Here is a 61,068-nt window from a genome sequence, read left to right as displayed (position 1 = left end):
TAATTTACAAATTGTTGATTAATAATGTGCATCAATTCTTTGCTCATATGATTGATAGACATTCTTAAAATCTATATAATACATTAAAAAAGTCAAAAAATTACATTATATGGTAAGTTGAATTATGGTTTCTAAATCTATATGTCTAATTTGATGGTATATATATATATATATATATACATATATATATGCATATATTTTAAAGAATACTTGTAAATATTTAGTTGCATCTTAGATATAATTTTTTATAATCTTAAAAATATATTTCTTTTGAACTTCCACCCATATTAAAAAGTGAACCAACTTCCTATTTCATACATTATAATTGTTTATATATAAGACTTGTGAAGGATATTAATATAGTTGTGTAAGAATAAGTTATTTACAAGATTTTATGTACTTAAGTATAAGAATAAATAGTTACATACAAAATTGCTATTAAACAATGGAAAAGAATAAATTTTAAGATTGTTTTAATATTATAAGATTAAATTATTATCTTTCTATATGCAAAATCCTTAATTGAATCAAGTTTTTTTGAGTTTAACTTTGATTTTTTTTGTAGAATCCCTTTGGCTCTTTGTGATCAAGGTTGAATTTGGTCTATGTGATGTTAAATAAAATATATATATATATATATATATATATATGTTTGTAACAACTTAGACAATAAAGCTCTAGAAATCTTTCTCAGTGATAGTAAAAGTTTCCAATTTACAACTTGTTATACTTTTATTCCAATCATTACCTACTATCCATATCATTAATAAAAATCAAAAAATCAAAATACACATTCTTTTTGGCATAATTGTCTACAATATAAACATCATTAACCATAATTTGATGACATAAGTATTTTCTAAGGTGATCCACAACATTTTGTTACATTCAAAAGAACATATATTGGTTATCACATGTTTATGATGCTCTTGTTTGTGCCATTAAAAATTCGCATATATCTAAGAATAGAGCTAAAGTAATTCATTTTACCCCAATCTAAAAGTGCGTTTTCAAATTCAAGTACATACATTTTACTTGATTTGTGTTGTAGTATCCAAAAACAAGATATTACATGCAAGCTTAAAAAAAAAAAAAAAAAAAAAAAAAACTGTTATTTAGCTCATGGGGTTGTTAAACAAATGCAAGTTACAAGACACATGAAGTTGGGTTCTCCAATTAGGGTTTAGGAATAGATGGGAAGGAGAGTTGTGAGGAGTTTTTAGGGCAACAATCTTCCCCTTTTGGTCACTTATCCTCCTGCTGCTATTGTTTTCTTAACACTGGATCAATAGCAGGAATAATAATAATAATAATAATAAAAAAAAAAACACAAACACCAACACAGAGAGGAGGACTGCACAGTTAGAAGCACCCAGTGCAACCTGAAGCTGAATCTGGGCACTCGTAGGGGTACTCTGAGATTCAATCTTAACTTATCCTTTTTCAACCTGGAGGAGTGACGAGTTCAGCATATCCACATTTAGCACTGGACACAGATCCCCAATGGAATCATCAGAAAGTATTTTTATTCCCCACCCAGTGCCTGGATTCCGGTGAATGTGCCGATACAAGCTAGTGGACATTGATCAAGCCTCTTATTCTCACCACTTCTTTTTTTAGAAGTCTTGTTGATCATGAAGGCCAGGAAGTGGGCAGTCATTACAGTGATTGGAAAATGTAAATCCTCGGTGGACTTCAGGTTTTTCTATCAGCCACACAGTGCCCCTCCAAACTTTGCCATACAACAGCACAGTTTCCAGTGCTTCGGGAAATGGAGTATGGTGTGTTTTTTTTTTTTTTTTTTTTTTTTTTTGTGTTTTTGATTTTGGGTTGAGTGTGAACTGGAATGTGAGAAAGTTGAGTATTGTTAAGTGTCGGTGGTTATCAGATTTTGAATGGTTACTAGATTTTGGAAACGAGAGTCGCTGAACAGACAGCAATTAACCCAAAATTTTCTGAATCAGTTGCTCCATATCAGAAGCCTTAAAAGACTAGTTACTAATGGGAGGTGGTCTTCAATAAGTTCGCTATGAAAGTGAAGAAAAGTGCCAGTTTTGCCGCGCCGACTGCGGTGTGCACATTGGACAGCGGACTGGTTCCGCACGAGCCTGGGTGGTAAGGAATGAAGAGGGAGTTGGTGGCAAATTATTCGGGCTTTTGCTTCCTCGCAACCCATGCGACTCGGTTGCGCTTTGCGACTCGGTGAGGACGGATTTTCTCACTAGAGTAGTTGGACGACCTTGCAGTAGTTTTTCTGGTGCCGAAAAGGTAGTTCGCTCTGAGCAATGCGCTGTATTGTTGTTGATGTGGCATTTCTTTGCTTTCGAGAACTAGAGCGGGTTTGTTAGTTCATTGCAACTGTTCAAGCGATGGGAGGGTGAAGGTTTTTATGAGAGGCATGCGTCGGAGCATAGTGCGTAAGCGGTTTGTTGCATTTGCAGAAGGGTGTAGACTTGGAGATGGGCGATTAAGGTCGGTGCCGCGGTGCAAGATTGTTCTGGATTCCTTACGGTTTTTGGCGTAGTTTGCCGTGATTGGGAGCTCTTACGGAGTATGTGTAGAAATAAATGTTTGAAGTGTAGGGAGATCACGAGGCTCTACAGATTCTTAAGGCTTGGATGTGTAGAGTTTGGGGAGGAGGACAAGCGACAGAGTCTTGTTGAGAAATAACAGCTCGGCTACTGTTATGTAAAGTTGGCGGTATGGCTGTTAGTGAGAATTAGCTCTGAATCTGTTGACAAGTAAGCTCAATACGTCTTATTTTTTCATAGATGACAGTTTCACTTTTACTTCCTCTACATTTTCAAGTGAATCGTTTCCCGATCCTTGCTGTTCATGTCTGAGATTGAATTTATTCTCCGCGCCCCTAATTACTCAAACTAACGACCTCAGGATAACAACACATGCGCTTGGCAAAAGATTCCCAACTTATCTTTGGGTTAAGCAGCTTGGATTAATTTTAGGGATTTTATTATTATTGTTATTATTATTATTATTATTCTTTCATTATCTTAATTTTTTTGTGTATAATTTTATTTATTTATTGCGCGAGCAATCTCAACTGGATAATAAACCTGCAAGCTGACCTATCTTCCATATGTGGCGAATGGAATGGACGTGAACAGGATACCCTTGCACTGAGTTGGCAAATCAACTCATTCCAAGTGTTCATGGACATGTCTGTAGAATCCGTCGAGGCGTGCGACTGGCAATGCAGGGTGAGCTACCTCCGTTACCCCTCCTTGACTTGGGATGATCAATGTGAAATGAATTTAGGGCTTAGTGTTGGGTCGAGGAAATATTTAGTTCGGTACCTTTCTCTAAGAATCACGTAGATCGACGAAGGTAGCTGAGCCAATGTGTATTTTCCTTAATTGGGTTGTAGGTCATTTTGGAGCAGTATATCAACAGCGATGATTGAATTCAAGAAGTCGATATCTAACTCCTCATAAGCAGAATTTTAGTCCATTAGCTCAATCTCAGTGTCGATGGCTTATTTCTTACATATGAATGTTGAAGTGTTTTGTAACTACGAGAAGGTCGTATAGTTTGTAGAGTATGGTCATAGTTGTTTAATGCATCATATTCTATATGTTTTTAGCTGTTGACATGACCACCGCTAATACCGTTGGTGAACAAGGTCAATGAAATCCAGATTCTCTCCATGACCTCGCTCTTGTGCAGGTTTCTGACTTTACAACCAGAGATGCCAACAGAAGTCATGTTGAAGCCTGCAACCAGGTTGTCATATATGCGTCCATGGAACGAGTTATTCAATGCTGGTGTTTGGATCAGTGTGCTTGCAAATGAGATGCAGTGATGGAATGGCGTGCGATTCTAGAAATAAGCCGGATGGATCCTCCCCTCCCCACATGGATGACAGTGGATTTCCGAACTTTGACTCATTAAACCATCACCACGTTATTTACTCTGGAGATTGAGCCTACTCTCCAGTTCTTCTCACTGCAGGTTTAAGATGGCGAAGTCAGAATTGGATCTCTTAACCTCATTCTGGATCAATGTGGTGTTAACAGTATCATTCTTGATATCTTATGTACTGTTAAAAAATTTGCCTTTGAATTTTCGGGTCTACTACCCACGACGGTACTTGAAGGGCCTGGTTGAGCGCGTAGATGACTTGGTGAATTCAGAAGATAAGAGACATCGTGGGGTTGGTTGGAGGTGGTGTTCGAACCTTTTTGATTGGATATTGTCTACCTGGCGCACGACAGAAATGGAGTTCATTGAGCAGTATGGTCTTGACTCTGCTGTCCTCCTTCGGACCTATTTGTTTGGGTACGTCGGCCATATTACTCTGCAACTTACTGCAACCCCCCCTATTAAATGAAAGTGTTAAAACGTGTTTAAGATGATTTCCTTTCTAAAAGCAGACTCCCCGCCGCTCAGTTGTTGCAGGATTCTCTTAACATGATGCTTGCTGCATCATGCTTTTGCTCAGAAAGCGTCATTTGCGATAGATTTGTGTTCGATAGATTGAACTTAGTTTGTCTTTCTGCTCAAATTAAGTTGGAGTTGTCATGGTGCAGGCTGAAGCTGTTTGTTCCGCTAATGATCTGGGGATCGGTAGTGCTCATTCCTGTGAATACGACAGATACTGAGCTGCAAAATTTTCAATCAGTTGAGTCTAACGTGACGTATAGCAGAGTTGATACCCTGTCTATTGCAAACGTACACGATCTTTCAGAAAGGTTTGTGCATTTTCAGTTGGGTTTCAAATATTTTACTGCTAGTTGCTCCCCAAATCAATGTCCATTATCTCCAGGATCTTGTTGTATTCTCTTACAGGCTTAGTATTGCCTCCAGGTTTGACTTGAATTGCACACTAGAACATAGAAATAGTACTATGAAAACTGTGAATTGAAGGGAGGTTGTTGTCTTTCAGATTATGGGCACATCTATTGGCGTCGTATTTGTTCACTATATGGACGATTATCTTGCTTTACATTGAATATTCTAGAATATCTAAGCGCCGGTTACAGTATATTGTATCTCGAAAGCAACGGCCTGAGCATTTTACGGTAAGACTTGTCTGTATCATCAAGATAGTTCAGTGTGGTCAGATTTGTAGCATTTTCATGTCTTCCATCTTCTACTTAAGATTCACCCTAAAATTATTGCGTCGAACCGAGAACATGTCCTGCCTTGTAAATGTATATTCACATGTAGTGAGCTACTGGTGGATGCTGCCCCTATTTGACGAGGAGTTTTCACCAAAAACATACAATTGTTTTCTCTTTGCCATCGCAGGTTTTGGTGAGGCATGTGCCTAAAGACACAAGTATGTCTGTTGGAGAAAAAATTCGGGAGTTTTTCCAAGAAAACCACCCTGAGCACTATCATACTCACCAGGTATTTCGCTTTGGGTGTAATGTTTTCTGTGAATGAATTCCTTTCATTTCAGGTATACATTGATTTCTCACAGGTTTGTGGTAAGATAATTATTTTAAAATTTACTACCTAGGTCAAAACTTTCTTAGAAGAACGATCATATCACGATTTTCCTTGTCCATTGTTATGCCCGGACAAAGCATAGAAGAGTATCTAGAAGGATTGTTGAATATAACGGATTTGCGGATTGCATATTTATGTTGCAGGTTGTGTTCAACGCGAGGAAACTGCATAAGCTCATTAAGAAAGTAGAGAAATATGAAGGTGAATTAGAACTCATCGTCAAAGCCTACGAAGCTCGCAAAGATGCTGATCCTGAGGCTTCCCGACCTACACTTAAGGTAAATTTCAAGTAAGTTGCTGTCTTGGTGGGCAGGCTTGGAACAAGTTCGAAGTGTAACTCAAACATGCATGAAGTGAAGGTGTATTTGGATTCATAACTCATTATATGTATTCTAACCCTTGTTCTTACACTTGACGTTCCATATTTCAGAAGCACTGGTACCATATATGTATGCCGAAATCGGATGCCATTGATTTTTACAAAGATAAAATCGCTCAACTTAAAAAAGAGGTATTTCCCTCTGATCCCCTACATTTTGATCGTTGTTTTGTTAATGGCTTGATATATACTCCAGTTGTACTTCATTACATGGTAGGGATGAGGAGCCAGAACTTGACTGTGATGTCTCAAACCTCAGCATATGTACAGCATTATAAATGCTTAATTGCTAAACAGCTGATTTCAATGTCATTCCTGGGAAAAAGAGTTCTCGTTCGACAGGGAACCTAGTAGAGATCAGCGTGTTCCACTTTCTACTAGTGCAGTAAATATTGTATTACGAAATGCGTGTATATGTACGAGGTAGATGGAAATTTTAGAATGGTAATCAGTGTCTAGGTTTTCTCGTTGTTTCCCAAATAGTAACTCTTCACTGACGATTCAGCTATCATGTGCATTGGTGTTTCGTATACAAAGGGTGTATTTTGTCATCTGCAAACGACGATAACAATTTAGAGAACCAATAACCTTTTGCTTTTGCTATTACCTTTCTGTGACAGGTTAGGTCTGAGCGAAAGAATGTATTATCGCATTCAGATTATGTTGTTAAAGCTGGTTTTGTCACCTTCAACTCATGCTGGGGTGCTGCTGTCTGCGCTCAGTCATTACAAAGCGGAGAATGTACAAAATGGATGACTGAATGGGCTTGTGAACCTCGGGATGTGTATTGGAGAAGTCTGCCCCTTAACTACATGCAATTGAACGCTTACCGACTCATTGTGAACCTACTCGTAGTTGCTTTAATAATCTTCTTCTTTATTCCAGTTGCATTCGTGCAATCATTGGCCAATCTAGACACTCTTATCAAGTATTTTCCATTTCTCAAGCCCATTATACGCTGGTCAGTACTCCTCAACCAAGTTATTTTGGTTTAGAGTTATGGGTGCTACTTTTCAGCACCAGTAAATCTAGTCTGAAGTTCTGACAGGTTCCGGTGCTTGTTCTTCCTTGCTTACTAAAGTGATTGGTTCTTTCATTCTTGTGTAACTAGGTCTGGATGCTGATACCGATGATCTTGGATCTCACAGGAGTATCGTTAGGTCCTTCTTTCAAGGGTATCTTCCAGGGCTTCTCTTGAGAATAATTGTTGTGTTGATCCTACCTCCACTGTTGAGAGTACTTACAAAGTTTGAAGGCCATGTCTCTTATTCAAAAATTGATAAGTATGCGGCTCTGAAGTACTACATATTCATGGTGGTCAACGTGTTTTTTGGTAACGTCTTTATTGGATCTCTATTTGAGCAGCTAAGGCAGTACATTGCAGCACCTACAACGTAAGACACATTCCCTCACAGCTTTTTATTTGAAACTTTTTTTTTTTTTTTTTTTTGTATGCTTGTAGTGTTGATTTTTGTACGTGGGGGCAGCCTCGTAGGCTCAGAACTCATCACAATCTGAATTATCGGAAAGGTTAGCTGTTACAGTTCTTTATCAAGTTTTAATGAATGAAAATTTATACGTGTTTCTTGTGGAAATATGCGATCAGAATCCCAAAAACTTTTGGATTCTCCGTCCCCATGAAGGCAACCTTTTTCATGTCGTATATCATGGTGGATGGTTGGTCAGCCAATGCTGCTGAAATACTTCGTCTTTGGCCGCTCTTCTGGTACCATGTTTCCGATTTCTTCTTCGTGCGAACCGAGAAAGATCGAGTGAAAATTCTACCAGCTTCACCACCAGATTATACAGTTATTCTGACTCGCTTGAGTCTATACTTTCTACTTGGTCTGGTCTACGCAGTCATTTCGCCACTCATACTGCCGTTCCTAGTCATGTTTTTTGCCTTTGGTTACCTCGTATATCGAAATCAGGTAAGCTTCTATTTTTATTTGGATGAGAATTTCCACGGCTTTGTTCGTCTTTCCTGTATAATCTAATCTTTATATGCTTTATGCTTTTCGACGAATATGCACTTAAACGAGGGGCAATGCCTGCAAATATTTGAAATTTGGGCGATTTACAGATCAATGACACATGAGCTTGCACCTCCTTGTTCGATTTTAGGCACAAGTTCGATTAGCACAATCTTAATTCTAATTGATGAAGAGGTGCTCTCGTTTTTCAGCTCTTACACGATTCATACCTTAATGTTGTAATTCACTGGTTTTGGTGTTGTTGCAGATTATCAATGTTTATGAGCCTAGATATGAATGTGCAGCGTCATTCTGGCCGTTTATCCATCGCAATATCATTATTGCTCTCATCATCAAGCACCTCACGATAATTGGTTTATTCTCCTTAAAGCAAGCAGTCGCTTCAACACCCTTTTTGCTTCCGCTCCCTGTACTCACCATTGTCTTCCATCTGCATTGTCGTCAGAAGTTCCTGCCAGCCTTCAAAAATTTCCCTTTGCAGGTAAACCTTCTTTCGTGAATTTCATCGATGTATCACTTCTGGGGTAAAACAAAGATCTCATAAAACTGATGAATCTTTGTTGCGGGATGCAGGAAGCTATAAGGAAAGATAATTTGGAATTCAACGCGGACACTGTGAACATGCTTGAGAAATCATACCTCCACCCTGCAATCCAGTTGTCTTCTACGGAAAGTGATGACGATGATCCAGGCACAGTTAGAAATGGCACTCCTCCACGTGGTGGCAAAGATCATCGCCGATCTGAGGCACCTAGCAACAATTACGGTGACAGTGTGACCTCAGGAAAATCATTTTGGATGAACTCCCGAGCAACCTCAATACACTCCAATGAAGTGGGGAATGGCTCGATTTATGGTTCTAACGGAATACCTAATCATGTGCAAGTTGGTGATCCTCCAGCTCTGTTTCCAGTTGATGCTTCCTTATGTCCACCAGTCCAGCCAAGAGGAAGGGCCCATCATCTAGGTTCTAGATCTTGGCCATCTTCTAGAAGGTTTGAGCCGTCCCATGCATCTTTCAGAAATCTTCCGTGAGGCCTGCATGAGCTTGGTTCCTGCAAAAGCCGCACATAGATTTTTTTTTAAAAAAAGATCTGTCTTCTGTGAAAGTGGATGTGAACAAGCGGTTTGTTTCCCCGGAAATGTGAGCAGTTTAACACGCTGATCTGCATGTATTCACCCCTTTCTTTAGTGGATTACAAGAGCAGGGTCAAGATTAAGACTCGTTCGTCTGTGTTTATTGCTTGAAATGGCTTAGAACGATGACAGACACTCCCTCATGCGAGACTTTGATACAAAGACAGCACAATTGGAGCACAATCGTGCAGCATATGGTTAAACATTTGAAGCTCAGATTTTGTCGCATAGATGAAAGGGATAACAGGATTAACTGTAGTTATTCCTTCTAGTAAACAGATTCATTGGAGCATGAAATGGCATACAAACTGATGTCATAGACAAGGGCTGGACAATCTAGCAACAACTAGGTCTCCATTGATGACGGTGCTTACAGTACAATGTATTGTGCTTAAGGTGGAATTCCACCACTGCTCACATTTCACGCAGAATTCGTTGTGCGCATCCGAGAAGTAAATGTCCGGGCAGAAACAAACCTCGTGAGACTTGAAAACATTCCCGTAAAAATGACGTAACCTTTAACGCATTTAAACCACCTTTGGGGGCGTTGATACTGCGATCACAGTAATACATAACAACGTAAAAACCTCTTAGCCGCAAATCAGAAAACAATGGTGTCCGAGTCCGAGAAGAACAGCGATCAGTCATGTACCGAAGAAAGGATACTTTTCCTTAAACTAACTTCACCTCGGACGGTGAACCCAAGTCCAAGTTACCCCGCTACCCAAGAACGTGGAAGGACCCAGAAGCACCCAGCCAACTCAAAGCTCCACGCTCATCCGATACTAATCGTCCAAATTCGTCACAATTCCATATCGCAAGGTTTGTCGTGACCCAATCAATGTCACACGCGCTAGGTCGGCGGCAATCCATAAAAACCCATCACATGATCTACGTCACTTCTGCCCCTGGATAGGCGCCTACGCTCGCAGCACCGCATGCTCCCCTCTCCTTCCTATTTCCGCGTTGTGGGCAAACCTCGTAACGTTCTCAATCGTCTCCTCCGTCCCATCTAGGGCTTGGCAGAATTGCCCCCGAACGTCAGAATCGTGGGATTGGGACTCGGAGCTCATGGAGTGGTAGTGTGGGTGCACGTGAGCAAGGAGCTGAAGCGCGTCAGGATTAGCGCTCCCGTGTGCAGGTGAGGGACGATGATGCTCTCTGTTTTCCTTTTCTGCATTGTTTCGAAACCTCTTTCGTTTTATTCAGTGGATCTCTGATTGGTTGCTCTTAGCCAAGTGTTTTTACTTTGATGTACCTAATGCTGCTCCACTGAAAGTCCTTTGGACCAGACGCAGGGCAGCATGGGTGTGTTTCAAGTTCTCGCTGTAGGCAGAGCGAATTTCGCTAAATTGACGATCTAGTCGATTTCTTACTCGTTGCTCTCGGAATTTCAGTGTAGACTCTCTGAAACCCTAAGTCGTAGTATCCAATTGTGGGTGGTAATAGCGTGGATGGCAGCAAGTGGCAGTGTACGATTTAAACCGATTTTGCATTTGTGGCGATCAGCAGGTGAAATTTGGCCGGGGTGAAATTTTTAATATAGTATCGGTAAATCGTGCCTGTGAATTGTGGACCTCATTGTGTCATTGAATCTTCGTAGGAGAAGCTGGCACTGCATATGTTTATTGAGATTTTTTGAAATTTCATATGTGGTAAGATTTTGGCGGTGATACTATATTCAGATCCAAATTTGAATGCGAGGGATCGATATTTAGGTTCGCGGTCGGTCCAAAGTTTATATAGGCGTGATCACAGCTGAGAAAATTTTCAGGGACATGAAGAGGGTCTTGTAATGTCGAAGTTGAGCTACCTGATGGCGTGTTGACCCGCATTACCATTAGAAGCACTTTAGACTGCAGGTCAAGGTCTAGTCTGAACTGACAATCATATTCTGTTGTCAGCTGCAGCCAACTTCAGGCATCATGTCCACCGCAGTGGAGTTGATTACATCTTCGTTAGCATTACGACAACCTCCAATGAATTTGCGAAGCACAGAGTCATTTAAGGGGTTAGGAAAAGTCCGATTACAGAAGTATTGGATGAGAGTAAAGCGGCAGCCGTTAGATAAATTGAATAGAATGTTGGTTATATCAGGAACGTCTGAGGATAAGGAATCAGACGGTCCTATCCCTTATCTTGCAAGGAAAGGAGCTAAGTTGTTTGCTAAAGAATCCATAGGTGCGGAACATGGTGAGGGATTTGCAACCTTTAGAGCAACTGGGCCTCTTCATGTGGATGTAGACTTTCTGAATGATCGAATGCGAGAGCGAGGTTTGCAGCGGATTAGGTATGCCATGAAACCAGACGAAGCATTCGGATTGATTTTCTCATGGGACAACGTGCTATTGAACACACATGTACTGCGGCTGGGGGCTTGGAGTCGTCTCGCAGCTGAAGAAAACATGCCTTTGCCCTCATGCCCGGAGAAGCAAAGAAAATTGCTTTACATGGATATTAACCAGGCTTTGCGTACAATTTTAGGCTGGGGAGAAGAAATTAATGATGATAAAGTTGTTCGGCTGACAAAACGATTAGCAACTTTGTATTCTGAGGAATTAGGATTAGTGGAAGCCCCAATGGAGGGTCTCAGGACATGGTTAGGCGCATTGTCCAATGCTGGGGTACCCTGTGCTATTACCTCTTCCATGGATAGAATAAGTCTTCTTGCAGTTCTGCAAAGGCTGAAGCTACTGAAGTACTTTAAAGCTTTTGTGACAGAGGAGGATGGGATGGAGTCTATTGCACATATGTTTCTCTCTGCAGCCGTAAAGCTTGATCGTCCCCCTTCTAAATGCGTTGTCTTTGAAGATGACCCTCGTGGCGTGGCTGCAGCTCACAACTGTACCATGAAAGCGGTCGCCCTTATTGGTTCACATCCTGCGTATGAATTGACTCAAGCAGATTTGGCTGTCAGCAGATTTGCTGACCTGTCAGTGATGAACTTGCGGCGGTTATTTGCGAATAAGGGAGCCGAATTTATGGACTTGCAAAAGCAGGCTGAACCGAAACAACCAGCTAAAAGGAGGCTTAGGAATGATACTTGGTTTTGATTCTTCTCATTCAATGAATCAGGCCTAGTGGTGTATATAGTAACTCCTGTAACTTTCAATGTTTATTTCTGTTTAATTCCTGTAGAATACTTCAAAAATTATGTATGATTTAGAAATCCTCTCAGGATGGAGCTCAGGTTTTCTTGTGAAGATACTCTAGATTGGAGATTAAGTACAGTATCTTGTGTACAATTGGATGGTTAAGGAGTTGGCTTCTGTTGCCATCTGCTTCTAGTACCTAGGCTCACCTTTATCAGTTCTTCGTCCTTTCTTCATTACTTGGAACATCGTGTAAAGTTGAAAGAAAAGTCAATTCATCTTCACGATGGTGTGGAGGCATTCAGGAACTGGGTTTCACCTCTGCACCAGTTGTCCTCTTACATTTCCCAGCAATGCTTTCTCAGGTATTGTGTCCTCACTGTTTGCTTATGGTAATTTGTTTGTCATGAGTTCTGTGTCGAGATAGTTTTTGTCTACTATCTAGTGTGGTTTCATTTGTATTCCCTTCAGCGAGTATTGGATACGGGAATAATCCTGGTCAGTTGCAGTTGCAAAGATAGAAACAGGCAGCATGAAGACTGTTTCACATCGGAGGGAAGTTGATTTAAGATTTGACTGGATTGATTTAATATTCCTCTTAGTTTACTAATTATAGATGGATCCAATTTTAACAATTTTATAATACGATAAACAGTTTTCAAGATGTTTTGAACTTTTCAAAAAAAAATTACAACATTCAAAAAATGAAAAGAATTAGAAATATTATTACAATTAAATTTGATGATTTAAAAACATGTTTTCTTTATATATGCACAACTATAGGACGTTGTAGAAATAGATGTAGCATAAAAGGCAATGCAATGGAAATATCTTTGACTAAATATTTAGTAAAAATTATCAATAATCAATCAAATTATAATTTTTTCAAACTTCAGAGTCTAAATTCAAAGAACTAAAGGACCAAAAAGTTACTAATGTTATATTTATGTGAAAATATACTATCACAACAAAGAATGTATTGGATAAAAGAATTACACTTTGTATATAAATGATTTGTCAATTTAGCTTCAACACTATATACACAAGGTTTTACAGGTATGTTTGATATTGCACATATATTGTCACAGTCATGAAAATATTACAAAAGTAAAATATTGTTTTTTCATATTGTAATTAAAAAATTAAACCCATACCAATTGTATTTTAATGATATGATTTTAAATATTAAATAAGTTTTGAAGGTGATAGAAAAAGTACTATGAGTCACTAAAGATGACAATGTATTAAGACAAAAATAAGGCATGATTTCTCAAAGAATTATTAATTTTGTTAAAGAGATTAATGTTAGTTTGGCACCATCAAACAAGTAAATACTTAATTAGCACATATGCTACAAGTATATATAAAAAATATGGTAATTCATATTATTTGGAACTAAATACATATATATATATATATATATATATATATATAATTTTATCCTCATTTAATAGACATCTAGCCAATAGCATGTAACTTTTTTTTTAAAATAAAATAAAAAAACCATGTAATATTTTTGTGATTCCAGAAAGAATTGAGGTAATAGAGAGTTGAAAAATTGCTTTTCTAGAGCTAAAAAGACTTGTATATTAGAAGTTTCTGTTTAAGTTTTAATAATTATAGAAATGATACACTACAATTCTATTGTTTTCCAATCTATTGAGAAGTTATCAACAGACTTATCCTGAGTTGCTTCACAGCAATTTCCATTACCTGCAAGATGAATCTGAGCGAAAGCTCTAATAATATTGACTGTGCCCAAAGATGAACCATTAATCAATATCGTGGATTAGAAAGGAGGGGAGTGAGTGACTCTTTAGAAACAGATACCAAAGCCCCAAGTCATAATTCTTTGTCTTTTCAATGAGCTCATTTAGAACGACCCAGCAATACTACGGTTTGGTTGCTACCCACCCTAATGTATCAAACTGTACTGCAATGTTAGGTAGGTTACTAGGATATATTCAAGTGTGTTGGAAGAATAATTTGGTGATGCTATGCGAACAAAATGTTGTGAACGATAACTCATAGATCACATCCAGCATCACTGTTAGTAAGACGAACAAAGAAAAGTAATCATTCCTGTAGACATTAATCCTTCATTTTCTGGATTAGAAAGTGCCTACAGAATTTTCTACTGGTTTCTATGCTACCACCCTCCATGCTACAGCCATTCAGCTTTTGGTAGGAGCAGGAGTGCGTCTGGAACAGATGCTATATTCACAAGACCTTGTTCTAATATTCCGGATGAGTCTACCTTGACCTCCTTCAGCCATCACGCATAACGAATGCAAGAAAGGGTCAATCGTTTCCTGGTATCCTACAGAAAATTATATCTTGGATTCGCTTGTGCAGAAACATATGAACATAAGAGACTAGAAAAATGACAGCACTGCCACTTATTTATTTACAGATTTTCTCACTTTCTACCTCAGGTTTGACAAACCGGACTGGAACAACAGGTATGCCATACCACCATTCATTAATTCGCCGAATAAATCTGCGTGTCGTTTCTGCCCTGGCAGGCATTTCACTTGTAAACACATTAAGGAAGGTGACAAGTATCAACCAGCGAGTAGGAAAAATGAGCAAGATAGTAGCTACTACCAGAAGTAGTGCTATGACCTGATTCGTAGCCTGCATGCACAACCCCCCCCAACCTTCGTCAGAACACTTTTCTCCGACAGACTATTGATGTGGTCAAGGCAGTCATGATCTCTGTGAAGCTCTAGATTCACTTCATTTATAAAATGACCAGTGAAAGCCTACCGTAGAGTTAAAACTGTTAGTTCGTTAGGTGGATAGACTAACCAAACACTTATTGAACCTCAAATAATTGAAATCGATTCATTTTGTTCACTTATGAGGCACTTCACACATGCTGCAACAGTTCGAAGTAAACAGAGTCAAAAGGGAGGATTAACCTCTGGAAGAACTGATAAAACCACAGCACGTGTCTTGAGGAGGAATATATTTCCAGTCTGAATCAGCCCCTCGAGCTGCGACAATGCTTGTTGCAGGGCAAGCACCTGCTCAACCGCGTTCATCTTCGGAGGCTTGAGAACCAGAACCTCTTTGATTGCCGCTCCCGCACGCATATATCGAACATACGCCATGTACAACGCCATCGAAACGAGCAAGAGTGGGAACATGTAGGCTAACCAACCCCTGCGGGAAATGATGGACACGAATTAATGGGAATGTCCCGATCGCGTGTGGCAGGAATGTGAACATTTAATTATTGTCATCTACCTCCATTTATCCGAATAGCAGATTCACTGTGTTCAATCTTTGACCATGCTTTTGAAAAACTCATTCGCTTAGTACTCACTTGACAATGATGTAAGTCCCAATAACACAGAACGTGAAAGACTTTGAAGGTTCTTCCCATGCAAGAACAGCTTGAAGCCAAGTAGTTACTGCTACCAAGGGAGTCAGCAGCTCCTAGAACCACATAACAAAGCGGCGTTAGTCACATTGTCCATGCTCTAATTAAAGCGTTTATCAGAACAAAAGAAACGAAAGAACTAATGGGCAACATATCCAAGTTGAGATGAAAAATACCTTCATAACAGCAGCGTTGGTGTCAATGCCTTCAACCTTAACTTCCTCTATGGTAGCCTGTGCCTGAAGGACCTTCTTACTATTATCCCGTGACTGTAAAATTGCCTTCTCCAAGGGAGTTATTTCACCGATGAGAATTTCTCCAATCGGCACAGGTGATTCTTTCATCTTTTCAACTCCCTTGGAAGCAGAAGGACGGAAGGTAGCTACAACAGCTGCAGCAGAGCTTGCATAGATCTTGTGACCCAAGTAAGAACTTTCTTCAGTTACTTGTCCTTCAGAACGGCCTGTGCTACGAAGTGAGTTTGCCAGTTCTGCCAGAATCAAATCTCCCCCGGTTATCTCTGTGGCGAATGAGAATGTGAGTAAGCTTTCTGGCTTGAGAGGCAGGGAATGAAAAGTTTCTCTTGTAGCTCTTAACCGAGCGATTCCCAAGACTGCCTTAGCTAAAGCTTCTGCTTTCCCTACACCTTCCAGTTGGTAAGTGCGAATGAATTGGTGAACTGACACAACTTCCCGAATAATTGTCAACCAATAGTCACGGCGCGAGCGTCCTGTCAGTTCTGGGAACTCTAGCACAACAGGCTCAACCCTGCACCCAATCAATCAGCAATTATAGAAGCAAAAAAATTAATGCTACTAAGCGGGGATGTCTGTCTGCAGACAATATCGGCTCTTCTAAATCTCTCTCGAATATCAATACAACTGTATAATCATACTACATTTTCTGGCTCTAGTCTAGTTGGGCACTAAGGGTTTTACGAGAAATGGGACCTAAAAATTGCTTAACAATGCACATAGCCTACACGCACAGTACTTCGGTATGTTGTAAAAACTTACGTGGCACTTGATTTATACATAACAGCTTTGTCAAATAGACGGGCACCCCACGGCCCAGTCAAAGCTGGCTTCACCGCGTGCTTTAATTCTGCCGAAAGATCAAATTTCTTAGGTTTATCGTAAGACACGACCCCAGCCGCTTCGAAATAGAATGCATGATCAGTTAAAGTCAATCGTCCTGCATAAGATTACGGAGTCGTAAGCGCAAAAACTAGGCTTCTGAAGCGAACATTCTTCAGAAATGCAAGCCATTTCCGCCCAATCTCATGAAAGAAGAGTTAAAAGCACTGGTAAGAGCGATTGACACAGCCATAAATCATACCAGGCCAAGTAGATACACCAACATGCTGGAGAACAGGCTGGGTAGTAGCAGTCCCATCAATATCAATCAGAGTCTCATCCTTTTCCAATTGCAATGCCTTCAGTAGAGACGGTGTAACTTGATTTTTTATGGCTTTTATCGATCTAAGCAACGAGTTATAATACAAGAATTAGTAATCAAACTTGAATTAGTTAACCCAGCTTGCACATTAGATGAGTTTGATACACTAAGCTTGAGGAGTGGCAGGAACATCCAATTATGCACAAGAGTGTTTAAGCTCTCAATAAAAATGAGTTGAAGCAAAAACGTCTACAAGGAAAATTTTGCGGAGTTTGAGATAAGATTTCATAAACAGCAACAACTATATCCAGCTGATATGAGTTAGGAGATGGAAGACAAAAGAAATAATTAATTAAAAGTGTGCAACTTACTTATCCAGCTTCTCAAGATATTTGTCGTAGGTGGCGAAAGGGAGACGGTTCCCACTACTAGCAGTGAGAGATTCAAACTGACTGTGCACCGTTATTGCATCTGCAACAGACGGAATAGCAGGTGCTATTCGCGCAAAAGAATCAGGTCCAATAGTGCTCTCGACGTCAACCTGCATGTACGATTCCCATTTTAGGACAACAAGTTTAAAATCAGTATTTCTACACATGGCAGACTTTCAAAGGATAGGCGTGTTCTACCCTAGAGGGCTAACTGCAATACTTAACGAAGGCAGAGGATCATTAGGACCATCAGGGCATTTAATTCAGAGTAGCCAATCCCGCTGAAGTTCTCCTGAATGTCTTTGGGCGTCGAGTTAGGTTAACTTTGCTACTGGAACACCTTACAGGGCCATTCTGCCACGCAAACGTAGAAATAAAACTCTCAAATGATCCTCAGCCCCCTAGTATCACTGACGTTTCACACAAAATGTTTGAAATAGCGCAGAGACGAAACCTTCAAAACAGGTCTGTCGGTTGCTCCTGGAGCCTCCCAAGCAAGCATCATATCAAAAGTCAGCCGTCGAAAATCCTTATCACTCAGATGGTCAGTGACTTGATGTTGCACAGAAAGGGCTCTGAAACAACTGTACTCAAGAAGATGCAGGGCATATTTAGATGGGTGTTTCGCCGACGTAGGGGCTTCCTCTTCAAAATGCCTCTGCAGTTCCTCTGGGTGCAGCTGCAATATCCTGGAAAAGACAATGCACTTGCACATTACATAGAGCTAATGAAACACAAACAATTCGGAGAAAACAGGACCGTCATGTTTCCATCCTTTTCGTGTTAAGCCGAAAAAGGATGAAGAGAAGCGTATTGCACTAGAAAATGGAGAGAACCATGAATTACAAAATGTGAGGGCACTCATTAACACGTTTTGAAACCCAAAAAATAGAGGTTCATCTCTTACCTTGCGCAATGCCCAACCACAACGTTAGCAAGTGAAGACAATTCCTTTATCCATTTTCGAGTGCCCGAGGGTGAACGGTCCAGTCCCTGTGTCTTCTCAGAATATTTGCCACCAAAGAAATCCTTCAAGGTAGTCTCCCCCGCAATCAAAGAATCTAACATATTCTTTCCTTTCGTCAACGAGGCCATGACTGCCTGAGCACCGCAAAGATCTCTATCAGAATGATTCCAGCTGCAAATTGCTGTATAAACCACCGCGTAAGAAAATACACGGCAACTATTGATTGAACTTCTAATTATGTGCCCTGTTAAGTGTTAGGTTTGAGCTTTGACATTTAGAACTGTCACGAATCTCACTGTTGCTTGTAGTAGCAATTGATACAAGCCCTCTAACAGACATACTGAAGGTAGTCGCCCAACTGGTAGAATCATCAGGTTGTCGAATACACTAGTGTAACGACATTGTGTAAAATATTTTGAAAGCTAACAAGTAGCATGTCCTGTACGTTAGACCTGAGCAGAGAATACCACATGCTTCGCAACTAAATAAACTGATATTGATGACATAGATAAGCCGGAGAAAGGCATGAGAAGAATACATGAACCAACTTAAGTCTCACAACACCAAATTACCGAACACGCATTTGGTGTTAATGAAAAAGTGGCAACCAGCCACAGCAAATAGTCGTCGTGCGTGGACAACCACCTCTCCCAAGGCTACAAAGCAACTCTATCGATCGCGGCAATTCCGTAAACCCACTTTGATAACCCTAACCTGTGCCTTGCTTCCCTGAAATCAACTCAGTACCACTGGATACGCTTCCACAAGCTCCTATGAGCAATAAGTCCTCCATCACCCTCCACTAACAGTTCTACAAGAAGTAGTCAATGATGTTGGAGGGTGATGAGTTCACTGCACCTCGGAAGACTGACATCTACAGTTCTCTCCGGCATGTTGGCGTGGTTGGGGCAGTACAGAAACATACATAGTCCCAATACTAGCGGGGATAATTGGAATCTTGCGTGTCGGCACCTCTCGAGATTCAAACCTCCATTCAACTCTTGAGATTCATTCTACCTTGTCAATTCAAACGCCACGTCGGCTCAACCCCAGTGGATCATTTGCGGCAGGCGTTTTCTTAGATTTCAATCACTAAAATGCCATATAGCTCTACCAAAGCATTCTCTCACACTTGTACACAGCCAAATTCATAAAACCAACGTCTACCCAAACCCTAAGCCATTGCACACACTACAGTCCCACAAGTAGGAGCCATCGAGCATTTCGTCGAAGCAGGCTGTCGAAGCCACTTTCGGAGAACCATCACTGTTGAGCGCATTAGACTCCTTTCCCTTTGACTCGTTCTTCTCCGCAACTTAATCCTTCCTAATCCGTATGGATTTATTTACTAGCCACTGAGCATGCGATCAACGAGGTAAGGAACTGAGCACAGATGGTGTGCACAATACCTTACCCACTACATCACCTGTGGGTGTTAGTGTGACGAGGTTTTTTTGGGGGGAAAGGAGCTGCGGATGGCTGAAATACCGCCAGGTGGAACTGTGGGTTTTTGACTTCGCCGCGTGGCGCATCTTGCACGTTCTAATCAGTCCTGAGATTTATCTCGGGGACGTCGGAGGTTGATGATTGATCTTTTGGCGCAAATTTGTTGGCCCTAGAGGGGATGGTGTAAAATTTGAGCTTATTTTGAGCAGAGTCTGATGCTGATCATGGATTGGGAGAGAAAATTGGAGTGATTGAGGGCAAACCAGGTCGGTGGTTGCGGAGGATCTGTCTGGAGAGCTGGTTTGATGTTTTTGTGGAATTTTGGCCGCAACTTTCTGTGGGTGCAGGGAATGTTAACACTCCGAGTTGTGTGATCGATCAGGGTTTGAAATTTTGGTCAGAATTTTGTGGTCGGTAGTTGATACTAATTTTTTGATAGGAGCAGACGATAAGTTAGACTTAACGTTTTCACAATCGGAGCTTGGCATGTCAAATTGCACATGGCCAGGACCAGTAAGATGTGAATGCCGTTGGCGGTAGCAATTTTATATGCTGCAAATAAGTTGGCACTGGCGCCGGCGCTGTTGCACACAATGACCATCATCACGATCCTTACTTGGATATTAGGAGGGGCACTAACGCTAGGGCTCGGTTTCATTGTGAAGGAGTGGTTATGGAACCCTCTGATGCTAATTGAATTGTGCAAGAGGCAGGGAATCAAGGGCTTCCCCTTCGTGCCTTTCGTTGGTCAGATGCCAGCAATCGATGAGGTGTATATACATATTAATACTCGCTGCTTCAGTTTTCGTGTTCCATGTACTTTCTTTCTCTAATTAGACGGAGCACATAAATTCTATAATTGTACGCGATTTTACAGAGAGAGTTGTTTATTAAAGGAACTGATGCTTTAGTTTTTGATATTTTGTCCTCTAAGGTGCTTAGCGGAAGAAATAGACGTGTTCAGAAGCAGGATAACGACGAAGTTGAAGACGAAGATAGGTTGACCGCAGTGACCAACTGCTACAGAAATCATGGTTCAACCTTCTACTTCACCGTAGGTAGAACAGTTAGATTGAGCATCGCCGATCCTCCATTGATCAAGGACATTTTGATCGCAAATTCAGAATCCTACAGTAAGCCCCTCCATATCAGAAAGCTGGGGGTTCTTGGAGACGGGATCTTTGCCTCCAGCGGTAGCACTTGGTCTCCACAACGGTCGCTATTTACTGGAGCTTTCCATACTAAGGAAGTGAAGGTAACAGTGTTCTGTGTGAATTCTCCTGTGTACAAATAGCTGCAATCTGAGATCTTCCTCCCCTTTGTGCAATTTCACGACTGGCAACATTTGAGCATGCTCCAGGTGAAACCTTATTTTTTTTCCCAGTGTGTCATCTTCACAAGCCTGATGAGGTCTTTTTGTGTATGGCAGAGCAAAATACCGACAATGATCGACTGTGCCCATTCTGCTGTCGAAAAGTGGTCAAGAGAGCTTAATGATGGGTATAGTGAGCTAGATATGTACCAAAAGTTCGCTGAGTTGACCTTGGATGTAATTGGAAAAACTGCCTTTGGGACAGAAGAAATCGGTGGGGCTTCGGAGGCCGCCTCGGTCATTGGAAGCTTTAACCGATACCTCCTGTATTGCCGAGAGCTTGTTTTCGGCCCTCCTGCTACTTTTCCAACATCTTTGTAAGTTTGCCTTTCCTTCTCCAATCTAGTAATTTACGTGTACAACTTTTAATTAGCACTGTTATCGATTTCTTTACAATTTTTTCAGACGTTTCGCTCTGAGGATCTAATGAGAACATCAATTCCGACTTTGCTTGCTTATTCCGACTTTATCGTAAAGTTAATTGGCGGTGGTTTCAAGCAGACGCTATGTTCAGAGGAAACACCTTGTCTCTAGGGGCATTGCGGCTGAAGCAAAATGGCTTAGGACTTACATGGGGCGCATCATCAGTGCCAGAAGAAACTCTCATCATTCAGGAGCTGCTGAAACGGTCTCTGATAGGCATGACTTGCTGGACGTGATAATAGGCGCTGTTGACAACATTGGACATTCGGAAGAAGGCGCCAAGAAGGCGCTTAACGAAGCTCCAGATCAGACCATAAGTGAGAAAAGAAAAAGAGCAGCTGAGATGACGAGGCTTACTGAGAAGCAACTCCTTGACAACGCTCTTACAGTCCTTCTCGCAGGTCATGAAACCACAGCCAGCTTGCTCACATGGACCATCTACCTGCTGGCGAAGCACCCACTTTGGCAGAAGCGTGCGAGAGCTGAAGTTGAGGAGTTTTGTCCCGGTGGTGTTGTAGAACCGCAAGTATTGAGTCATCTGAAATTGCTTGGCATGATATTGCTGGAGTCCTTGAGGCTGTTCCCTCCAGTTCCTCTCATAGGTAGGATGTGTATAAAAGATAACAAAGTCGGACCGGATCTTCTAATACCAGAGGGTTTGGAGATAGTTATACCAGTTGCAGTGTTACACAGGGATAGGACTATATGGGGAGATAACGCTGATGAATTTGCTCCAGCAAGGTTTGGGAATGGCATAAGTGGGGCTTGTGGAAACCCGTTGGCATTTTTACCTTTTGGAGCTGGCCCTAGAACGTGCATCGGCCAAACTCTAGCTCTTTCTGAGGCCAAGGCTGTGTTAGCAGTCATGTTACCCTTGTTTAGTTGGAAGCTCAGTACAAGTTACCGCCATAGCCCTGATGTTACACTGACCATGATGCCAGAATTTGGCATGCCCGTGGTATTGGAAAAGATAGAAAAGTGAAGGCCTGTGGAGTTCGATTTCTTTTTGGGCCTTGGTGATATCAAGGTTTCCAGTTCAATTATGATACATAGCACAGCACCTTTCTTGCAATTCAATGTTCGAACTATTCAAGCTTAGGTGATAGGTTTATTCAATATTCTATTTCTGAACGGCACACTCCTGGAATTTGGAGAGTGTTGTGTTTTGTATTGATAGGTATTGGCCATCGGTGGCTTTATATCACTGTTGATAGTTGCTAAAGGTAATCACCAGCAGTACGTCGAGCATTCTGAAGTATTTTTACTGAGGCATTGATGGTTTTTGTTGGTTGGCCTTGCACACTTAGTGGTGAGGGCAGTATCTTGATTTCAGGGAAATTAAAAGGATCGCATAACGCTTCTGGCGAGAGTAAAAATTGATCCAAGGATTGTTTCTCATTTCAGACTATCGATGAGCCACAGGCTTGACGCAACCTCTCATGGCCTGTGGTGCAGCATAAAGATGATGCTGCTTTGAAGTCGTGACCAGCTCCTGAGAAGCGGGAATGATCTCACTCTGCTTTGAAGCCACCATCGACACCTCCTCTTATGTTGCAGCTCGCAAAAATTGATACTGGTCATGCTCTTTCACGATGCTCTAACTCTTGAATCTGATCAATAATACCCACACGACTATTTTATATAATCTAAGTGAAACACTGCACTCTTAGCACATCCACTATTTCTTTGTTATTGAATTGATATCAAACACCTTAACTCGGGACCAGGAAATCCTAGAGAAACCATTCTACTCGATCCTTCACCTCAGAATTGTGAACTGCTGCGAACTCAACACACCTCCAAACAAGTCAAGACTTTTCATCAAACAGCTTCGCTTGCAATTCTAACCATTCTGGACAGTTGGGGCCGTCCTATGTAATAATCTGTTTGCTGAGGTATTTGTGGTAGTGGTCGAAAACCACAGGCGGCAAATCCTGAAACCAGGATCAAGTTAATAGCTCCGGTCATCTACCTGGGATAAGAGATGGTTACCTACAAATACAAAAAATATGTTTCAGTCATCAGAAAAATGGAATTATTACTCAAAATCCTCAACATACTGTTACGAAGAATGGACGAGCCTTTCCTCTGAACTTTTGGAAGAGTAAATTGCAAGAATTTGAAGCTACTCAAAAGTATCTCTATGACTATTGCATAGAGCAATTGCTCTTCATAATCCACATGTAGATCTGCTATTTCTCAATTGTATCATTCCTAGAGGATGCCTGTGCTGTTGAGCACAAAAGTACTGCATAACAATTGAAGCAGTTTTTTCTTTTTGTCTTTTTTTTTTTTTTTTTTTTTTTTTCTGACACAAAATAGATGAACACCTGATTATGTGTGGTAAATTACCGAACGAAACAGCTTAGATACTAAGGTGGATGGAAGAGCAACTAGCCAAAGTGATACACAATCAGATTTACTTTTTAAATTTTGATGGGTTATGGAGTTATTTTGGAGCATATTACAACTTTATTTGATTGTCGAATTGGGCCTCATTTCAAAAAGTTCCTTGTCATCTTTATTAGATTTCTTTTTAGAATTGTGTTGTATTAATCACTTCTTCTTCAAATAAGAATTGGATGAAATTAATAAGCGTAAAGAAATGCCTTTACTTCTATGCAACACGTTCTATGTTAAATCATGTCTAGCATTGATGTTTGCTGCTTCAAGAAATTTTATTACATTTTTTTCCTAATATGTGTAAAATTTATCCATATATATTTTTATATTTCAACATTTCTATAAAATAAAAGAGAATTAAAAAATTCGAAAATTAAAAAAAAATATCTATTTTTTAAATACGTTATATTATCTTAATAATAATAATAATAATAATAATAATAATAATAGATAAAATAATATGAATGAGGAAAACCTCTTGAACATCCCAATAGAAACCAATAAAGAAGCCATAAAAATTAAACTTTAAATAAAATCATAAACACCAAATAAAAAACTATAAGAAAAAATGAAGTAGATTATAATTTTAATTTTGTTTTATCTTTCTATGAATCTACTTTTGTTTTAATTATGTTTTTGGATTTATGTAGGATACTTGATTTGAACTATTTTTTTAACTTTAAAATTATCTCTAAGTAAATTCTATACAAATTTAATTCTAATAAAGTAATTTTAATTATATTAATTATTTTTATCTCCTTGTAAAATTATCATTAATAAAAATCATACAAAATTGCAAACCACTTCTCAATAAAAGAACAATATAAGCCTCAAAAATTGTCATCAAAAAAATTTCAAATCCCAATGTCATTTGTGACTATAAAAACTTCTATAATAAAACAATGAGAAAAAATTTGTGTTTATTAAAAGATGGAGATTCTAATGTGAGGTTATTTATTACAAAATATTGCATTATAAAAATTTTATTATGTCATATTTATTAAAAATATGTTTAAATAAGAAAAAAAAACTTAAAAACATATTTATATAACATTTTATTTTAAAAAAAAAAATGGTTTATCATATTGCAATTATAAGTCACTTGAGAAAATCTACAATTTTATTATAAACTAAATTTATTGTATAATATGTTTGAAAATATTATTCATGGATTTAACATTTAGTATACAATTTATATAGATTATTTATAAATTTAATATACACACAAAAATATATTTGTATGTATATATATGTATGTATATGTATGTATGTATGCATGTATGTATATACATGTATGTATATATGTATGTATGTATATGTATATGTATATGTATATATATATATTAAAATAATTCATATAAAATAAAATAATAAAAAATAATAAAAATAAAATTTTTTTCTTGGTACTTTTGGCATACTTGTAAGCAAATAGAATAGATATGTGTACATAAAAATATGTCTAAACTAAGTAATGAAAATACTACAAATAAGATTTGACTTCTTAGTAATATTTATTCTTCTATCAAGTATGACCATGAATTGACAATAAAATATTATGAAATTACCATAGATAATAAATAATATATTAAAAATATTCCTAAACACAATAAAATTATAAAATGCCATATTTATATTCAAAAAATTATTTAAAAGATATAATCCTCTATATAATATTAAATAATTTCTTGGTAATTAAGAAAAAAATCATGCAAATTGTTAACTAACCAACAATAAAATTAGAGTGTTATTTATACAATAATTTTTTCCAATTATAATACATATAAGATTGGTGATGTATTAATTTACTTAAATTTGGTGATGGTATCATCGTAGGTTGCATCAAGAATGAAACAAGAATGAAAAAATTAATTATTTATGTAATTAAAGTATGTTCGGCAGGTAGTTCAAAACTTTCCTTGAAACGTTAGTAAAGAAGGTAGTTTCCACATTGTTCCACAACTTGGATATTGCATCTTTCATCTTCAACTTTCGATGAAAAAGGAGCCCCAGCTGTGAATTTTCTGCTTGTTATCTTGAGCAAATTGACTTCTCGAATGGTTTCGGACACAATTAGCCACATGAGTCATTACTGTTATCGTGCAGACGTCATTTGCATGACATCCTTTCGCGATGAAGTAGACAAGTGTTTTACAACTTGACATGTTATTATTCCATATCCTTTTACGTTGTTGTCATTTTCTTGGAAAAAGGTCGAAGGAGCCGAAATTTGGTTGCGATTTTCTTATTGAGGCTTGACGGACAAACGTGTGCTGTTACCAGATTATTCGCTCATTAGATTCCGTGACTCGCCATTCATACAAAGTGAATAGCTAACGACAACAATAGACACAGAAACAAGACAAGATGAAGTGCGAAATTGAAGCAACAATCGCAGCCTTTCTGTTTGTCTCCATCCCTGAAATCTAGACCGGCTATTTCCTCTACAGCTTGAAGTTCTAGAAGAAATATCTTCTAGCGATGCCCTATGTTATCGAGAACTCGCAATGGAATGAGGTTGTGTGTTGTTTGAATGCACACATCTCAAGTGACACAGCAATCCAAGTAGATAACAGTAGCATCCCATATACAAGAAATGGGGTTCCATTGGTTTGCCAAAGGTTCCATGGGGCTGCATTGAGATACTTCCCCTAAAACTTCGTGTTGGAGCAGTTTACAACAGGTCCTTCAAAAAGATCAGAAAGATATGCACACAGCTACAGAAAAAAACTCAATTAAGTAAATAACCGCTTCCAAATTACAAATACTGTACCCATTGCTGTGCTGGTGAGAATTGGTTTTTGTATTTCGGAGAACCTACTCTAATCTGGTAATGCTTCCCAATGCACCATACTGAGAGATTCCGTTTCTCCAGAAAGGTCCTCTCCTACAGGAAAGCACAACCTGTGAATTCATCCAGTTCAGCGAAACCGTCGTCCTTCAAAGCCAGAAGCTAGGCTGGAAACAGACGACTGAGAGCAAATCAGCTTGATCGATGGAGATGTCGGATCTGAACCGTAAGTGTCGACCACCCCGACTTGAAGTGAAAGAGGGGATGATCTGAAAGACAATGGAAGAAGGTTTGCAACTACTACCCACAGCTGGTCTTCTTCGCACTGGTCCGGACCAGACGCGGACGCTGAAACATGGTTTTTAATGACTTCGTCTGCGATGATTAAACAGATTAAGAGAAATAAATAAATGATGGAACCTTGATAGATCATCCAGAGGAAGATTTGCGACCCTTCCGAGCTGGGTTAGTCACCAGAATGGCTTCGGATTCCGACTCCGCGCCCCGATTGCCCGCCTCACAGTCGGAGGGGCCTCATACTTGTCGATGTCAATGCTAACGTTCTTCAAATGTGCTGGAGCGCCTGGCTGCAATGCGGGACCTCCAGCTGTAGCAGCAGCAGCCGCCGCTGCCGGCTGCTCAGGCTCATTCTTCCCTCTCAAACTCCAAAGAAATATCTTGTGTCGACAAATGCACAACACGCCAATCAGAAAACCAATGGCAAACGGGAGAATAGTACCCAGTGCCTTCATTTCAAACGGCGCCATGGTGCCCACCACTCGAAACTCACCCCAACCCAATCAAAGACCCCTACAGCATCCTTTCGCGGCGGCTCAGCTCCACGCACAATCACCAATCCTCGACACGACTAAACTCTCATGCAACTCAAACTCATGGAGTTCAGAATCCTGTCCAAATCACACGCACACACACACGGCGTTGTTGCAGTTGGATCAACGAGCGCCGCGTCCTAATGTCCAGGTCTGGTAGACTCGGCGCATCTGCTGGTTATAATGGGTGCTGGAGTCATGCAGAAGAGCTTCGACCGAGAAGAAGCAACGCAGGGTGACGCTTGCTTCCACAAAAGTGTGCCGAAATCCAAGTGGGATTGCGGGCTCACAGTGGGATCCCTTCCTCCGTCGCCACTGCGGGCGGACAGTGGGCGGAGCTGGGTTCCACGGCCCCCACTGGTGCCGAGACTGTGCCTATTATTAACAGTAATTCTAATATTTTACTATTAGTGTTGAGTATTTTCAGAATGAGAATAGTAATGGGATTTCTCATGCTCTGCCCCCCCCCCCCCTTTCTTAAGCTGCTCTAGGGGTGGGTGTGCTCCGCTTCATTGGATGAGTGAACTTTGGGCGTCATGCTTGAGATTTTCATGCACAATCTTTTTCTTCAAATTTTGGTGGGTGTTTGTTGCAAATTTGTGAAAGTTCAGGAATAATAATAGTAATATTAATATCAACCTTCACAAATAACAAATGTTAGTGTCCTGCTTTTAAGTTCAGAAGCATGAAAAGATAATAGTGAGTCTGCAATGTTTGTTTTAAGGATTTACATGGTTAATAATAAATACAACCCAATTTTTATTCTCTTTTAATGGAAAAGAGCATCAACATGAGGAAAATTCCATGTCAAGTCTCTTAATTTCAACTTGTGGTTAATAATAATTTGATTATTTGTTAATGTGAGTAATGTGAGATTACCAATTACTTTCAAAGAATTAATCCCCTAAACTCAGCAAATTAAGATAAACTCTCTAAGCAGGGATTATAGCAACCTTCAAATTAACATGTATGAATATAGGCCCTTTACTGTATCCCCTCCTAGTAAATTCGAACAATTTGTTACTTCTAACCAAGTTAGAGGGACATTGAGAACTTCGATGACCTACTATAGGGGAGAAAAATTGTTCACTGAGGAGCATCAGTAAGGAATACAAACATCACTGCACATGCAACTATTCGCATTCACAGATGAGCTAAAGTAGACTATTAGGTACCGTGACTGAGCACGCGTGCCTAACTTGAGATTGTGACACGAACGACATCGTATTCACATTCTGGTTCTTACATGTATGAATCGCAGGTTAATTTCAACTAAATAAACGTATGATCATGACTTACGCAAGGTCAGCAGTGAACATTAACCCGTCAGTAATAATGCCGTTTCCAGAGACACATTCAGGAACGCAAGAGTAATGCAAGGACTCACGTGATAAGAAATGTTCTAATATGCACAAAATATCTACATCAACACAACTCAGTTTATCTCAAATATGGTCGCTAAAAACAGATGTCCTTGCCAACTCTTCACTGCTCCTGAAGGTAAGAACCATGACCCCGATTTACGTTATGAAACAGATGAGGTATGCGGACAAGTATATCGAGGTCAAATGAAATGAAAAATTGAGACACGAAAAATACCAATGCAACATACTCACCTTCAGGGGTTCCAAAAGTGACAAACAAGTTACTATTGAATTATAGGCTATATGCAGATATTGTACGGCGATAAGGCTATGGAACCTAACTACAAATTATATTGAAGTATGCAGGGTAACATCAGTTTTCAATATTGACATTTCTCAACAAATCTAAACTGTACATTGCCTTTGAGTAAAAACTACATCTATAACAGCATCGAATTAAGATATAATCGAGAGTGTCAATTCATGTCAGCTTTAGGTTTGGTCTTCATAAGATTAAAGATCATGGGCAGTCACAACCTAGTCTAATGTCATAAGGACTGGCTTTCCATATTTAGACAAATAGCATGTCCTCGAAAGAATCAATAAGCAATCTATACCTTTACTTTCACTTTTCAAAGTGAAAGTAAGAAAGGCAGCCACAACTAACGGCTCTTGAAGCTAATCTGTATCACTGTCTGCACTACCCATAGCCCTAAGACCCCTCGGCTTCTGCATGTGAACCAAGAAAATCGTTAGAATTCTTCGTTACAGTAAACATGCTCAAGCCCAGACCTAGTTGACGTTGCACAGCATATTCCAAAACTAACTAACCACAAACGAAACTGAATTGATAACCCACCTTCTTGATGGCCTTCTTTTCTTTTACTTCATAGCGCTCCCTCGTAATATCACAAAGCCATGCTCCAGGACTGATGGACTGAATCGTGCAAGAAAATTGTCAGAAGTTAGTCATACAGACAATTTTAAATGAAAAACAGACGTGTATTTCAGGTTTGACAGAGTATACAATGAAGCTGAAGAGTAAGCTTCAACACTTATTCATTAAGAAGAAGTCAAGGCAAAAGACCACTTACGGTTACGGTCTTCTCCAGAAACTTCGACCTCTTTTTAGGTCGAACTGGGAGCTTAGAACCCTTAACAGCAAAAAAGTCATCCTCCTTTTCTTTTCGTGACAAGGATACTAAAAACTTTGGCCATTGGAACAAATCCATGTCTACTTTTCCAGGTGCAGTTGTCTTATCTTGGTGCACATTATCGTCTGTTCTCGCACTGACAGCAGATTGAGTTGCAGGAGATTCGGCAGGGGCAATAGAGGCCGTCTCAGGATTTACTAGTGGTTGATCCGAGTGCAACTCCGTAGTTCGAACAGTATTGGCTTCGCACTCAAGACTGATCGGAACATGGTTGTTAGAATTCCGTGCAGCACATGTGGCTCCAGTCCCCTCAGCATCTCTGTAATACAAAAGGAAAGAGTTTCAGTCAAAGAAAAAAAAGTTGCACAATCTCCGAAGCAACTCAACTCGATCATAGTTTAGCTGCTAATTTGCGAAAGAATGCACCCATTGATTTTGATGAAACGCGCTTCACAATTCTTTACAACACCTACCTTTTGGTGTTCCCAGTGGCTAGTTTAGGTGCTGAAGATTTAGAAGCAACTGGTCCTTTAATTCTCGCCACAAGAACTCCTGCACTCTTCTCTGCTTTAACCGCTCCTCTAACTACTCTCGAAATAGCCTTGATGTCCACCTTCGTGTCAACCTTCGCTTCAGCTCTCTTATCGGCTGTCGTAGCCTCTACGGCAGGTTTGACATCTACTCTATTGTTAAACCGCAACCGTTTCCTCTGACCCCACTGCGGAAGACTCACTCCATCGGAAATAGATCGTTTCTGGGCCTGTTCTACTACCTCTTCTTTTTGGCTCTGTTCAACACAAACTTGAGTAACCTCAGGGGCTTTGTAAGCACGATCATTGCTATGCTTGGCTTGTTGAGAAGCAGTTGTCACTTTCAGCTTATTACCTGGCATCTTAACCAAAACCCGTCTATTCCCTAGCTTCAAGCAATCTCCTAGTTTCTCGTCATCAGCAGATTCTTCTCTTCGACCGTTTCTACTGCTGGCCTTTCTTGCAACACTAAAAGGCGCACCCTCAGTGCTAGCAACCTGCTGTTGTCTGCGTATCAGGAAAAAAGTTTTCAGTACGACGCACTGGATTGGAAATCAGGAGCAACATCTAGCGTTTCCAATTTCGAGGTAGAAGGTACTGAGCCTTATGACTAAAACTAAAAGTACGTTCTAAAGACATTTCAGTAACGGTTTCCATAGAATGGTAAACCATTCTGTACGAAGTGGAACCACACATACGATCGGAAAGAACTCATAGACATTTCTCTCAACAATAAAAACACTCAGGTAAGAGACAAAACGTCCGTTGCGCCAAGCGCCTCCAACAAGATTTTGTAATTCCAGCAAGTTGTAAAAGAATATCTGTGAGGATTCGACGTAACTCCAAGATTTCAGGACCGTCCACACTTTCAATCAAGCGAAGATTAAGAACAGATCTATCCAAACACAGACTCCTGAAGGATCTACAACAAATCCGACTTCGAAGTCTGCATCCTGTGCAGCAGCACGTTCCAAAAGCAAGACTTCACAAATAAAGACAGTGTGAAATAGACATTGAGTGGCGCGCTCGTCGGAAATCTCTTACAGTTCGTACTACACAACCTCGCGACGCAAGAATTCGTACTGCATCGTTCAGTGGCGCACAACAGCACACCACATTCGTGACACGAGATCCTCGCTCACTACACAACAAGATTCTCAAAACCTATTCACAGCAAAGAAAGGCGCTAAGGTCTTCATTGTCACGATGACGCGCTCAACAGAAGAGAAAAATCCTAACGACCGCCACAGGTTTTTATTTCGGAACAGCCTGAAACTCCCCCGAAATCTGGAGTGTAAACAACGTAAAATACTTTAGCGAGCCAACCTCATCGTAACTGGTGACGACTACCGCGACTCCAAACCCCGATCGCCCGCAAGGAGCTGTCGTATGAGCAGCATTAATCACAAGAAAAATACCATCGCCTTCCAATCCACCTCTTCTCACCACTATCTTCATCCACTCCCCTAAGACTCCTGCAATTCTCGCATCAGTGGAACCGAAAATCCTCTCCACAATTTCAGACACTGCACCGCTTCATTACTTTCGTCAAATTTCTCCTGCTTCCCACTACACTCACAAAAATCTCACAAACACAATCTCCTGCCTCACACCTACATGGCACCTCGTGATAGCTCAGAACAAGCTGAAGCGCGCTCAGAACGCCGCAAAAGAAGAATTGCTACACCACTACTTCAGTCCAGAGCTCTATCAAAAGCATTGCACACCTATCGCCACTACTACTGCACATGTGCGCTTCATCAATGACTTGAAGCCTGAGAAACGAAGCACATTTGTTCTGGCACGGGAGCCCAAGCAGAGAAGGCTGAGGAGCCAGAGCTTCTGTCCGTCGGAAGTATGGCCTTCATCCCCATCACACCACAAATATGGTTCGAAACCTTTCTGGTCGTCGGCTCTGGCGGTCATGAAGCCTATTGTTCATGACCGCCAGAGCCGACGATATGATCTCTATTGACATCCCGAACAACGTCCTTCGGGACGTCACAATCCGCGGGACGTCGTCCACAACCTCGCGATGACCCCTCCGTCGTCGCCAAATCATGCTCTGCTGCAGGCTGGATTGAAGGGATTTTTGGGGTTTTAAGGATTTAGGATTCCAACTGGTGGAGCGTGCATCATGCTGACCATCCCCACAGTTTGTGGTGAGTGACCTTTCTCTGATTTCATACGTAGCTTAGGGGCCTTTAGCTTAGATCGTTCTGTCTGCTTGCTAAACTCCTGCAGTTTCCATGCATTGCATACAAACTGTCGTCGCTTCGTTTATGTCCGTTGTCCTCGTTCGGTCCAACACAAGCGGCACTGTCGCCACCACTACGGTTCTAGTTCGAGCGGAGACACGGCTATTTCGTGCCTAACATGGTTGGTGCAATCCATTACTCGGATTCAGTTACACCATTCGTGCCCTGCAAACTAGGACAATTTGAACTTTCTGCTTTTGACAACTTGATTGAAACAAGACGCAAGTGTAGATGTGTGAAAAGGAGACTAAATTGGCGATCGTTAGCACCCTTGATGTCCATGGACTGCAGAAGGAAACGTGACAATTTTGAGTAGGAAAGTCATCCCAAAGAATAAATCAGGGTCCGGCATCTTGTGCACCTTGAGTTCTAAATCTTCGAACTGTAAAACAATCCGATTACAGCCAGTGTGGCAATTCATACAATGTTGAGTTTATCAACAACAAAATATGTTGCGCCAGATTTTGTCATCTTCGTAAACTTGACGTTCTGATCATTCTAAAGAATCTTTCATGGCTTGCTGTACCGGCTGTGTGGTTGCAAAGTTGATAGACTTGCAAGCTTGCACCGCTGCAAGAATCTCCACCGTGAAACCAAAAATGCTATGGTACAAAGGTTTGGCTAAGCATGTGTCTCTAGTGCAAGAAAGTTATACTGCACCTGAGCTTCAAAGGATTGCCACAATTCCTTCCCTCGATCGATTCCGTAATCGCTTCCGCTGACCGTCGTTCTGAAGACCTAGGTATCCATCAATCCTCAGATTCTTTCCGTTTCCGCTTTGGTCCCTTTCTACTCTCATCGGGATGTTTCTTTTTAGTCTCAACGTGATGTTTCTTTTTACTCTCATCGTGGTGTTTCTTTTTACTCTCACTATGTTGTTTCTTCTTACCAGAAGACTCTTGCTCCAGGCGGCTTTTAAAAGAAGCACACTCAACATTGCATTCTGGAGTGACGGGATGCTGCTCACCATTGGTTCCATTATCCGCAGACCAAGGAGCTGGCCATGAATGACGCCGCTGCAAGTACACGACAGAGCAAATCCAGTTAGCACCAAAGTTTTGGACAAAGTATTATAAGTTCTTTAACTATTTAGCTCCATACATTCCTACCTTCTTGATATAGCAGTCTCGCCTTGAGCGTTGGCATTCTCGGGCAAAGTGACCTTCATTCCCGCATCTATAGCACGCAGTTTGATCTCGATTGTCCATGCTCAGTCTATTGCACGCCTGGCACATCCAAGAGCATTCTGTTCTCAGTACTAATACCAGATGCCACCACACATGACTTTCGTAGGAATCTTGCGAAATACTTACCACTCCACTGTGCCCAAGATCACCACATCGGTAGCAAGAAACAGGAGTTGGAGATGCGTCAGAGACGTCGATACAGCACATATGTCCTGTTCGCTTGCAGATGTAGCATCGCACTTGCTGTAAAATTATTACCACCATTTACACGATCGTAAACTTGTGCGGAAACATGCACCACCATCAATTAAACTGAACATAATGTCAACACTGCTACATGGTCATACAGAACAAGCTCAAGCAACTAGATGAATCTGGAAAAAGTTGGTTCAGAAGCGAATGAAATCACCTCAAAATCTTGAAGGTCACATTCTCCAGAACAAGCACTTTTGTCATGACCTAATCTGCCACAAAGAAGACAAACCCCAGTGCCGTTGGAAGCCAGGTATTGTTTGTTTGGACAACTTCTGGCCACATGACCAGTGCTTCCACATTCATAGCACTCTGTTTTCTGCACCAGAAAATATTTCGCACGGAATTTATCATCAAACCGTCTCAGATAATGTAAATTTCAAGCCTCTACTACAACAGGAAAGAGCTGTACTGCATCTGATTCGAAACTTAATAAAAGCTAGGTTGTTGCTTGATTTAGAAGATAACATTAACATCTGTTGAGCGAGACATGCCTCTGGGCAATCGTAACTAAAATGACCGAAGTTGCCGCACACATAGCAAGGCTTCTCCCGTGCCTGCTTTGTACACTCAGCTGCCCAATGACCTTGTTGCCCGCAGTTGTAGCACGTCTCCCCATGATCCTCTGGAGGATCAAAGTACCGAGTAGAACGCTGCATCACAAAAAATGGAGTTTAGGATAAAAATTCCTAATTCACATCGAATAAATTAAAATAAAAATAAATCTCTAAACATCACGACGTGTGCATGCTTCTCCAACCAAGTAAATCGAAGCATTCCCTACCAGGAAATTATGTGTGAGATGTGCACTGCTCCAACCACTCCCTACCAATTAAACAACTTATAAATTTATCTTATTCTCTAAAATTGCATCAGAGTTGTAAGCTTACAAGCAGCTTGCGCATTGCAAGACTCTCTGCAGCATCTAGAAGTTTCGATTCTGCTGGTTCATCTGGTGCAGGTTTGGAGTCCTCCATGTCCACAGCACTAGAACTGGCATTTGCCTGCATAGCAAGCTGAAATATACCACTACTCCGTTAAAACTGACAGCGAATCTAGGCAGAAGGGAGAATAAGAGTGGAGTAAACAAAAAAAAAAAAAAACAAAAAAACAAAACAAAACAAAACAAAACAAAAGTCGAAACTCGAATGCACAGAGAACACTTGTAATTCGCCAGACTACAACGAGAAACAACAAGCTAAAATGAACGGCTTGCACACTGCCACAACCCAGGAATCTATTCAACAGAATTAGGGCTAAGACCCGAATGTTTGGAAGGGTACAAGTATCATGAGAAATTGTCTCTGTAGTTTCATAGGGTCAAAATACTAATCAAGGCAAATTCCAGCTTAATTAAAAGTGCAGGCGAATGTAGACGGTCGCTTCGGCAGAATTGCAGCATGAACCAAACAACGATGATTGCGCTACATACATTAGCCCATAACAATCAACTTTCAAGCTTCACACTCTCGAGACATTCCCAAGCATCCAGAATTAGGGTTCTCAATACGTTCCTCCGGGACGCGTCTCTTGCAATGCTATAATCCAGAAAGGTTGATTCAGCTCAGCTACCAGCTACATTGGCACACACAACGTACCTCATTTTGTGTCGTCTCTTTTTTCCCCTTTTTTTTCTTCTGCTGTTTCTTCTTCTTCTTCTTCTTCTTCTTCTTCTTCTTCTTCTCGGTCGCCTTCACCACCGGAGCCTCGGGCTCCACTTCAGCTTCACAATGACCAGCCTCATTGAGCTCGCCATTGCCAAGCTCAACGTCCGGCTTCAATACCTCGTCGGATGCAGCTCCTCCCTGCTCCTCGGCGTCCCTCCCATCGCTTTGCCCATTCTCCTCCAACTGCAGAGCGACAACTTCAGCCCCGGCCTTAGCACGCAACCTCTTCCGCCCGCGCTTTTCCGCCTTGACGAGAATCCCCTGCGTCAGGTCAGTCTTTAATGGCACCGCATCGTCAGAGAGATCGATATAAATCCGCTCCGTTGTCGGAGGACACGACGAGGCCTGCCGCGTTCGTGGCTTCCTCCCCATGACTCCTTTCCTTCCTCCTCCTTCCTACTTCCTCCTCGTTGGTATGGACACTCTCTGCTTAGTGCAGGTGCCGAATTGCAACATCTGGCTTCCGGCTCGAGGATAAAATACAACAAGATGGGACGTTGTAGCACCGTGCCATAGCGGCGTCGCTGATCTGCGGTTGAATTCCTCCTCGCCCCGCTGCGGCGGCTGAAGCATTGAGCTCCGTCCGGCGCGAGCTGGTTGCGACTGGATCCTACTTCCCCAGCGAGCGACATCCCCCACGCCCCTCGCCCTTCCAACGAACGTCTTCGTTCGACAACTACCACGTTCATCCAAATGCGTCTGAGCTGTTTCATTTAGTGTTGCTTGGCTCTGTTCAAACGTGTAGCTCAATTAAACGTTTTATCTCAGAAAAACTTTAAATAAATATATAATAAATTTTTCCATTTGATAGAAATTATAATAAAAAATTAAATTTTATTTTATTAGATATTATATATCTACGTGATTATTATAATACATTTATTATTGTAAATATACTCATTAGATATTGTATATCTACATGATTATTGTATTTTAATGTTTCTTCATTTACATTGTTCTTTTTAAACGACTTTTCAAGATTTTCTCCTTGGAAATTATTTTAAATTGATATGTCACTCGAAAAGGAATAAAAATAATAATAAATAAATAAATACATAATAGTTTTTTTGACAACAGTATTACGAAATAAATGCTAATTCTTTTAACTTTTGATTTCTGTCAAACACTAAATACTATATAACTGGTGGTAGATTTTTATTCAGAAACTATAAAACCAATAATATGTGTGTTTCTCAAATCATGAAATATGCTTAATATATATATATATATATATATATATATTCCCACTTCTTTAGTTTTTTTTTATTTTTTATGCCATTTTCTATAAGTAGATCAAAACTCTTATTCAATAATAACAATAATATCAACATATCTTCAATAAAAATAATTTTTATTATTTTCAGGAAAAAATTTGGTCCAAAAAAAAAATAACTATTAAACTTTCATATATCAATTTAAATTTGTAATATAATTAAAATGAATACTCAAATGTCCAATATTGTGCAAATGAAGCGTACAGTGAGGTATTTGAAAGTTATTATCAAAATATCACGTGTGTTGTGAAAATTTATCAAGATTTTATAGGATCTGGTATTTTTATCAACTTAACAGTTTTCTTCAAGTTTCTCACATATATATTTTGGTGCTCATAACCAGCCCATAAAATTCATAAACTAAGACATTATATTACTGTGTTTCAAATAATGCAGTATACTAATAAGTAAAAGTGAAATGAAAGTACATGATAATTTTCAAATTTTCATTTTCCAATTTGACGAAATGTATGCTAATTTTTATGGTAATTTTTGAATCTTTTGTACTTTGTGTCAATAAACATGAAACTTACTTGTCACACAACTTGTAAAGTTATTATAAAATAAAAAGATTACTTTAAGCGAATTTATACAAAAAAGATTTTTTAAAATTAAGTTTTGTTATTTACAAATGAAATGATAAGGCCTAAATACAGTTTAAAATCAATTCCAAACATATAATAAAAAATGTAAACGCATTTTGCAAACTACGTACTTGTTGTTGTTCTTACATCAATCCAATGTACTTATGAATTTTTCTTATTTTTTGCTCAGAGAATTATTACATGTATGAAATTTCCTGTACACTCTCAAAAGCTTTGAAATGACTATAAACAGTTACAAAGTCGGTATGGCTATTTAGTTGTGATTATGTACTTGTCTAGTCGTAAAACAATGTATGAAATAAAATATGTAGTTTTTTGCATATTTTTGTAATTAGTTGGTTGTATTTACAAGAAATGTTTCAAGTCCTTGTGTAATTCCTTTATTATTTCAACACATGTATCAAAAGGATTGTTGTCCTCACAAAGACTTTGAACTTGTACATGTTGATTAATATTGCTTCATTATTTACAAATAATGCAATTATTAGACACTGAAAGTGGTTATGAGTAATAGAATCTCTCTCTCTCTCTCGATATATACATATATATATTTAATGTGTAAGTAATTGTTTTTTCAATAGCAATCAAGTGGGAAATACAAGTTGTACGAGATGTTGCAATAATTAATGAAATTGTAACATGAAAGATGCACTAATGACTAGTTTTGAAACTGCATTGCATATATCATGTTTTAAATAGTTTGTTAGTAAAACAATATATATATATATATATATACAGTATTTTTTGGAATTTTATGAAAATTTTATTTTTTCATTTTTAAATAAATAGAAAACATATCGAAAATAAAGATTTTGCCTCTAACAGTTCCATTTAATATAGTAATTATTGGTAAGTTTCTATTTTACTTTCACAATATGTGTGTATATATATATATATATATTTTGTTTAACAACAATTTCGAGTTTGTATTATTTCTATATATATATATATATATATATATATAATGGCATAAAATATATACATATATATATATATATAATACAAACTCAAAATTGTTGTTGAACAAAAAATTTACACAAAATACAAAAACAATGTTTTGATAATTTAAGAATGATAAATTTGATTTTAATTTTACTAGTTACTAAACTATCAAAATTTTACATAACTCCTTAAAACATTGAGAACATTAAAAATATCTAATGGTACGTACCTTGTAAAGCACAGAATTCAAGAAAAAAAGAATCTATTGAAATTCACTATTGTAATTTGAAAAAGTACAGAAAAAACGATTATTTTTTCAAAAATTTAGCTACAAGCGAGAGACGATTTGTTAATAGGTAGTTAGAAAGATCTTTTGCTAGGGAAAAATCTTCTTTTTTTAAAAGAATTCTCGTAAACCTAAAGTTCCTCCCAAAAAGATTCACATTACATGCACGCACTGCACAGACATATGTTTAGTTGAATCATTGTTTCATTTTTAGAATAATTTAATATCTCATGAAGATCACAATATCACACTTCAAAATAGAGTATGATTGTACACAACTCAAAAAAGTATAACTTGACAAAAAAGTGCCCATTTTGTTAACAAACCCACAACTTGAGAGCCCAACACGGTATCAGAAAAGGTGCTACCATCGAATGTTGTGGAAGATATACAATCCGCAAAAGTCTTAAAAAAATTGTGATTAAATACACAATGAATTGCAAATCAACCTAAGTATGATTTTATTGTAGGAAACGGAGCACCTTTCAAAAAAACCCTACGAAGAACCCTACCATCGATGATTAGGGTATGTAAGGATTAGGATTTTGGGAGGATTAGGGTTTGGGATGAGTAGGGTTAGGGATGAATAGGGTTTCGGAACAAGCCTTCACCGCGACCGAAATGGCCAGGGGAGCCGCACATTTTTTCATATCACGATAGTTTTATATTTCTGTTTAATGCCAAATTTATTTATGAAGCAAGATTCGACTTTGTCAATGTTGCCATGTGAGGTCCACTTGCTGGATTTCTACTTTTGCTTAAGACTTTGCCACTCGTGACCTGTGTCACCACATCTTAGATTCGTGATCACAATTTAATGTTCCATGGTAGCGTTGCATGAATCATGTTTGCGCTTTGTTTTGTTTTGGTTTTATTTTTTATTTTTTTTGTCGCTGCGTGAGGTGTACGCATCGCGACAGTTGATTTGAGAGGCCATTGTTGTGATGGGATTCTGTTCTGCAAGCTGACGCGGCGGGACGGCTACAAATATGAGACAGAATTCTTTTACTCAACAGAGCAGAACGAAGATATAGAGTCTAGAGTATATGAAGGAATGATCGAGACAAGAGTGTGCTCACAATCGGAATGCTGAAGCTTTCGAATGTGATGGTTAGCTGGTTGTTGGAGATTGCCATTGAGTCGGAGTTGTCATCGGTTTCCAGCTTTCTAAATTCTCTTCTCCTTGTGGTGCATATGGATGATCCCTTGACCAGTTTTTTTCTTGGTTCTCACGGAGACGGGTTCGCGAAGGGTGCAATGTGGTCCGTTGTGACGGCATTGATGTGGAGTTCCTGGGGTTTGCTTTCCACATTTCCTGTAGTATCGTTGAGCCATTGTGTAAGCGGGGCCAGGAGTGTCCTTCTTGATGTTGTATTGTCCTGGCCCTGGTTGTATGTCTGGCTCATGTTCGTAATTCGAGGTTGGTATACAACAAACAGGGACGCGAGTGCGGACGAAGTCTATGTTTGGCGTGTACTCTCCTGGGCCTGGATAATCTTCGGAGAAGCATGTCGACATGTTTGGCTGCTACGAAATCGAATCACGCTCTCTCCACAACAACTGGGTGGAATTGGGTTTAACCAAAGAGCGCAGCATTCACAGCATTGAGCAACATCACAACTTTCTCTTGGCGTCGTGGGACCAGGATACCGACACTTTCCTCACTCGAAACTATGAAAGCGATGTTGAATTCACACCGTTGCCGACAGTGAGAAAGGAAGCACAAAAGTAACTGAACTGATGAGCTCAGCAGAAGCTGGCATAAATTTCATTATCAAAATGCTCTGCTCAACAGTCACGACGGTTCTGGGTTAAGCAGGAAACTAATCCCTAGGAACCAGAAATCGCAACCGCTGATCCTGAACCCCCGGACTCGATCTGATTCCACCCTCAAAGAAATAGTCCTTCTACAACAAGATGAATCATAAATTGATTTACCTTGTCACCTTGTTTCTACTTTGCAAGCAGTAAGAGATTTCAATCAGCACCAAATACCACTTTTACTAATCCTACAGGAGCATTGGAAAAGTCATCCATCGATGCACACTCCATGGCGATTCCAGGTGTATTTCCAAATGTATTGGTTGCGGGTTAGTTGTAACACAATTCTTGTCTGTTGTTGTCTTTTACTGTTCAGACAGATTGGCTTCGAAGTGAGTAGCACAGCTGCACTCACTAGTAGTCATAAAAAAAAAATAATAATAAAAATACTGCACATGGAAACTGAATTGGTACCTTTCCATCTTCACCACCTTTACACATTGTGGCGCACATGTATAGTGCGAAGGAACCTCTTCATGGTTCTGTCTTTTCAGGAAATTGATCGATTGTTCGATCATTACTCTTCGAAGGGTCTCTCCGATGAAGAATATCCTCTGTGAAAGGAATGCAACGTCTGTTTCTCGATTCTTTAATCTTGCGTATGGTTTTTGGATCTGGCAGTCTGTTACAACTCCGCAAGGAATGCAGCCATGCAGAATGAAAATAAGCGATACCTAAATCCAATGCTTCTCATCTACATCTTCACAGTTTGTCCGTCACCATCTTGCATAGTACATGATGAAGTGGAGGACCTCAACGATGTTTACGAGTACTCCACTTTCAGGTGCCCAGGAGTCAGATAGCCTGGTCCTGCAAAACCTGGGACAAAACCATGAAGCTCTTGATCGAAAACTTCTTGCCTGCCTTGAGAATTATTCATGTGAACGATGGCTTGGAGGTCTCCTGTATCACAGACTCCGTTGAGCGTCTGCACATGATGCATACACAGCCTCAGATTTTAGGTTCTTCGAAGTTTCTAGTTTGGCTCAATGCAACACAAAGCTGATTTACCACTAAATCCATAATCAACCATAGCTAAGTGCACTTAATATATGTTAGTTTTGAACCAAAACAGTGGAATTTGGAAATCAGGCGGAAAATTACTTGGGTTAGAGAGTCCACCAAACTCTCGGTGTACGCTAGAGATGTATGGGGCATTGGAGCAATATTCATTGACCGTCGAAGGTATGCATCGCACAATGTTCCCACAGATCTCAAGTCCATGTTGCAGCTGTTGATCTGCTGTTGGATTTGTAGCTGCGTTTGATACTCTCCGTAGCCTGCTACTAGGTCGGGACTCATCAAAGTTGTTTCAGGTGATCTCGCTTGTGGGAGCTGACATAATGAGCAAAACACACAGACAGGCAATCATTTTTCAATTGGCAGCGGTGGCTTTAAGAAGAAGGCAAGCATCTGCCATGAACTAAAAATGATTCATTCTGACCCACTCCACAAATCAGATTTTGACGCACCTCTTTGTTGAGTAGATGCTCAAGATTGATATCGAGGCGAGGATCAACAGCTGCTAGCTTCATTGACAGGAACTGCACACAGTAACCGTCGTGAATAAGTGGTTCTTGGGAGAACACAAAGAATCAATGAGATTAACCAATGCAATATCTTTGTAATGAACAATTTCGAGTCTTACTTCGATTTGACGTTGGAGGGATTGCACGTAGTTAATGATTTCCTCCAACATAACTGCCTTTCCTGTAATCTGCGAATGATGGAGCCCCACGCGAACATTATACATGAAATTTTGTCTTGAGAAAGACTTTGGGAATAAAAAATAGAAAAATACAAAAGAATGAGGAGTTGTGCACAGGAAGATTGTGTACTACCTTGCTGCAACCTGGCACGAGGTCTTGAAGAAACTTCATCCGTTCGCTGATTTTCTCCCTTCGTACCTGATTAAAGGATGAGGAGACAAAAATTTAGTCCAAAATTATCTTACTGAGAAGACCGATGCAATGCTGTCACAACCAGATGTGTTGCATTCCGAATAAAGCTCACCCTTTCGGCGAGACTATGGCTATCTGTCGCTTGGCCCCTCCGAGCTCGCACATGGATGTAGTCCTGCTTCGGATGCTCATCTTGGGACTTCGAGCTTGTTTTCAAGGTTGACCTGGGGCTCATTTCCCCCGAGTGCTCGCTTCCTGGGCTTCCTTCTTCTTTCATCGAAGTCTTCACTTCATCAACTGGTCCCTTGCTGCTGCTAGCACTAGCGCCAGCCACCCCTTTTTTAAGGCATTTCGCTTTCTTTTCGTCGCTTTCCAACATCTACACCAAAGTAAGACGCGTCAGCAAATTCAAGCACTTCAAGAGAACTGCAAAGAGCGCCTTTTGAAAGCAAACAGACACGGCATTTTCATTATGCTTGAGATTCTCTACCTTCGTGGTTATGGAGTTCTTAGAAATGGAGCCTTTCCGTTTTCCTGAAGCATAGCCAGGTCTGTTTAGCAAAGCCGCTGCCTGTTGGGAGCTCGAGGAATTCTCCTGCTGAACATGACCTCCGTGCCTGCACTCATTTCCCGTCTTTGTGGCGCCTCTTGCAGTTCCCTCAAAGGCCTCCGCTCCATTGATTAAGTTCGATGACCTCGTATTCACAGACCATCCACCGCCAGAATTGGTCATTCGCTCGGCCAAGCCTGGTTGGAATGATAGTTGCGACAGAGAGGGATCTTGCGTTGTAGAAGAGTCAACTTCGTGGATTGCAAGCCCGCCCTTCAATGGATCCATGGTCAAGCCGATGGAATACAAATTCATGGCCATATTGTCTTTCAGCCAGGTCAAGCTAAAGTACTATTCATGGAAAACAAAGAGCTCCTGCATTCACTATTCAAACCCCTCTCTCTAGTCAAAGTGCCGATAACCTTCCAACTTAATGCATTAAGCTTCTTCGACAGAGCAATGGAGGGACTCGGCTCGGAAGAACCTCTCACAATAACTTCAGCTTGGAAAAACGTCTCACTCGCATCGCCTCCACTAAATTACGTACGAAGTTCTTCAGTGAGATTGGGAATGCATCTACCCGATCACTGAAACGATCACCGGTTTTACGAGTCTCACCAATTTACTCAAGGTTCAAGACCTCACGCTTTACAGGAAGCTCAATGCGTACTAGGATGGAGTCCTTCTCTAACGCAAAATCACTAGGGACGGAGAGCAAACTTGCCGCATGAAGGTTCGGTAGTCTGGTCACAAACAGGCACTGGGGGGGAATGAGCACTCGGTAGTAGCGATCAGACTTTGGACAGACCAATGTATGCACTGATGGGGCGGAGATGAAGCGTCAAATGAGTTTGCGTCAGAAAATGGGCGACCACGAGGCGGGATGCAAAAGGATACAGCACATCACAAATAACGACAAAGATGACAGACCTTTGGTGACCGATTGGGAAGATTTAAGAAGGAAGTTACTCGAAGATCAAGCCGGACCAAGTCCCAAAGTGGAGGGCATGGTGCGGTTCAGGTCTGCGGAGATGTGTACCTTGGCAGACACCTCAGACCAGAAGCAGCTTCGAGCACACGAGGGGTTTATTGCCCATGCCTTCCCTACCACTCAGTCACTCTTGCTCCTATATACACCCCTTCCCTCGCGTTAAAACAGTTGTAACAGGATAGGAGTCACCCGATGTCGGTACCACTGCGACTTTGTAAATCGTAATTAGAAGATTTCACGGACGAACCAGTACAGCCTCGGCGACTTCTGCACCCCATCCTATCAGAGGACGGAAACTGGAAAGTAAAGGCTAACTTCCTGGCCACTACGGCGAAATTGCTGGCGTCCAGTGAGGGGGATAGCGTTTTACGTGCAGGTTGAATGCAGCTGGCCGTTGCGGTGATTAGCGCTCCGACGGTACCACTAACTTCGAGTCTGTCAATGCTTGCTAGAAAAGCGTACTAGTTGGCTGCAATTATCTCCCGCTCACAGCTGCAATACGCGAGCTACATCCATTCTAGTACTGAACCGATCCAAGTCAGGATTTTACCGCTCACCTGGAAGGAGCTCCCCTGCGAAGATAACGCAACTGCTGCCACAGCCAGAGAAAGTGGAGGAAAATCTAGTCGGCATACGGAAAGTATAGCCTCGATACAATGAATACTAGTGAACACCACTCCCTACTAGAAAAGCTGATCAACTTCAGGAGTGTTCATGCGAGGAGGAAACGCTTTCCCGATTGGGGCCCTCGGAACTTGACCACGATTTGACGGACATCAATAGCCGACAGCAAGCAATGATTCCACTTACTACTGCTACGCTCGGCACTCTCCTGCTGCCGATAAGTGATCTACACTCGATCGCAGCTTTTGACCCATTCCAGTCTTAATGCTGCTGGATTGTGGCTGCTTTTCTCACCCCCGCCAGCTCTCTTCAGCATCTGATGACTTTACCAACCATCTAAACTCTGATCCCAAGCCAACTAGATCAACACGCAGCAGGCTAGAACTTAGATTTCCTCGAAACCGTTTGCACGTGATTCGTTATGAGAATTGAACACTAGCTCTGGGCTTTATTCGGACTCAAACACTTACTGGATTTGGGAAAAGGCTCCCCTACCCTCTTTACACAGTACACTGATGCATCGCCCTGCCAACATTTACCTGCCAGTCGAGTACGCTTGGTTTCTTGCACGCACTGCACGCGTGCAGGCCTTCAAAAATCAGTCCTGTTTCCGTATCCACTGTCCCTTACACTAACCTCTCCGAAAGCAGCCCACCAGCTCCACCGACGCCTCGCCTTCCGCTATGACACCACATAGCTACCCCCAAATTAGCCCAACCAGGCTGAGCATCACCATGATTCCTCCACACGCTTCCCACCACCGTCGTCATCAGCGGCCCCAGCTACGAGTTGCTATTTCCCATGACTGATCACACAGTTCCGCGCAGTTCGGCATCTCCAAGCACCTTTCACACATCGCTCATGTCCACGATCCGGGATATTCATTAATACTATCCACAAACTTTTGTCAGACTCAAACCTGTTACCGTATCTTATTTTACCTTCATCTCCAGTTTCTATTGCTCGTGCTGAACAAACTCTGAGTTCGATTACCTCTGCTATTCTTTTGCCGTGATCTATTGTGAGCTGTCCCATTTCCTCAGCACTTCCATCTCAGTGATGTTGTCTTGTCCTTGCGCTAATTGTGTATCAGTGATCTGGGTCCCTGGGGATACAGATGAAAAACGCGTGGATCCACGCAATCTGACAGGGAATTTTACAGACAAGCCCTAAAGGGCATCGCCACTGCCGGCCAGTCTTTTGAATCGCTGTACCATTTTTTTGGCAATGGTGAGGTGACCAAGAAAGCAGTTGTTTATAGGCGGTACGCACTCTCGACTGCGTCGAATGCATCCATTGGACCCAAAAAATTCAGAACTGTCGCAGCGCCTAGATAATTTGTGTGGGGGCTTTATAGAAAACCCAGACGCACAGTACTGCTGAGCTGATTGCACCTGTACCTGCTGCTTGCCTTCAGGCTTGCTCTTGGATTGCTTGTTTACAATCTTCGCAGATCAAAACATCATTGGTGGGCTAGACTGCAAAGCAATTCTCCAGCATCGGATTGTCCTTGGTGGCAACCACCTTTAATTTATATATATATATATATATATATACATATATATACACACACATATGTGTGTGTGTGTGTTTGTGTGTGTAGATGTATGTATGTATGTAATTGTTGGTTTCGTGAAAGCGTTACGAGTTGGAATGGGGGCTTCAATTGCTCTGGAAGCTGACAGATTACGGGGAGGGGGGGGGGATTTCTCACCCGAGGGACGTGTGGTTGCTGGGTCCACAAAGTCTTGTACTGACTTTGGTAACCAACACCAAATCCATACCAACAGTGGGTGAGTGACAGCAGCCATGTCTCCCATCACCAGCACCACCCACTCCAGTGTGAAACGCATCTTACCCAGATTTGCTTCTAAGTAACTGTGTGTGCATCTAAGTGGAGCTCCCAGTACCATATTCATGCTGAGCGAGAGAGAGCAATGAAGTTCCTCTGTCAAGTTTTGGCTGGAGGCGTTTGGATGCTTCAATGCCTACACAGCACGGCTGTTTCCCACGATGCAGGATACGACGCAAGGAAGTGTCTGAAAATTTACAAACAATCATACTTTCTTCTTCTTATTATTAGTGGTATTAATGATAAAGTAGAAGAAGACGCAGAAGAAAGAAGCTGTCTCTGTTATCAACTGGGTGCTTGCGCCTTTGAGATCCATCATCTCACATAGAATGATAACAACATTGGAAAGTGCTTTTTTTCTTTTCATAGATTGCTGTGTGTGTGTTTTTTTTTTTTTTTTTTTTTTTTTTCTCTGAGGTGGATGAGCCGGCTGCTTTCTCTTCCGTTTTTTCCACCTTTCCTGCTGCAGTGAATGCAACCGATTCAAAACTACTTGGACCATGACCCTTCTTTTGTCCGCAGCCTCATCAAAGCACTTCCCTGAAAAACCCTACGAATCGGTTGGGCCTGTTTCACACACAACAAACAGCATATCAACAGTTATGTGCAGATTGGATGCTTTCTACACTAGTAAATGTAGGGAATCCTCCGTTCTATTGTGCATGATCCCTGTTCAGTACACACCAGATTTTGTTGAGAGGTTATAAAAGATAAGAGAAATAAATGACGAGAAGTGGATTATTTTTGATTCTCAATCGGTGGCTTAGTTCCCGACTTGCTATCCCAAACCCCCACTTTTCCAAGTTGGATGAATGTAATAATGTATTACAGTTATTTTACTGTAGTACCTTGATTGTTTCATAAGTTGGAAAAACACGGATCAGTATTCACATCAAACAGTCCGAAGATGACTTGAAAACCTGGCGTGATGACATTCTGAAACTGAAAGTAAATTTATGATGGTGACTGAAAGAAAAATTTAAGAAAGTGCAACTGAGCATATTTTGAAAACACAAGTTTACGTTTTTCTGGAAGTTTTTTGAGATTAGAAATCCACAACGTTTTTTTATTTTTTATTTTATTTTATTGTGGGGATCAGTGGTTTCCACGACAGTTTTGAAAGAAAACACCCCAATTCCGCCAACTACCTCAGCACCTTCAAGGACAGTTTCCACCAACATGAAGGGTTGAATCTGGCTAGGTAACACTTTCTTAAACATCAGTATCTTCTCATAGGTTGGTTCTCGTGTGAACAGGGAGGTTGGGGAGTCAGGGATTTGGATGGGAAATGGATGGATGTGTGAGAGATTAGATGAACTGATATGAATGAATGAATGATTGAATGAATGGAAGTGTGCCGATGGCTGGGCTTTTATGGGACAAGGGCAGTGGCTCCCTTTGCTGACAGCTTTACTCAAATCCCCATTATTTGGATCAATTTTTGAAGCCCCTTTTACATTATGCTACAACTGATGCTGCATTTATCCACATATCCATCCAATTGTTTGTCAAAAATGTAATTTTTATTCATTTATTTATACACCCATATCTCGTTTGAAACTGCAAATATCATGTTTATATGTAACACTAACTCACGTTGTCTTTTGTAGATTAATGTACATATTCCACATGTCCATTCCAGAGAGGAGAAAGAAATGTAATTTTGGATGGGATGTGCAGAGCCAGAATTCGAGCTCTAGTATTCATCCCCTACCGAACCTGGCAAGGCTCCAACATTCCTGTATGTACTCCCTCCAGTTAACTATGCCCTGGGCGTTGTGTTAAAACCAAAACCAACCCAATAAGCTTAAAAGAATAAAAACAGAGAAGGGAAAGACGGAAAAGAGGAGAAAAAATGCTTACCACCAAAGCCAGAGAAAAGGGTACACAATAAACCGTAGGCCTTGTTAGAGAGCATCTGAGGAACAATAATAAAGGCGTCAAGAGCAAGTAGAGTACGTTGACAAGACCCGAGGGGTGCCTCAAACGTACCTGCCCGTTCAATCCCCACTTTCCCCCAATCTAAACCCCCTTCTGTATCTCCCCACGAGTTTATTTTTTATTTTTTATTGGTTGTTATTATTATTATTATTATTATTGTTTTTCTGGTGAGTTTCTTATTGTTGTGCTCCGGGCAGTACCCTTTGGTCTGTGCACGGAAGAAAACAGTGCCCCATCTCTCTCTCCTCCTTGTCCTCGTCCTGCAGTTTGAATTACTTGCTTGGTGTCCAGTTGGCTCCACTCACCAGCTTCTTCGTGAGAAGCCTTATGAACTGAAGTTTGGATGCTCTCTTTACACTGACGAATTTCGACTCAAAAAGGCTTGATTTTCAACAAGAAAGAAAAACCAAAAACCATATTGTAGGGTTCTGATTTGGAGGTGACGCTCTATTGCCTTTGGGAATGTTGGTGGTGTTTTGGATGTTGGTTGTCATCTAGCCTCCAAAAGATACAGTTAGCGTATCTAATATATATATATATATATATATATATATATGTACATAATTTTGTGTGTGTTTGGTGTGTGTGGTTCATCGAAACACCGCCTGGACACGAGTGCAGATCATGCCAGTTGGTTTGCAGAATATCAGTAAGTACCCACGATCAGCTGCGTTACCACCCGCGACCATTTCTTCATTCCAGCACCAACTGTCCATGACAAAGTGCATGATTGAATGCCGTATTATGAGCAGTCCTTCGGAGACCAAATCATTTCGATGCCACTCTTCCTGCGATGTTGAGTAGGCTTTTTTACCCCGCGTTTCTCGTGAGCCGCAATGTTTTGCTGAGCAATACGTAAGCTCGTAGTCGCACAGAGTTGAACAAGAATGGTTGGCCACAGAGTTCACAAAACAGATCGCTTGTAGCTCGAGGATCGATAAACTTCGAAACTGTGGTATCTGTGGAGCAATCGAACTCGGAGTAGTTAGCTTGCGAAGACAAAGGTTGGATTCCAAAAACAGGTGTTGAATGATGCAGACGAAGAGTGTCTTGCAGAGACGGTTCCATACTTGCATTGCTATGCATCGAAACCAATGCCCATTCAACGGAAGGACGTTGAGTGCTAAGAGTTTTAAGGTGCTTGGAAACGTTGCGTGGGGAGATGATCAGAATCAGTAGGAAATAGGGATTGAAAAGAAAGCAACCCATATGACTAGTTGTTGATGGAGTGAGATAATGAGTTTTTTGAACATTAGGGTTGATGAAATGGTCCTTCCCCATATGAGATTAGGAGATGCATGTTTTTGAAGATATAATCAATGTATTGTGTCGGAAGTTTTGCAATGGTGTAGATAACTGGTTGTTCGCATTAATACAAGGTAAGAAAGAAAGAAAGAAAAAGATAGTGGTTTATTTTATTTTATTTTATTTTATTTTGTTTATTATTAAGTAAGCAAGGTGCATCTAGTTAAACCAAAATTTGGTTGGTTTTTTGTACTTTGTATTTCTTGTAGTTGTGCTAGATTTCTGATCAAAATCTTATTTGGGAAATCAAAGTCAACAACAATGTAGTACAAATATAAGTGTGTTATGTAGCCAATGTTAATGATTAAAAAATATATATAATGACTTTATTTATATCTATATATTATAACATAGTTATAATACGTATCTTTTACGGATAAGATATTAATTTTGATGCTATAAGATTATAGTATTCTATTACATTAAAAATAAAAATAAAAAAAAAAACTATTAAAATTTCAATACAAATAATTTAAAAAAACTTCCAAATAAAATTTCTAACATAGTGTCATTGTTGGTAGTTAGTACAGAATTTTTTTTGAAAGAAGGTAAAAAAAATGTTAGTTCTAATAAATTTGAATTTTGTATAGTTTAATTTTTGTTAAAAAAAAGAAGATTAATGCACAAGTTGTTGATAAATCAATTAAATGTATAAATGATTAACTTATTATAAATTCTATAAAAAAAAATGATTTGGATTAAAAAAAATCAAAGAATAAAAGATTTGGTTATAAGTAAACTAAAACAATAAAATGACTAAAATCAAAAGAATATTAGGCAAAAATAAACAATAAGAGTATGTGAATAAAAAAATATATAGATGCCAAGTTTTTTATATCGAATGAAAAATTTTAAAAAATACAATGGTAAATTATATTATAAAAAATTATAAAAAAAGACTAAAATTGTGGTAATAAATAAGAGCAAAGAAAACCTAAATAAATATTATACCAATATTAAATATAGTTTAAAAGAAGAAAATAATCAAATTACCAAATATTTCAAAAAAACGTCTATAAGCCAAAGAATTGAAAAAATAAATAAAAATAAAAATAAAAAATCTTAAGGAAATATGTAAGAATAATTTTAAATATTAAAACAAACAATATAACATGATAAAATAGAATTTCATGTCAACAAAAACTATGGATACATTTAACAATAGATAATTGGCAGTTTAACCAAGAAATTTTAAAAATATATAATTACAAATAAAGAAAATATATATATATATATATATAATTCTTATAGTTAGGAAATATTTGCAAAGTCTTATATGGCCCTTAAACTTTGAACAATCATAATTGATGTTTGTTGAGACAAGGATGTTATTAAAAAATATAAATACAAAAATACCAATTAAAAAAACCATATAATTTTATTTTAACTTTAAATATATAATATTCAATATTCTCTTCAATATTCTCTTCAATGTAATTTTAAATACACATTAGCCCAAAAGATCTTATACACTTGGGCAAACAAAAAATGATAAGAAGACTAAAATCTCATTACCTATATCATTTCTTTATTTAATCATAAATCTTGATTAAATCATCAGATCTATTATTAAATCTTCATATTTATTTGAATATTTGAAAAATTCTTGAATAGCATTTGAACAATTTAAATCATGGTTCATTATTATAATTAAAAATATTTAACAAGTTGGCTTTAATATTAATTTTTGATTTTGTTTTTAAAGTGTAATTATAAATATATTTACATCTAATAAATTGACTTGCTAATTGATGAGTTATTAATAAACTTACATATATAAATTGACTTATTGATAACTTATATACAAATTGGATTTTAATATAAAAATATACTTATACATCTAATAAATTGAAATATAACAATATTAAAATTAAATAATTTTTTATATTGAAGTTACTAAGATTTAATTTGTTGAGAAAAACTGAAAAAAAGAAATTATAAATAAAAACGAATGTTTTACTATTTCAATAACTTACATGATTTGATCTGTTTTTAAAAAAGTGTATAGTTTAAATGTTTTTAGTTTTTTTTCATTATCCAAACTCTACAAATTTTTTAAAAAAAACATCAAGAGTTTAAATTTTATATATATATATATATATATACACATATATTTCAATTTTTTTTGAAAACATAAAAAATTGATTATGTTTCTATATTTAAACTTACTTTCTCTAAATCAAATGATTTAGAGCAATAAAACATAAAATATTAAAAAAAAACCGAAATTTTTCATATTATATTCAAATTAAACTTTTTAATAAATTAAATATAAATAAAAATAATAATTTTTGAATTTAATTATTAGTTATATTTTAATTAAATTAATAAATATTAAGAAATAATTAATAAACATACAGACATCTATAAAGATGTATATTCATGTTATAAATATCTAAAATTATATAACAAGTAAAGTGATAGTAAATTATATATACAAAAAAATATTGATGATGCAAAAAAATTCTTTATATTTTTTATGCCTTAAAGACTTTTGATGCTCACTATTGCATCTTTCTAATCTTTTTCTTTTCAATCCTTAATAAATACTTGTTTGTGAGCTAACTAAGAAATCAACTATATGTATTATACTAAATATTAATTTATAAATTTTATTAATTTAATTTAGCATCATTATAATTATTTCATTTTTTTTTGTACTTACATTTATTAATTCTTCTTAAATTACATCAATTAGAATACTTTACAACAATTTACAATTAGTACAAACATCAATATACATTATTACTAAATTTTTAAAGATAAAATTGTAATTCAACACACAATACATAAAAATATAGTGAAATTCAAGAAAAATTAACTTACTTTGAATTATCAATTTATATGTACATTTATCTGATTTAAAACCAAAAAAAGATTATACAACTTGCTTGATTTTCTAAAAATAAATATTATTATGCAAAGAAATAAAAAATTTATAGTTTAAATCTATTTTGAAAAGAACTTCAAGATAGACATCTACAAAAAAGATCCACTCATTCAGTTTCCTAGTAATAATTCCTTAAACTATTTAATCACAATTCTTATATAATTAACTTTTAATTCTATTTTATTTTTATTTTTAAGATTACATCTTTTTTATATATATATATATATATATTAAATATACTTAATTTTTCATATTTTCTTACATTAAATATCAAGTTTGACTCAATTATTATAATCAATTCAATGAGCCAAGTCAACTCAATTTGATTCGATTATCTCAAGTAATTAATTAGTTGTTCATGGCATAACACAATCTTACTTTTATTAATTCAAATTCCTTCAAGTAGATTTGGATATCAATATTCTTGTAAATATTAATGAATAGACGATGTTTCTACTCTGAAAAAAATGTATTAAAAATATGAATGTTTAAAGTAAAATTTATTAGAACTTTAAGTTTAGAAGGTTTCAATTGGTTCAAAATGCAAAAGAATACAAAAAACACATTTTACTCAATTGATTTTTTTTTCTTCTTCTTTTTCAAGAAATATTAGTGATGAATTATCGACAACTTTTCTAATATTAAATTAAAATACTAGCCAATTTCTAATCAATTAGGAATCACTATGTGCATTTGCAAATATTTCTGAATCTTTAATAAATCAGTCCAACATGGCTTCCAAAATTCATCTTAAGTCTCTATCTTTATTATAGATTAGATAAAAATAAGTTAAAAGCTTATTTCAATGTTTATAAGGATGTGATGCTTGAAGACTTTGTATTTGTAGCCTTGCAATAAACATAGTTTATTAATATTAATAAATTCCTACAATTCCACTTTCTTCTACATTATAACTTCCACCGTAGAAATTTTATATATATATATATATATATAATATTTTCTTATCATAGTTTTTCATATTTTTATATAATGTGTTGTCTTACTTGAAAATGCATTGAGCACTTGGCTCTAGAAGGAAAAATTAAAATTGCAACAAACAAAGGACTTAAGAACTCTAATAAAATCTTAAATAAATCCCTATTAAACCTTAATCAATTCTAAAGAATTTTTTTAAAATTTTTATAAGAATCATAAAGAAATTCCAAATAACTTCTAAAGAAATTATAATTTTTGAAAAACCTTTCCAAAAAATATAAATTAAAAATAAATTCAAATGAAACTATTAAAAATTCTAAATGAATAAAAAGAATTAAATAAATCTTAATTAAATTGTAACTATATCTTATCTTACTCCTTAAAAAAACCTAATGATACCTTAATAAATTCCTTAAAGTATCCAAATGAAATCTTATGTAAATCCTTACCAAATTTCTAGAGCAATTTGAAAACCTTAATAACTATTAATTAAACCACTGATTTTTATTAAGACTTTTTATAAATTTTAATCATTAATCAAACTTCAAGTACATAAAGTTTGAAAAAAAATCAAACTTGCTACTTGGAAAAAGAAAAATTAATGTTTTGGATGTCAATTGTATATTTTTTGCAACCTTAGTATTAATCTTTTAGCATCAATTATTCCTTGATGAATCCTACAATTGCTCTTAGAATTAACAAAATTATTGAAAATTTAGTTCACTATTTTTTTCAAAGTTTTGCTTCAATTAATCTAGCAAATTGCTTAAGTTTATAGAAACTTGCAGTGACCCTAATAATCAAATATTTGAGACTGTAATCCAATTAAAGTCCAGTATCCATCAATTTGACTATTTGATTGATCTTGAACTTTTAGAACATATCTAAAACAAGCTCTTTTACAATTCTATAAAATTTCACTTGCTCTTCCATTTCAATACTTACAAATTTTTTTTATATATAAACTTTATTATTATATGTGAAAACTCAAAATCACTAAAAAAACATCTTTAAATTTTAAAATCTTTTAAAAACTCAAAAGTAATCTAAAGCCTTTTAAACTAATGCTAAGAAAAAACTCTTTAAAGTCTTTTTTCTTACTTTATTCTTTAATTTTCAATAGAATTGTAGAAGTATGGTAGGAATGTAATTTTGTCCCTCAAGATTTGATTTTGATCTTAATTTGCAATCAATCATCTCTAAGTAACATTTTATATTTTTTGAAGTAATTTTTGCTATAAACTACTCTTAACTCTCTTCTCAAATATTATATATTATTTATCTTTTTGATCTTCTTTGTTTTGCTTTATTTATGGTCGTACAATGTAAGTACAAGCCTTGTTTACAAGAAGACAAAATTAACACTTAAAGTTTTTACTACCTTCCTATCTTTTACCTATTTTTTATTATTATAATTTTTAATAATATTTTTTATAGTAGAATACATATTTTTATCTTTAATTGTATATATGTGTTATAACACAATAATTTTACATGCACTCAATGAAGCACCATAACTTTTAAAAAACCATACAATATTTTATTAATTTATAAATAGAATATTTTTACAATCTTTGCAAAAAATTAGTTTTTCAAAAATTATAAATTATAGATTCTTAAAAAAATTAATTGAAGATTTAAATTCTTTTTTTAAAAAAATTAAATTTTAAATTTTAAATTGTAATTTGGAAATTAAATATTATACATTGTAATTTAGAACTTTAGATTTTGGCTCTCATATAGTATTTAAAATATTTTCTAATTTTTATCAAAGAATTGGAATAAAATATTTTCTTTTTTTTATATACAAGTATTAATAAATTTCATAAGAATATACTTTGAAATATTTTATAATATAAAATATGAATAAAATATCATAAAATATTTTATAAATATTATGTTAATAATTTTTTATTATATTTAGATGGTTGAATAATATATTCTAAAAATAATTGGTAAAAAATTAAATAATTTTTTTTTTTTTTAATTTTTTTTTTATAAATTACAATTTTTTCTTTGTTATCAAACTTATCATATAAATTCTTTTATCAAAATTCTGGAATTTTGCTTTGGAATTTTTTTTTTCGAAGATTGTAATCTTATTATGATATGTTTTCTTGTAATGGCTAAATTTTAGCTCTTATAAATTTTAGAGCAATCTAATTATTTTATTTATAAACTAAAATATTAGTAATTATTCTTGAAGGTAATTATTTAATAAAATTTCTTTAGATTAATTTATAAAATCCTAAATCCTAAAATTCATCAACTTATTTAATTTTTTCAAGTATTCGATAAACAAATGACATGAAATTGACATAATTAGAACAATCTATTCTTATTAAATATATTTTATTTGCATATTTAGCAATAGAATTATTAAATAGACAACCACTATATTCATAATATAGCTAAAATTATCTCTAAATTTAATGATTTTTTAGAATATATATATATATATATATATATATATATATATTTATTATAAGTATTTTAAGAGCATCAATTATGAAGTAATTAAAAAGCTTATAATGTATGGAGATAAACTTCTAGTAGATGCACATCAAAACTTCAAATTACAAAAATATAACATAAAAGTAGATACAACCACCTTTGGTAAGTAGTATTTTTATGGAAATGCAAAGGATATATATTTCAAAGTATTATTTTTCTTATCGATGATGACCACCAAATTTGTAGTTTTTTCATACTTAACATGATCAGATCCAAAGACATAGAACCTTGCTTGGGAAGCCTTATTGATACTTGCTTGTCTTGCCTTGCAATTGTTAACTTTAAGCCTTCTCTCTTGCATGTATGATCACATGCTACAACGTTACTCTCTTTGATATAAGTAGTGCCATCACTAGAATATTTTATAAAGATTTTTTTGTCTCACATGCTTCTTTAAAAAAATAGCTTGTTATTTAAATCCACTTGAATCAAAGTCTGGTCTATTGAAGGTGGTAGTGAATTATATAGATTGTAATGTGAGTGCAAGTATTTGAAGACATCATTCTTAAGGCCCATCTAATCTATTATTTGAAATTACAACAAGTTTTTTTAGACAATTTGGAGCAAAAATAGCTGAGTTGGCATACAATTATTAATAAGAATTTTTACAAATGCTTGAGTTACAAAATAACATATTTTAAAAAAAATTTTGATAATTCTTGAACTTGATTTTGTATTAGATATATCTTTGGAGTTATTTTTTTTTAATTTTTTATATATTTCAATTTCTTTAATTATTTTTTGATTATTTCAATTATTTTTAATTTAAATATTTTGCTACAATAAGTTAAAAATTACAAGAGTAAAAAGTTGAAATAGTATAATACCACTTGGTCTATCAATTGTGGATATTATTGCCTAAATAAATTGCAACATATTTTTTTTTTAAGTTTGAATTTTAGATTGAAGAAGATCTTCAGAATTTAGATGAATTTGAATTATTTAGAAAAATGATTCCATTTACAATTACTTATTTGATAGAACAAAAAAGGTAGAAAGAAATAAGGGTAGTTGAAAGTTATTTATGATTAAAATTTGCAATAAGAATCTCTGTCATAGCTAATTGATATTTACATAGGTTTATATTTAGATTTTTTTAAAAAATAGATTTTATTTATTATTTATTTATTTATTAATATTCAATCAAAATAAAAAAAACATATTTAAAGAATTTCATGTCATAATATTGCATTCTTATAGTAAATATTTCAAAGCATGTTTGCACCTTGTTAAATAATTGTTAAGTCATTCCTTTAGATTTGTAAGATCTTTTTTTAGATAGTCATTATTTAAGGTTTAAGATCATAATTTAGAATTTGTAAGGTATGTTGTGAACTTCCATTTATACTCTAAAATTTAATTTTTTTAATTTTTTCTTATTTTATGATAATTGAGCATGTTAGATTAGGATTTATGTAAGTAGAATCTCATATGATTTAGAGTGAATTAGAATTAGAACTTTCTAAAAGATTTAGTGAAGTTTAGCAATGATGGTTTTGAAGCTTTTTCTTCAACTTCAACAAATCTAAGCGGCAAAGTAGTTTTTTTCAATTAATGGAGGCTTTCAAATACAATGGCGGCATTGGATTCACCCCATGGAGTGAAGAAAACAAGATCAGCACCTTCTCTTCCAACATACAAGTGGAGCAATGAAATTTTCATTTTTGAAGGATTTTATAATAGTTGCTAAAATCTTTAGAGGTAAAAACTTTCATAAAAATTGCAAATAAGCATGTGAATAGTCAATCTTAGCATAAAAAGGTGTTATGAACACAATGGTGAAGTTAGATTTATCAAAAGTTGCTTTTTTGACCACTTACAATAGCCATCAGCCTTGATAACAAAATTAAATTTTGGGCGAATGAAGGCCGTAGATCTAGATTAGAGATCTTAAAAATCAATGGTAGAGATGCAACCACCCTTCTACGAGCCTCCACTCAATTGTATAAGAGAGGCTTGGTTTTCCAAGCCCTCTCTCTCTCCTCTTTTGGGTGAAGGGCGAAGCCATGCTAAAATTTGGCCAAAAATCCTAATCTTAATTTCATCTAGATTTTTAAATCTCATTGTGAACTTTGTGGGTAGGTGTGCATGGATTTTAAGTTGTGAATGATAGTCATTGGGTTTTAAAATATGCTTCATTGTGGTATGTAGCTTCCATGGCCTCCCATGTACTCCAAGGGTTTCAAGAGCCTCAGATTTCCCTCAATCACTCATTTATTTTTTTAGTTTCAATGTAAAATTCCTTGTGGTCGTAGCTTTTGTTTTTAGCTTTCCAACAAGATAAGGCTCGCTCAATATGGAGTTAAATTGAATTTTTTGTAAAATTTTGAGTAGAGGAGTCGACTGCCTTTGTAGTTTGGATTAATCGAGTTTGGAAAGGCATTTCTCAATTCCGTATAATTGGATTCAATTTAAATTTTGGGAACATTGAGCTTTATAAGCTAAGCTTTGAAAGGCACAAGTTTTACTGGATTTGAAGATAATTTGGTTTTTTAGCAAATTTCTAAGTGAATTGAGTTGGTCACCATGGTAGTTTGGATTATTCAACTTTTATGATTGGATTGCTTGATTGCAACGAGATTTATTGAAGCAAGAGCGTCTTTAAGTTAACCTTGCAACAAACTAAGAATCATTAAATTTGGAGCTAGTCAAAAATTTCGGCAAATTTTGGAGTAGAAGGAAGTCATTTAACGTTAAATGCCAAGGTACCTTTGGTTTTACATCTTTTATTTTATTTTTGCTTTTATCTTCATAGTGACTCGTAATCTCTATATTTCAACTTTTGGCTAATAAATTTTAAGTTTTAAGTTTTAACCTTTAGTATTCTCACTTTAATTTTTAATTTTTAACTTTTAAATATTAATTTTCAAATTTAAATTTTAAATTTAATTTTTAACTTTTAATTTTAACATAAATGTAAGTTTTTATTTTAATTTTGAGTTAATAGTAATAACTTAATTAATTATTTTTATCATTTTTTTATAGTAAAATTCATTGAATATTGATAACCATTTCTTAGAAGGTGTTAATTTTAATTGAACTACAAACACCTGCATTTAAATTAACTTAATAATCTCATAATTGGGGGTTCTTCTATTCTACCTCTTGAGCTCGTTGTATAGTACCAATTCCATAGAGTGGTGGATTTTAGGCTTATATATGCATTGAAGTTATAGATATAATTTAAATTAATTAAATACATAAAAAGATCAAGCATCACTTTTGGGATTATTTAGGATCAAAAGATTAGTTTTAGAAATATAGATTTAATGTGAAGGATGGAAAATTGTATGCTTTGTGGAGTAATGTAGTTAAAAGATTGTTTGATGGATATTCTTAAAATTAAAAATAAATCTTATTTATAATTATTTTATAAATAATAGCAAATTAAATAATTTTTATTGATTTATATTGGAATATCTTTGGAATAATTCAAACTATATATATTCTTGGTTTCAAGTTATTTACATGAATTCTTCAAGAACTTCAAGTATAATAGAATAATATGATAATTATATTAAAGATATAAATAGAATTTTAAACTTATAAGGTATTTATAAAAATATTGGAGAAGGATTTTGAGTTTTCTTAGTATTTAAGGTTTTATTAAAAATAAAGACTTGTTGAATAAAAACTAATGTGTAAACTTATATAAGAAAATTGAATGTATTACAAAGATTATTGACCATATAATAACTTGAATCAATAATAGATTAGAATTTAGACTTTTATTAACTGAGCTATTTTTTATACTAATTATATACTATTTTTTTTAGTAAAATATGATTAAAAAAATATTTGTGTGAAGAGGCTATTTTCCAATTGAATATTTAAAAAAATATAAATTTTATTTGGAATTTGAAATATTATTGTAATGTAAAAAGTGATATACTTTTAAAGATTTATTCTCAATTTTTTGAAGATATTACAGTTATTACTTTTAATGTTGCATTACTTAATGAAGTAAAAGGTGATGATAAATTTCTACATGATATGTTGATCCATGCAATTAAAGAAGATAATTTTAAATATTATAGATTAAAGCAAAATCTACTATAAAAGTTGAAAGACTTGTATTGCATAGATGGTTGAAAATTAGTTAATTTACAACTATTAACTAATTTATAAAGACTTAAAATTACAATATGCATATTAAAAGAGGTTTTTAAGAAGTTCATAAATTAAAGTGGTTGAATCTTTTGTGTGCAACTTAAAAAATTGGTATTGAATGTGATAATTTTTTAAAAATAGAAGTGAACATTTTAGCAAGTTAAAGCCATTTCAACTTGATAACATTTTATTTTTCAATAAAAAAAAAGTGTCAATAAAAGTATCAAATCTTTTGTAACAAAAGACAAAAAAGATGGTTTTTTTTATTAGAATAGAATTAATCCAAAAAAATGAGTAATATATTGTAAAAAGAAAAAAAAGTATTTCATATCTTTTTAATTAGTCTTATGAATCAATTTTTTTTAAAAATATATATTACTTCGATGACATGCACAATGCACATTGTGATATAAAGCTTAACAATATTTTAGTTAATATTATAGAGACAAAGAATTATATATTATGTTATTTGACATATTATTGTACAAATAAGTTATTTTGAAATATCTAAGATTAAAATTAGAGGCAATCCAAAAATTAGAAAGGATAAATATATTCATAGTTATATTGCATATATGGCTCTCAAGGTATTTC

The 61,068-nt window shown here is 37.2% G+C and overlaps 7 protein-coding genes and 2 long non-coding RNA genes across 20 annotated transcripts; 4 read left to right on the top strand and 5 right to left on the bottom strand.

The window, feature by feature from the left end:
• Positions 1 to 2,061: 2,061 nt before the first annotated feature.
• On the top strand, positions 2,062 to 9,413 carry LOC112282674 (hyperosmolality-gated Ca2+ permeable channel 1.5). Of its 3 annotated transcripts, none has more exons than XM_090254137.1 (13): positions 2,062 to 2,202; positions 3,126 to 3,218; positions 3,685 to 4,296; positions 4,548 to 4,709; positions 4,904 to 5,039; positions 5,269 to 5,370; positions 5,616 to 5,750; positions 5,903 to 5,983; positions 6,472 to 6,812; positions 7,000 to 7,245; positions 7,458 to 7,782; positions 8,093 to 8,326; positions 8,419 to 9,413. In XM_090254137.1, exons 3-13 carry the CDS (start codon positions 3,977 to 3,979, stop codon positions 8,878 to 8,880), a joined length of 2,544 nt encoding a protein of 847 aa, XP_090110263.1. In that variant the 5' UTR covers positions 2,062 to 2,202; positions 3,126 to 3,218; positions 3,685 to 3,976; the 3' UTR covers positions 8,881 to 9,413. The 3 variants fall into 3 exon arrangements, with proteins under 3 accessions (XP_090110263.1, XP_090110251.1, XP_024376411.1); XM_090254125.1 differs by having other exon boundaries at positions 2,134 to 2,268; XM_024520643.3 differs by lacking the exon at positions 2,062 to 2,202 and adding an exon at positions 2,373 to 2,741.
• A 571-nt stretch (positions 9,414 to 9,984) lies between these two features.
• Positions 9,985 to 12,428, top strand: LOC112282692 (5-amino-6-(5-phospho-D-ribitylamino)uracil phosphatase, chloroplastic). 5 transcript variants are annotated; one of them, XM_073537303.2, is made up of 3 exons: positions 9,985 to 10,123; positions 10,380 to 10,494; positions 10,893 to 12,428. In XM_073537303.2, exon 3 carries the CDS (start codon positions 10,908 to 10,910, stop codon positions 12,033 to 12,035), a length of 1,128 nt encoding a protein of 375 aa, XP_073393404.1. In that variant the 5' UTR covers positions 9,985 to 10,123; positions 10,380 to 10,494; positions 10,893 to 10,907; the 3' UTR covers positions 12,036 to 12,428. The 5 variants fall into 5 exon arrangements, with proteins under 5 accessions (XP_073393404.1, XP_073393401.1, XP_024376434.1 ...); XM_073537300.2 differs by having other exon boundaries at positions 10,887 to 12,428; XM_024520666.3 differs by lacking the exon at positions 10,380 to 10,494.
• Positions 12,429 to 14,153: 1,725 nt separating this feature from the next.
• Positions 14,154 to 19,654, bottom strand: LOC112279765 (uncharacterized). Of its 5 annotated transcripts, none has more exons than XM_024514436.3 (10): positions 19,117 to 19,654; positions 18,199 to 18,392; positions 17,746 to 17,980; positions 17,232 to 17,401; positions 16,801 to 16,943; positions 16,479 to 16,656; positions 15,639 to 16,230; positions 15,406 to 15,518; positions 14,999 to 15,242; positions 14,154 to 14,711 (listed from the first exon to the last, which is right to left on the bottom strand). In XM_024514436.3, the coding sequence occupies exons 1-10, from the start codon at positions 19,183 to 19,185 to the stop codon at positions 14,478 to 14,480; spliced, it is 2,172 nt and encodes a 723-aa protein (XP_024370204.1). In that variant the 5' UTR covers positions 19,186 to 19,654; the 3' UTR covers positions 14,154 to 14,477. The 5 variants fall into 5 exon arrangements, with proteins under 5 accessions (XP_024370204.1, XP_024370219.1, XP_024370225.1 ...); XM_024514451.3 differs by having other exon boundaries at positions 18,797 to 19,653; XM_024514457.3 differs by having other exon boundaries at positions 19,184 to 19,631.
• Positions 19,655 to 19,682: 28 nt separating this feature from the next.
• On the top strand, positions 19,683 to 22,757 carry LOC112279789 (cytochrome P450 72A397). Its single transcript, XM_024514481.3, has 4 exons — positions 19,683 to 20,474; positions 20,639 to 20,959; positions 21,134 to 21,393; positions 21,578 to 22,757. The coding sequence occupies exons 1-4, from the start codon at positions 20,229 to 20,231 to the stop codon at positions 22,479 to 22,481; spliced, it is 1,731 nt and encodes a 576-aa protein (XP_024370249.1). The 5' UTR covers positions 19,683 to 20,228; the 3' UTR covers positions 22,482 to 22,757.
• Positions 22,758 to 29,196: 6,439 nt separating this feature from the next.
• LOC112290113 (uncharacterized) lies at positions 29,197 to 32,416 on the bottom strand. The gene is made up of 5 exons (XM_024536075.3): positions 31,895 to 32,416; positions 30,512 to 31,075; positions 29,979 to 30,357; positions 29,744 to 29,821; positions 29,197 to 29,613 (listed from the first exon to the last, which is right to left on the bottom strand). The coding sequence occupies exons 1-5, from the start codon at positions 31,897 to 31,899 to the stop codon at positions 29,563 to 29,565; spliced, it is 1,077 nt and encodes a 358-aa protein (XP_024391843.1). The 5' UTR covers positions 31,900 to 32,416; the 3' UTR covers positions 29,197 to 29,562.
• A 734-nt stretch (positions 32,417 to 33,150) lies between these two features.
• Positions 33,151 to 36,525, bottom strand: LOC112290106 (uncharacterized). The gene is made up of 7 exons (XM_024536061.2): positions 35,864 to 36,525; positions 35,156 to 35,281; positions 34,760 to 34,918; positions 34,423 to 34,584; positions 34,140 to 34,256; positions 33,936 to 34,052; positions 33,151 to 33,842 (listed from the first exon to the last, which is right to left on the bottom strand). The coding sequence occupies exons 1-7, from the start codon at positions 36,302 to 36,304 to the stop codon at positions 33,576 to 33,578; spliced, it is 1,389 nt and encodes a 462-aa protein (XP_024391829.1). The 5' UTR covers positions 36,305 to 36,525; the 3' UTR covers positions 33,151 to 33,575.
• Positions 36,526 to 40,768: 4,243 nt separating this feature from the next.
• LOC112278948 (uncharacterized) lies at positions 40,769 to 45,973 on the bottom strand. Of its 2 annotated transcripts, none has more exons than XM_024512900.3 (8): positions 45,466 to 45,973; positions 43,252 to 44,071; positions 42,874 to 43,140; positions 42,702 to 42,767; positions 42,509 to 42,577; positions 42,333 to 42,404; positions 41,965 to 42,195; positions 40,769 to 41,788 (listed from the first exon to the last, which is right to left on the bottom strand). In XM_024512900.3, the coding sequence occupies exons 2-8, from the start codon at positions 43,630 to 43,632 to the stop codon at positions 41,624 to 41,626; spliced, it is 1,251 nt and encodes a 416-aa protein (XP_024368668.1). In that variant the 5' UTR covers positions 43,633 to 44,071; positions 45,466 to 45,973; the 3' UTR covers positions 40,769 to 41,623. The 2 variants fall into 2 exon arrangements, with proteins under 2 accessions (XP_024368668.1, XP_073393368.1); XM_073537267.2 differs by lacking the exon at positions 45,466 to 45,973 and adding an exon at positions 44,860 to 45,449.
• A 1,106-nt stretch (positions 45,974 to 47,079) lies between these two features.
• Positions 47,080 to 48,717, bottom strand: LOC141045928 (uncharacterized). The gene is made up of 4 exons (XR_012218521.2): positions 48,642 to 48,717; positions 47,935 to 48,547; positions 47,627 to 47,698; positions 47,080 to 47,345 (listed from the first exon to the last, which is right to left on the bottom strand). It is a non-coding gene; the product is annotated as an uncharacterized LOC141045928 (long non-coding RNA).
• Positions 48,718 to 48,889: 172 nt separating this feature from the next.
• LOC112282235 (uncharacterized) lies at positions 48,890 to 50,471 on the top strand. Its single transcript, XR_002969823.3, has 2 exons — positions 48,890 to 49,158; positions 49,341 to 50,471. It is a non-coding gene; the product is annotated as an uncharacterized LOC112282235 (long non-coding RNA).
• The last annotated feature ends 10,597 nt before the right edge of the window (positions 50,472 to 61,068 follow it).

This window comes from Physcomitrium patens, chromosome 1 (assembly GCF_059467195.1).
Source record: "Physcomitrium patens ecotype Gransden chromosome 1, ASM5946719v1, whole genome shotgun sequence".
NCBI classification, from domain to species: domain Eukaryota; kingdom Viridiplantae; phylum Streptophyta; class Bryopsida; order Funariales; family Funariaceae; genus Physcomitrium; species Physcomitrium patens.
This window is presented reverse-complemented; position numbering and strand designations above follow the sequence as displayed.

Excerpts from the sequence above, each read along its gene's own strand:
- LOC112282674 (XM_090254137.1), top strand. The coding sequence starts at position 3,977 with ATGGCGAAGTCAGAATTGGATCTCTTAACCTCATTCTGGATCAATGTG. Across the intron at positions 5,984-6,471 it reads TCGCTCAACTTAAAAAAGAG|GTTAGGTCTGAGCGAAAGAA; the intron begins GTATTTCCCTCT and ends TTTCTGTGACAG. Across the intron at positions 7,246-7,457 it reads TACATTGCAGCACCTACAAC|AATCCCAAAAACTTTTGGAT; the intron begins GTAAGACACATT and ends ATATGCGATCAG.
- LOC112282692 (XM_024520666.3), top strand. The coding sequence starts at position 10,908 with ATGTCCACCGCAGTGGAGTTGATTACATCTTCGTTAGCATTACGACAA.
- LOC112279765 (XM_024514436.3), bottom strand. The coding sequence starts at position 19,185 with ATGTATGTTTCTGTACTGCCCCAACCACGCCAACATGCCGGAGAGAAC. Across the intron at positions 17,402-17,745 it reads CCGACAGACCTGTTTTGAAG|GTTGACGTCGAGAGCACTAT; the intron begins GTTTCGTCTCTG and ends TCGTACATGCAG. Across the intron at positions 16,231-16,478 it reads ATGTATAAATCAAGTGCCAC|GGTTGAGCCTGTTGTGCTAG; the intron begins GTAAGTTTTTAC and ends GATTGGGTGCAG.
- LOC112279789 (XM_024514481.3), top strand. The coding sequence starts at position 20,229 with ATGCCGTTGGCGGTAGCAATTTTATATGCTGCAAATAAGTTGGCACTG. Across the intron at positions 20,475-20,638 it reads AGATGCCAGCAATCGATGAG|GTGCTTAGCGGAAGAAATAG; the intron begins GTGTATATACAT and ends TTGTCCTCTAAG. Across the intron at positions 21,394-21,577 it reads GCTACTTTTCCAACATCTTT|ACGCTATGTTCAGAGGAAAC; the intron begins GTAAGTTTGCCT and ends GGTTTCAAGCAG.
- LOC112290113 (XM_024536075.3), bottom strand. Across the intron at positions 30,358-30,511 it reads GCCACTGGGAACACCAAAAG|AGATGCTGAGGGGACTGGAG; the intron begins GTAGGTGTTGTA and ends TTTGTATTACAG. Across the intron at positions 29,614-29,743 it reads AAAAGAAGGCCATCAAGAAG|AAGCCGAGGGGTCTTAGGGC; the intron begins GTGGGTTATCAA and ends GTTCACATGCAG.
- LOC112290106 (XM_024536061.2), bottom strand. The coding sequence starts at position 36,304 with ATGGGGAGGAAGCCACGAACGCGGCAGGCCTCGTCGTGTCCTCCGACA. Across the intron at positions 34,257-34,422 it reads GTGACCTTCAAGATTTTGAG|CAAGTGCGATGCTACATCTG; the intron begins GTGATTTCATTC and ends ATAATTTTACAG. Across the intron at positions 33,843-33,935 it reads GAGACTGCTATATCAAGAAG|CGGCGTCATTCATGGCCAGC; the intron begins GTAGGAATGTAT and ends GTGTACTTGCAG.
- LOC112278948 (XM_024512900.3), bottom strand. The coding sequence starts at position 43,632 with ATGGCCATGAATTTGTATTCCATCGGCTTGACCATGGATCCATTGAAG. Across the intron at positions 43,141-43,251 it reads AGAACTCCATAACCACGAAG|ATGTTGGAAAGCGACGAAAA; the intron begins GTAGAGAATCTC and ends ACTTTGGTGTAG. Across the intron at positions 42,405-42,508 it reads CCCTCCAACGTCAAATCGAA|TTCCTGTCAATGAAGCTAGC; the intron begins GTAAGACTCGAA and ends TACTGTGTGCAG.